Below are 72,089 nucleotides of genomic sequence, written 5' to 3' on the forward strand. Positions count from 1 at the left end.
AATGATTGAATAAATGGCAGTATCTGTATATCGTTTTAGGTATTGTTTAACTGGACAGCTAGCAACAGTATATTTATTTTTGATGAAAAAGACTATGTATAAGTAAACACGTACTTGTTTCCTCATTATTATATCCGTGAGAATATGTTTCTTGTATTGTACATGTCTTCATTGACTAAAATATATGTTAAACCAACTTTTAAAGAGCTTCCAATATTTTCAACTCTTTTAAACTGATTATTTTTAGTTTGTGATCCAGACCGCTTTGATCGAACGATTTTGGAGATACCTATAGCTTTAAGTCTTGATCTGTTTATATTCATAACATTCGATTACAAATTCTAAATATGTTTTTGCAGATCTTATCACTCCTTAAGCACTGAACGCACATATCGATCCTGATTATATAACGGTCATTATGTTGTTTTATGCACCACTCTAGGGATGAATCATGCCCATTTAATCCGAATCAATATGCTAATCCCGGGTATCAATCTTTCCGCTATTATTGACAGTAACTAAAGTTTACAGGTGATCGCCGACAGGAGAGTGGTTAATTTTGCATGAATATCGTGCAGCATGATAGTAAAAAATAGGCCACCAATATAATGCATTAGGCAATTTTACTATGTTGAAAACACACAAAAAAGCCAAAACGATTAATCATCCTTTTAATTTGAGGTTTTCAGTTACACTATTAAATATCCCATGAACAGTAAGGTCAATTTTACACAAAGCTCTCTGTGCGGTATGTGTGTATTGTAAGAGAGTTTCTTATTCTTACAAACTACACTCAATAAGTGCAATAAAGGAGTGAAATGATGTCATGATGTGTTTTAAGTAAAATAAAAATATTAATCGGAGTATATCTGAAGTTTTTAAATCAATTACTGAAGCACAAGTGTGTACAATTAAAACAGTATACGGATTAAAAAACATATTTTTTAAACATCAGTTACCTTTTGTGCCTGGATATACTCATACTTTGTATAAAAACGTTTTTTTTCATGGATGTAGCATCTCTGCCTGTGCGAAGGGAAGGAACTCGTACTCCGTCATTCAAAGTGAGCATTTAATGGCAACATCAGAGAAACGAATCAATCATGAATATTTTTAGAATTTGTCACAGGAGACAGATGTAATATGAGCTGATAAAAACATATATGAATTATATCATATACATTGTATATGTTTTGCATAAAGAATGAATGTATATTAATTCAATGGTTTGCATAAAAAATTGTAGATGACTTGCTTTCTAATCTTTTTGACTAATTATTGATCACATAATTTTTATAAAAAAAGGGGTAAGAAATATTTATGACCTTATGGCAGAAAAATAACATGCAATATAACAAATATGCAACTAACAAAATCCTTTTATGAGACAGCTTATACCTCACTATTCAGATTATACTTAAACACACAAAAGGAACTAAAGATATGTATGATAAACTAAATACAATGGATACAGTGAGGAACACAGCAGAGATCAAATGGGAAAGTACACATTTCACAGAAACATTTGGCGAGATCATTACAAGATTCCGTTTCAAGTTACAAAAGACACAAATATACACTAGTACCTATACGGACTACAAAACAGAATACTTACCAACAAATTCATATTTAAAAATGATAAAACACATGACACTCTCAATCTTTGTATTGAAGAGATAGAGCAATTCAACATATGTTTTGGAATTGCCTACAAGATAAAGTAATATGGGATAATATTACGCAGTGGATTTTTGATAAGTCACATATAATTTTGAATTTAGACATAAACAGCGTATTATTTGGTCTTACAGATGTAGAAATGAAAGGAAACTTTATTCCAATCAAATTTATTATACTTAACTTAAAATACTACCTATTTTTGAAGATAAACTGCGTTGAGAACATACATATTAGAAATGCATAAAATACCTAAAACAAGCGCCCAAAAACAAAACAACATACAGGAATTTTGTTAACATAGCTTGACTTCCAATAAATGTTTTAACTTTTAAAACCATTATATTTGTAAATAGTCCTGAGCTAGAAATATATGAAATATGTACATAGATAAATAAGTGTTTTACTCCTTCAATATAGAAATATATATAAATTATCTTCATTAACAAATAACGTGTTCTGATATGCTATACTTATAATATATGAAATAATTATATGAATCATATATATATGATATTTTTGCATAGACTCTAGTTTGATTTTTTTTCTATTACATCAATGTTAAAAATGAGTGTTATAAGTTATTAAATGTCATCGTAACAAAGCAACAATGTTACCTTGGTAACGTCGTTTTCTAATTGCCACCTGTCGCCCGTTATCTCCTTCATATTCGATCGAGTTTCTGATCTGACAGTGTCCTACCTATTGTTTCCAACTCATCACTAAGTATGATTAACATTACTTTTCCAAAGGCTTCTCTATGTTACCTGTTGTCATATAGAATCTGTTACATTTGAAATATAGTATGCAGGGATATTACACTACTGAATGGCAAACTGTAAATATTTTTTTTTTTTAATTTGTAAAGATTTATTGCGTCATTTGAATGAAGGTAAACAGGATTAGCGTCGGAAGGTTGAAGTAACATAATCTTACATTATTTGTTATTTATAATGTTTCCATGAATTCAATATCTAGGCAACCAACAGAGAACAAAACCATATGCCGAATTATGGTTTAGTTTATAACACAGAAGAAAAGATATTTTGCCATTTTAACCCACAGTCACGAATAAAGTATATATCCATGTATATTAGTTAATACTTTATTAACAGTGCATTGAGGAAAATCATGTTCAGGAATGTTTTTATAAAGATGCTCCACAGCTAACAAACGGTACGTTTTCAGAAACAGGAGCAGACAATTTAGCATTTTATTTCAGTTACAAAATTTTCATACTTTAAACCATTGAAAAGATTGAGCTTTTAATTTTACTTCAAGATACACATACATGTATTAAAATTAATTGATTGCATCCCGAAAAACCTTCTGTGACACTATGCCCTATATGGAATGAAGTACTGATTGCGCTTGCACCAAAAGAAATTTTTATATAATTTTTCGTGCTAATTAGACATAAAGGGTGTCCCAAAAACATGTCCCAACTTTGACAGGTAATAACACTTTGCAATATTAAACTTTTTATGAAAATTCAAAATGGCAGCGTAATCAATATAGAAACTGATGCCAGCTCGAAAGCTAGCTTTTTGCAAGAGTTGTCCTTCTTCACACACTAAATACATGTAGGCCTTATAAACATGTAAGTTATAATGATGAAGGGCAAAGTTATAATGATGAAGGGAATCCGTCGATGAATGGATGAAGAAGACTCTATCAATATTTCCATTATAAATCGTTACCTGTAAATAAAAGCTGTTACTAAGTCAACTCGAAACAACAACATTTGAGCAAGCAGCCTAATTGTTATAACATCCAAAAATGCGAAATCATCCCCTTGTTAAGATGCTCCAACGCCGACAGAGCATAAACCATACCCATCATTTGAACAATAAGTGATGTTGAACCCGGTATGTATGTTTCTTACTAACACAAAAATGCATATAAAATCATCTTTATTTTGCTTCTGGTGCATGCACAATCAGTAATTAATTCCATATAGGGCATAGTGCCATGGAATTTGTTCGGGGCGCAATTAAATACTAGTAATTTGTGCTAATAGTGCAAACTAAGTAACATAACTTTTGTAACTGAGGAAAAGTACTAATCCTTTGTTCATGTTTTTTTTACAGAAGAAATGCCATTCGTCGGCGGCGGAGCATCTTTAAATTGTCCTTTTCATACAGCAAAACATAAAATAAAACTGGATGTCATTGAATCTGTGTTTTAGACGGAAGCAAACTCAAAAGAACACCTACCGCGGAGTTTGCAACTAAAACATTTGATATATCTAAATATTTTGCATGGTTTCCCATTAATATTTGTACATTTACAACGCTTGACATGTGTGAAAATTCAAATAGAAATTTTGAAATATGGAGAAATGCAGTGACATTTTGTTGTACAGAGTGAAAATGAAAAATATTTTTTTTTATTTGAAAGCTTTGTCATTAAAATGTTGTCACCACTCTTCAGATATTGCCACGTCAAAAGGACTTCGTCAAGACAATTTTACATTTGATGCTCTTTTAAGACATAGTAAAATGGTATTATAACGCTTTGGATCTTAGAAAATGACAACAGTGATTATAATCAATTTTAGTGTAGGCATAGGCATATTGGCAGAATGTTAATAAATGTCAGAACACTATAACAAAATCATTTATTGAAAATAAAATGGGGATAATTATTCCATTTTGCGCTCTTGGGGTGCTCAAAAGTCGACGATTTTGACGTTTTAGGTATATTTTTCAAAAAAAATTGTTTTGAGAAAAGTTTAACCTCAAGTTATATTTCTGATCAGTAAAGTGTTGGGCAACAATTCAGTAAGTCATTTGACATACATATACTATTGGCTGGGACAATAAAATTGGTACCAAAACATTACAGGGTTTATAAGTACAATAACCTTTAAGCATTGTAGAGTATAGCATGCCTATTAGGGAGGGGGGGCTAGTGAGATAATCAGCAAGATTCACTGGGTGGGTTTGTGGCGGTTTTTGGCAACCCCCAAACAAGCTTTTGTTTCAATATTTTGTAATTACTATTTTGGAATGCATTCTTTTATTTCTTTTGTGTTTTGATAAAGGGGTATGTGATGCTTTGTTAATGTTTCAGTTAAAATAGAATATATAATATGTTGTCATCACATGTATAAATAAGATGCTGGTAGGGTTCAGTTAAAGATGCTCCACTGCCAACAGAGCGCAAACACTATTCATCATTTAAACAATAATTTATTTTTACTCGTGTAAATGTACATTTTGTATGTCTAATGAACACCAAAACTAATATATAATAATGTATTGTGTTTTTGGTTCATGCTCAACCAGTACTTCATTTCATATAGTGCATTGTGCTATGGACTTTTTTCAACACTCAATCAATTATTCATATTATTTTTATCTTGAAGTTAAATAAGGGGCGCAAACTTTTCGATAGCGGTAATGCTGTAAAGTAAGTGACGCTTGTAACTGAAGACAAATGCTAATTCTTCTGCTCCTGCTATTGATAGAAAAAATACCATTCGTCATCGGTGTTTCTAGTAGTTTTTGTTTTGAGATATGACTTGGAGATGCATAAACAAGTTTAAGAACAGTTAATACATGGCTGTCCTGAAAAACTTGAAACCTAGGAATACATATTGCTGGATAACAGCTCAGCATTTTTTAATACGAGACAACCATTTAAATCACGAAGTGTTGACTTCGACTTGATGGCAAAGAATGAATTTTCTGTAGATTCAATATAGGCTCTGTGGATCAGTGTTGACCAACATTGCGTTGGCGAAGCTTCAGAAAAACAAATTAATTTTAGAAGTGGAATTATATGTCAGTTCCGCTCTATCGAAACGTCTAACACGACAGAGGCACATGGATATCGGGGCATGACAAGAACAATTCTGTTCATCTAGCACTACAAAATAATATACAGTGTATGGAGAATGTCGCCAAACCGAAAATAATATTACCTGTCAGAAATGTCATACAAATTAAAACATTTGTAAATATGAACAAATGTATTCGCACACATAAATCGTACGTCAATAAGGTATAATCACGATATTCACGTTAGGAAAAAGTAGGTGTATGCTTTCACAAATCAAGACACTTGCACACCATAAACAAATTAAAATTAATATTTGATATGTCATAGCTGGACCGTTATTTACATAAGAAAAAATGTATTGGTATTGTCGAGCTCGAATCCCATGTGGGACAGATGGCAGATACTGAAAGTTGATTGGTGGTTTCCCTCCGGGTACTCCAAATTTCCTCCAACAACAAACCTAGTACTTCCTTATATGACCCTGGTTGTTTATAAGACTAATAGGCTAATAAAACTAAATATAAAACATAAATACAGAATATCATTTTGTTATTCCTGTTTTGATACAATTAAAAAGTAGAATTTATATTAAGGGAAATGATATTTGTTTTTATGTTCTATTAAGTGTTTTGATACCATGGTGTCATATACGGCATTGATAATTTGTAGAAATTGACCAAATACGCATGATGTGACGTTGCAAAAGCAACCTTCCCGGTTTCCGATATTTCCAAAATTTTCCCTATTGTATGGCAATTTACTATTGTGCAGTTTGCAAATAACAAATGTGTAGGTGTACAATAACCGGAAGTTGGGGAGCCGTTCAATAAAAAAACGAAAATGTAAACCCGATTAAGGCATTCAAAATGTGATATTTCGCTCTTCACCCTTCAATATTGTAATCATGAATATGTTTGAAAATAAGTAATACTGTTGTCCTAATTAATTTTGCATTTCGAGCAAGGTCGTGATATTTGCTGGAAGGTTCTGAAAATAGACATGTTAACTGTTTAATTTTTAGATTACTTAACCGTATTAAGATTTTTCTTAAAGTTTCACTCTCTTTTATTGACAATAAAGTCCAAATAATTGCAAAATACTTTCGGTGTACAAATACCGGTATTGGTTGTACCACTTCGTTAAAAATTTGATATTGATAAAAGCAGGCCTCCATTGTTTGGTTTCAAGACTGTTAATGTTTTATATTTTAAATTGTTTTGGCACATATGTATAGTCAATATTTGCAAAAATATATATTTTAATATGAATATATGATATATGATATCGTTTTACGAAATAGAACATTAATGTAATATAGTTTTGGACAGAAAACGGGTCCCAGCTGGTGAACAGCTCGAGAGGGCAACATTAAATCATCCTTTGTACAGGAACCTTGGACTTTTTAAATTTTTAAAAGTATCTTACAGGTTCTCTTCCATAGTACTACATAGTGCACCTGTCTTTTCTTAAATTGGTTAGTGGGCGAAATTCAATGATAGATGTAGCAGAGTTTTTGGGATCTTATCATTACTCTTCTTCCAAACTTTCTTCCTAACGTCTCCCTTGACGACGCCTCACTGTTGACCTTCAGTTGAGTGCTTGACACTGTGAGGTAGGCTCTGAATTCTGCCCCTTGCCCTAGACACGCCGAAGCCTCTGCTCCTGCGCACAATTAAGGGAATGGGACGACTCAGTGTCTTCGGCGGCATGTTTCAGGGATATAGAACTATTACAAGGACAAGAGTTCCACTATAAGAAGACACAAGACGAATATATATACCGCAGACACTCAGGACACGCAACTCACACCTCACACACGCAAGGCACCACTTATATGGGAGACCGTCTTACTACATGTGTAGGACACTGTCTGTTAATAGGACGTGAATTTAATCAAACAAATAAAAAACAAGTCACCCCACACCATTTATGATGACTTTTAAGCATAAGCAGAATGTCTTTACCAGAAAACGGAACCCAGAGCCTTCCTCAAAGGGGCGAGTGTTCAACGCAAGGCCAAAAGTGAAGTGGTGCCACAAGTGAATAAAGAAACAACTAGCCAATAATACAACTGGAATGGATACTAAATCCGCCTAAAACGTTTATATAATACACTATCCACAAAACTTATGCCTATGATGAAATCATGATACATATGGAATTGTGAATCCGTATCTCCCTTCGTATTTCCTAAATCTTTCCTTATTTGTGTTGCCATTATTGATGTGTTATTTGAATACAAACAAATGTTGGTTCACAAAAAATGGTGACTATATTAAAAAATCATACCTACGGGTGTAATACTAGCTGATCTAGGGCAATACACGCATGTCGCCTGAGGCTTTATTACATGGCTACCCATGCAATAAAGCATCGTGACGTCACGGCGTCAACAAAAATTTCTATTTCCTCGGTATTTTTTTTTTACAAACATGGCTTGTTTTAATATAAAAGATGCAAACAATGGAATTTGTGTTGAAAATATCACGTAAATTTTCATGTATGGAAAATTTACTTTCAGTCGTGGATTTCTCCAAATTTATTTCGAAATGAAAATACTCTTTCATACGTGGATATGAAGAATAGGGATATTGTACCCTCGGGATCACAAAATGTTGCGAAACCCTCGGCAAGCCTTGGGTTTTACTACATTTTGTGACCCTTGGGTAGAATATATCTATCCTTCATATCCACATATTAAAGAGTCTTATAATATTACACTGATACGACATAACCTGTTTACAGTCGGTTGAAATGCGTATAATTCAGATAATGTGGCGTTCGTGTGATGGTTCATTATGTATACGACTTGAAAAAATAAATGTATTTCACCTTGTTCTTCACCAATGCACAGTTAGGGACGGAACAGCCAATGTTCATAACAAATAACACACCTAAACACCAGACTTTATATTGTTGTCATATACATGACATTTGAGATCCTCTGTAAAAACATATGGGACATATTCACAACGGGATAAGAATGTGGCACAGCTATAACAAGAATAATTCTTAGCTGGAGACAATCTTCTCGTCACATTTTATTGTTTTTTTGGCGCCAAAAGTCAGACATTTTCTGACCTCCAATGACGTCCTATCCCGCCATGCTTGACTATAAAAGGGCACTCCGCGGACGACCGTAATAACGACACTTAAGGAAAATCACCGTCTAGCTTTATTTCTGGTCCGCCAGATTTAATGTTCCAAGTAAATGAGGCTCTTTACAGGAATCAATTAATGGATGTCTCACGATTGGAAAATGCACATTGTTGAGCTTGTTAAATGTAGTAATTTACATATGATACTAGTCATTTTTGTTGCATTTTATTTTCATTTTGATTAAACACAGATTTGACATCACATATTAGTATACATTGCGGTGGACACCCGCTGCAGACCCTCCCGAAGGAGACAAAAGACTCCGATTGCCGCCACATGAAATTGTCTTTGACAGAGGTAGACAAAATGAATATAACGTGATTGTCATGCTATTTTAAAGTTGTTAATCCTTTGTTTGCTTAAGTGTCCATTTGAAAGCCACGTCGGATGTGTTTTTGAATTATATACGGAAATGATTACTTTTATTGCATACGTTTTGCACTCAATTAACCTTAGAATTCTTATAAAATGAATGTGCATGTGTTCGGAATAATGCAATTGTAGAATATAAACATTTATGCATGCTACACATAAAACTCAACACAAATATGTGAATTGCAAATGACCATCTTATGAAGATGATAACATCTTATATAAGATGACGGTTTATTAAAACTAAACCATGTTATATATAAAATAACATAAAAGTTAACAAATTAATATATACAAAATAACTTAATGGTCATGACATTATAATAATTAGTACTCCATATTCAATCAACACATACGTACATTGTAACCGGAGACTCTAAAAATGACCGTTCCAATAAACATACCTGTTTTCTTTTCAAATACAGAACAACAAAGATAAAAACAAAACATTAAAAAATAATTGTCCTATTGTAGGGATTCGTCAGAATTACGCCACGCAATGAAAATGCTGACAATCTTGCATCAGTAAGAGAGTCAGCATGTTCACTGTACATGTTGTATATATAGAATAATAATCTTTGCTTATTTTGTAAACTTTGAAGGCGGTTCTCGTTCGGCAATATGAAAACCAGTAACCGTTAAATATGCCCCGTTATTCCTATGTTGGCGTTCAATTTTAATTTTTATTTGCCCTTTGAAGCTTAGTTGGTAACATTTTTATCTGCTGAGACTTAAACATTAATTTAGGTAGTTTGGTTTTAAATTGCCTATGTCTATCATATGTATTTCCTACAGGAGTGTTTTTTCCTATTATTCTACCATCGTGAAATCCACATTTGAGTTTTAAAGTTCTATTTGGTCGATAATTTTGCTATAAAGGCAATATTTCGTATTTCAAAACCATTCAAGTTATGTTTGCACGAAACCAGATGATTAATCTGTTCGGTGCATTTTACGGAGTGATGCTTAATTGGAAGCACTTTAAAACGGGGAAGAGTATAACAAGGAGACACAACAACAGAAAATACCTCAGTCTTCCATGGTGGCATATTTCTGCCATCGTGTTAGTTTAGGTCGAATTATGGTAACTCAATTTTGAGAAGATAGTTTTGTCTGCAGGTCGAGTTATAACATGACTTGTTGATATATCTATGTCGTTAAGATGAGTTTAAACACGACATATCCACAAAATCATATTGGAATGTCGAGTTACACTATCGCGGATCTCGTCGTAACAAGGCAAATCGATTTTCTAGGATACAAGTCGACTTCCCATGATGTAAGTCGACTTGCCGACATTAATACCTCAGCAAATCATGTTATAACTCGACTAGTCGACGTAAATATCTCGATAAAGTTACGTTAACATAGCTCGACCTAAATTAACACGTGCCAGAAATATGCCACCATATGTCAGAGGTGATGATGTCAGAGAGAAACCTCAGAAGATATTCTTCTTCTAGCCACATAAAGATACATGTAGGCCGATATTTTTTCCTATAGTTTCATCGGTTCCTTCCTTCCCTTTTATGATTTAGGTAAATATGTTTGAAAATCAAAACAATTAAAGGTTCCTTCCTCAGCCCTGTTTATTTTATTTTTAATAATTCATAAAAAGTGTTTGTTTCTGATTTAGCTTGACGCTTTGGACGACTGATTCGCCTATTGTCAGTATAATGTGACCGAATGGGGTGCTCTAGTTCGATGTCATCGGCAGCAGGCTTCAGTAGTTCCGCTATTGCAAGACGACACTACACGCCCTCCTAAAGTATACAGCCATTTGCAATGGCACACCGGAGCGACCATCCTTAATTCACCCTTGCTGTTGTTAGGACGTTAACTCCTATAAAACAAATTAAACCATTTTTGCTTTTAGAGTATATAATTGTACAGACTTACACTAGATGCTAACATTTAAAATGGATAACCAGAACTTAATACAGCCATCATCATCTCATTGTTTATTTAAAATGTCAATAAGAATACGTTTTCGTATTACATAATTTTACGCTGGTATCTTTATTGATATCAACAAATACTGGAGAGGAGATTCTGGTGTAATAACTCTGGCTGTATGTCAGGATAAAGTCCGACAAATAGTCCTGTCACATACGGGCCCGACATTCCAAACCAGAGCGCCCATGGGCAATTAGAACAAAGTATGCGGGAACTTGTTAAATCTATTTGCGATAATTCTCTGCGAGGAAGTGTAATAAATAACCTTGACGTTTCCCAAAGTAGCAGAGATCAAGTCGTTTAGTCCTTAAGGGACACTGAAACACCTAATTAAAGACAAGTATGGAAACGATAATTTCGTTAAGTCGTGTTTAAGCAAAGTAATTGCGACTACCTTCAAATGCTTTAAATAGTGTCTTACTTTATTTTCAATTTTAATTGAATTCTGAATGGCGACAGTACTAGCTTGATAATGTAAGGGGGAGATATTTTCCTTTTTTTTCAAAATTCGTTGTTGCTCCTTAAATCACTAGGTATCAGTATGAGTGTATATCAAATGTTTCCGTTCTTTGTAATTACATTTAAAGTAACTATTTATTAAAGATATAGGTTGCACAATTCCGCTTCTTTTCAACACATGGAAACAAATGAAAAATAGTGTTGTAATCCTAATAAAACATTAGAAACCACTAACAGCGCAGGAAATACAAGATAAAGCTTCATTCATCGATAATAAACCACCTTATTCCATATAAGATTTAATCAGAAAACGACTCGCTTTACATGGCAATAAACTGTTTATGGGTGCCCTAGTGACGTCATGCCGGGCCTCAGATTCCCTCCATCTGGTACGCCAGGGAATTTGTGAAATGAATGTCATGACAACGTTGGTAATTACCCTTATCAATCTAACCTCACTTGTACAGAACGTGGTGTCATCTGACGATAGTCTGGTGGAGGTGCCGTCTTAAAGTACAGTACATGTAAAAATGAATGCCCAACTTTTTCAGATGAGCTGTCGTCCTTCTATATGTATTCCTTAAACAAGCAATCAATCAAGGTAGGGGTTATTTAATAGATACTCTACTCATAGACATAAATATAAAAGTGGGTATTATGGTATATGTTTTATATTTTTGCGAAAGCTAAGACCATAGCAGGATTGTGGATGCTGTATTATTCTATTTACACGATCATGTGTTCAAAATACCAGCGTCTTCTAAATGTGCCACGAATAATAGCGATAAAAAGTACTGACAAAATTAAGGGAAGTAGTATTGGTAAAAAATCACTCCACCGGGTGTAGTATTGTTCTACCACTATTTAATGCGCTTGTTGTTAATTTATTGATCGCATTTTATGAACATACTATTTGATACCTGTTGTGTTAAGTAAAGACCTAACAACACACATACACACCCGTTACATTATACTGTCAACAGGCAAACCAGAGATAATATTTCCTTTGTGGTGGGAATGATCTTAAGCACATTTCAAGACTATGGTATATCTTGGTCTGGGATGGTAACTCGAAGTTTTCGTCACATGAAAGAACATCGTTCAGTTCAAGACCATAATAGAAGCAATAACAAGACAATCCACAGAGATATTAAGAAGAGCAAAATTACTCAGTATATACGCTCATGGAATTGGGACATCGTGAACATTTCTAACGTCCAAACTGCATAGAAATGGATCGAAGATTCCTCAACGTTTGACGGTACAGTATTTGGCATACAATTCATGATGAGCATTTGGTTTTCACACAGTTAAAAGCGTAGAAGATGTACAAGATAAGATGTAGAAGAATCCATTTGTGGAACAGATTTTAGCCATTGAAATTAGCTTTTTTTCCAATCTTGAAGGTTTATATTAGTTTTGTCCACTCGTAGATAAGTATATGTCTAAAACTTTGATGTTCATGACCAGTGCTCAGCTGCCGTATGACGTATGACTAATTGAGAGTTATTTACTAATTTAGAGTTAGTATAATAAGGGCGCAGCCCTTCGTGCCCGAAGGGCACCAAGTGCGAAGCACTTCGAAGGTAACAGATACACGAAAATATAAGAAAAAACACAATATTTAAAATTCAAACCTACACACTGACAGCTTCAGTTTGCGGCTGCCATTTTTTCATACATATGGGCAGGTTGTGCGTTGCTCCGGTACTGCTCTCCCCAGTAAATATATATTTAACTAATGCAAATGCATAAAAGGGGTAATTAAACATTTTTTTATTATTTTTAAATAATTATGATATCACTTTGAAAATTAAAAGCTATATAAAGAAGTCAAAATATCCACCAAGGCGAAGATTAGCACAAGGAATCATGACGTCACATAACGTCAACAAATCACAGGGCACTTCAGCCCTTGAATGGACACAGAGAAATCCGAATCTTTGAGTTCAGTTTATGCTCGACAATTATTACATCATATACTTCTATCCTTTTAAGTGTGTCCTTTTATTCTATTTTCTTCCTATGTCATGCATGATTCATATTAAAACATATGGCTGCGTCCTTTAAGGCCTTGCCTTCAGTCAAATTATTAGTATCAGTAATTTGATGTATCAAACCACAGCGACACAAAAACACCAACACAATACTGTGAAAACCGTACCATACTGCGAACAGAAATATATATTCAAATGAGAAAATAAATTTGTGATGTCACTATTTTGTGAACACATATAACGCCGTTTTTTCTGACAAAATTTACTTTCGCTCACATATGACGTAACCAGCAATACGTGACCATAAGGACAGATAACACATTTGGAAGGTGACAACGTGCGAATGAATAGTCAAACGTTCTCAAAGATGAAAGTTATACAAGGAGAAAACATGCCACTGCAGCAACCGACTCTTGCACACGTACGCACCTTACACACAATACATTGTTAGCACTTGAATGGTTGGGTCTGAGGAATCAACGCTGACCCATCATCATTGAAAATTAGGTCAGATAGTAGACTTGGAAGAAGATAAAACTTAAAAACACGTGTTGTTTTGTTTATACAAGATAAAATTCAACTTTTTATAATCATGAACCTACAAATTACTTCTAATGCCTTACTCATGGTATGCACCTTTTTCATAACTTTGTTTAATTGTTTATATGATAAAATAATGTCATATTGACAGCCAGGGTCATGGAAGGACGGCCGCCCAAGTTTGCGGTGTGTAGCGTGAAAGATGTGTTTAGTGTATTTTGGTAGACTGCGGTATATCTTGCCTTTTTTATAGTGTTATATGCACTGAAGCATGCCGCCGACGACAACAGGCAACATAACCCACCCCGCCACATTACACTGCCAACGAGCGAACCTGTCGTCCAACTCTCTTTATGCTGAGCACTAAGAAGACAGAAACTGCTGTACCTCTTTTACAGACTATAGTGTCGCGGCAAGGGGACAGAGCCTATAGCCTTCCTCACAGGGGCAATCGCTCAACAAAATACCAAAGGTGAGGTCGTGTTCAAGGATGACGTTAGACAGAAGAAAGTATGTAAGGGAGAAGAGAAAAAATAGATTTAGCTGCCTTTTACAATCATGCAATAAGGGCAGCAGGTACAATTCCAACCTACTAGTATATATAATATGTTTTATTATAATTCAAATACACGGAAAAAATCTAGGGACATGTAGGTCCTACCTTACATTTTCAGTACCCTTGTATAAAACTGTTGTCGTAACGATATTCCTTAGGGAAGACGATACGCCAAACACCATGACGGACACTGGACGCTAATTCTAAACCAACGGTACAGGACTTAAACATTCGGAGAAAATTCGATTCTGTAATAACTTAAGGCCAAGCCTGTCTGAAGCAGACACTGGATATAATTGACTTTGCCAGTAAAATCTGTCATCAAACGAAATGTAGATACTCTGTAAAATCAGTTTGTCAAGGTCTAGTGCTGCCCTTGTCACCAGGGCTGTATACAGGACAGTTATACCGAAGCCTTAATTAATCACAGAGTGTTCAAACACTGCCTCGATAATGTAGTGCGATGCGATGAATCCACAAACAGGACTTTGGTAGATAAATATTAGCTTCATTGTATTGTGGGCAGTCTGTCTCCTAGCCGTCGTGTGTAATTTGGCGGCAGAAATGTGTCCATGGAAAACTTTTCATTGATGCTAGTATATAAAGACACTTTATTCATTCCATACATGTTTTAGGGGAAACCTAATTTAAGTAGACTATTAGGTAATTTTACCCACCATGTACAAGGTTTATTGTACAAGAGTTCAGTATATCAATAGAGCACATGGTGACACAAAATTCAAAGACGGTTTCATTGAAAAAATATTAGCGCAACTTCGCCATGTAGACTAAAACGGGTTTTGAACATGTTTGAAAATCTTGCAAAATATTTTCGGATGTACACAATAGATCATTACTATTTTTTTGTAATTCTCGGTATACTCATATCCATAGTGCACGTTCTTCCTTGTACAGCAAGCCTTAATGACGCGGAAGACGTTGTCGATTGATATTATTTCATTCGTAATCAGAGAATGTTAAATTACAAAGATATTAAATCAACTCTAAAATATACATCAAGGTGTAAACTTGACAGTTGTAGTCAGGTGTAAGGTGTAGGCATATATCCGGATCATACAGGTTGTAATGCCTAAAGATTAAAAAGTAAAAATGCCATACACTTTCACACAGGGATCCGGACAAGACAAATGCCAGTCTGGACAGGTTACACTGTATATTTATATTAGTTAGTTGTCAGATTGGGAATGTCAAAAGAGCAAAATGCTTACCATAAACTCAGCGTAGAGAAACAAACTATACTTTTAACGTTGTTGGCCGTCATCAAGGCCTACGTTATGGTCAGAGAGGAAGTTTCTATTTATCCCCGGGCATGCTTAAATGTCACACACACTCGTAGTCGTAATGGCCAAACCAGGGTTAATTGAGGCCAAATTCTTAGACGGAAAGGTACATTTGTACTATATGAATCTAGTATCAAAAGCGACAGGTGTGATTTGGTAACGTATTTTCCAATCACAAATATGTCCTCCTGACCAATCAAGTCGTTTTCGGCATTCTGTGCGGGCCTAGCCTGACGAGAACTTCCGGAATTAAAAGACCTCTGTTCAACGTACATAAATTGTCCAGCGGACAGTTGATGGATGTGATTGGTAACCAAGCGAAAGCTGAGGGACGAAATGAATTACAACCGGACTGAAGTCCTCAAATGCCTTGGAGCTGTTACCTTGAGGCTAATTCAAATCTATTTACGTTGTCTGGCCTATGATGTAGATTGTATTTGTCAGAGATGAAATTGATTTTTTTCACCACGTAATTGAATATATAGAGAATGAGAAGGATGGAAAGGTATTTGGCTATTTTCACTCAGGACTCAACGTCTTTTGCTTTATCCATTTACGTGGAATCAGATTGTATCTAAAGCTTTTTTAATTTCCGTCGATGGAACTGTCCAGACCAGACAGTTATATGTTTGCCGATTTTCAGTCCTGTATATCACCCTTTCTAAGACCGTGAAAAAAGGACAGATACAGCCTCCAGAATGACATCAATTTGAGTTGTCGACATGTGACAAAGGGCTGCATTTTGTCATTAAGTTGAAAACAACTTCAACAACCTATGTAAGCATGAAAAGTGTCTTTCATTTCAGGACATCTTTAAATGTTTCTCTAAGTTTCCATGACAGGAAGGGGAGATACATATTTGAGATGTATGTTAACTGAATGTGTATATTGATACATATTGGCATGTACTTTACTCAGTAAGTTAAATAATTAGTCAAATATGTTATATAGTCCATCCGTAATACATTCTCATGACCAGCTGTTTCAAAAACGGATCTCGATACCTATCTGTATGACATAGTTATACCGCTTATCATAATTATAAGATATACAACAAACGTGATTCCACATGTATATATTTGACATTGTTTCATTGGTTATCATTTGTGTTTACATAGCTCGAATATCGCTTGATTCCGATAGGCTTTCTAATTCGGGCTACTTTACATTGCGCTTTTTTAATAAAATTGTATTTATTGTATATTTGGTATTTGCTTATTCCAAGAATTGTACAATAAAATGTTTGCTCTTCAGTGATATAGCACTATAAAAAGGTCAAAAGTTCCACTATACAAGAAGACACAGCACGAATACACCGCAGTCTCCCAAAACACGCAGCTCGCACTTCATACACGCATCACACCGTATACGTGGGAGGCCGTCCTTACATGACCATAGCTGTTAATAGGACGTTAATTAATCAAACAAACAAAAATCTTTCTATTAAGGGACTATGGTTTTATGGTGGACAGATATCATTATACATGGTATGGTGGTGAGTTTCCCTGAATTAGGACGAGAAAATGTCACCGTGGTATTAATATGGAGTTAACAGTTATGGGATAAACAAGTTTCAAAACGCGTGACTGTTGTTTATCATGATTATTTAACACAAGTTAGTTTATTTTCAAACTTTGAAAAGACACGAGCTGAACGAACTTCTATTCATCAAATCGTTTAATTGTTTCACCAGTAGATGGTGATACTGAATCCCTACGAATGATATTACTACCAGATCGTTTATGTAAACTTCAAAAGAATAAATGGCTATGGGGCTATAATTTGGCAACTGCATATCCATGAGAAATCAGACGGACTATTTGGTTTCCAAAATTTCTTTTGTTGGCTGTTTTGACAGCGAAATGATCAATATATATCATTTCCATCCATTGCAACTATAGAAGTAGTGACATTACTGATGAAGTCTGTGGCTATATTTAAATGTGAGGCTGCAGTTGCCGAGTGGTTAAGATGTGTCAACATTATACCACAAGCCCTCCACCTCTGGGATGCGATGTGGGTGTCTTTCTCCGTGAACTCCGGCTTTTCTCCGCCAACAAACCTGACACTTCCTTACATGTACATAACACTGGCTGGTAATAAGGCGTTAAACTAATAAAACCTAAACATTTAAATGTCGTTAGTCACCTTACACCTTATAAATCACCTATAACGTTAATCACTAAAACTATATGTGGTAATGAATCAACATAGACCAGCGTAACGTTATCAAATTATCAAATTATCTTAAATTCTGTCAACTGAAACAATAAAAAGAAAGAAGAGTTTACCCGGCATCCAAAAGAGTATACAAAAAGCCAAGGTCTCAAGTTATTGTCTAAGATAACGAAGTGACGGATGTGTTTGCTCCAGATGCTTTATTGTTTGAGTAGGGAATAGTGGTATGTTGGGGTCGATAGACCTCGAAGTCCCAAGTGTCAGAAGAGAAAAGAAGCACGCCGGGATTTCGGTAACACGCAGTGTAGCGAGGAAATAAACTATCCGTGCATAGATAGCTGGCTTAATCAGCCCGGATTCCGTTACAAATTCTATTGTAACCTCGTTATAGAAATATCACACAAAAGATCCACGATCCATTGATTTCGGGAAGCCGAATATCTCTCTGAAAATGAAAGACAGATACAAAAAATTCATGAGGTCTGAACACCAATGTCTTGGAACAAAACAGCGGATCTTGTACGTCAGTGAATAGGATATTGCAAAGGATGGAACTCGAAAAGCAATTCCGATTTCTGGTCGTCCAATCAATTAAGCTAGGCTTCGGATCATTTACAAGGCTTGAAATATAAATATGAATTATAATCAGCACATTTGACGTCGTATATGACAAACAAAGATATATACAGAAATAAGAACATTCAATGCCGACATGATAAGAAAACATTTTGACAAAAAGATACAAATTGGATAATTTGAAATTCTTATTGAGCGTTTATCATGTATATGCCATTACACAAATTGATACTGAAGTACATACTTTGGGGTCAATTTCGTCTAATCTCAATTACATCCCTCTTCCGTTACGCACAGTACAAATGAAGATTATTCAAATCGAATTATCATTTGGTCCTATCTAAGAAACTTTGTTTAACGACTTATAGGCTTATATAAATCACAAAATTATTTGAATTGTACCTATTCATTTATATTCACACACGCTCATAAGAAATTGATGCCCAGACAAATGAAAAGTGGCATGTTAACCACCTTTCTTTTACGATTTCTAACTTTCGCGACTTCCGTTTCAAATGAAGTACATGGTGGTACACTTTCGCGAAAAACATTTTAAATAGATGTAGATATTGAACAGTATTTTGATTGCTTTAAAGGTGGTACGCTACATGTAGAATATGTCTGTATTCCATTGTTAGCGCTACATTGAATATGTCTGTATCCCATTGCGTTCATACCACCTTTAACGCAATCAAAACACTGTTCAATATATATATTTACATAAATAAGATTATTTTTACAAGTTCGTGATCAAATTTAAAACGATGTTGGTTGCTAAGCTGGGTAACTACGGTAGTCAGGATGGCCGTAGATATAGTTCCGATTGTTGAATGTTATAGCTGCAGTTTGATTTAATATATATTAATTAAACCTTTTAATTATTATCAAAATATGTTTTTTCTCAATTTGATCATATATCAATAATGTTCATTTCAAATTAAATCTGATATAGATCTAAATGAGGCGGAAAGACTACCGGTATGTATCGTTGTCAGGGTAGAGATGCGCTCCGAAGTGGAGCGAGCCGCCATATTTGATTTTTAACCGAGGAAAGTTACTGTGATATAGCCTGTTGATGGTATGACCGTTGAGCTGCTCCATATTTGTCATGTATGTATCGGTCTACGAACGCGATATAGACTAAATTCTTCATAGTCATGACTTTTATTTTATTGTACGGATGATATACAAGTGATGGTGTCTGACTGACGTAACTATGGAATTCCCCGAACATTCCCGAGGAAAGCCCTCGGTTGTAACCCAGACCAGCGATTCATTTAGTTTTTTATTACCGTTACAATTTTTGAACACATATTCTGTTTTGGTGTCAAATACATAATTAATTGGATCTCACAACAACTCTTTATTGTTATTTTGAAATCTGACAACGAGGAAACTTTGTTTACACTTCAGTAGGCCTACTGTCAACCGAGTAGGTTTAATATTGTTGGTGCCGCCTAAGGATTAGTCTTGAGACCAATAGAAGACTGAAATCGTTTTTTAGCTTATAATTAATTTAGAGCAAATCTTTTATCTGCGAAAAGGTAAAATGTTAATTAAGTAATTAAAGTTTATTTACATTATCATATGAATCTTTACCGAAACTTTGCGTGAACTAGAAGTAGTCCGATCCTGCTCTGGGTTTGTATTCATACGTCGTTGCGTTTACGCTAATTTGAACGCAACTCCCCTCCCGTTGACTATATAGTGGCATGTAAATATATTGCTTTCAACGTAAATGTAGCAAAATTATTTGCAGAAATAAACATTTGCGAAAAAAAGCTAAATTTCGCATTATTAACAAGCATACCTTATTTTTGTTTCCAAATGTTTGGTGCCTTTGTTTGATATGCCTGACATTTGTGTTTATACAAAACCTTAAAGTAACTATATTACAACTATTTACATTTATCATTGGTGCATTGTTATTCGGAGAAAGATATACATTTTAATAAAAAAAATCGATTTACTTGATATTTTATTCATTAATGCAAAACATTAGCTGTATAACTTACACAAAGCGGGGAACTATCATAAAATGAAATACGCTTACGGACAAAGAACGGTGAAATGTTGTCTCAAATATATAGGAACCTTTCTCTTATCATTGTTCATTGTTATCTACACGTGTAATACTGGCTGGTCTAGGGCAATACACTCATGTCGCCTGAGGCTGTATTGCATGGCTACCCATGCAATAAAGCCTCGTGACGTCACGGCGTCAACAAAATCTCTATTTCCTCGGTAAAATTTTAACATTTTTTTCACAATATTGACTGGTTTTACTATAAAAGATGCAAGCAACGGAATTTGTGTTGAAAATATCACGTAATTTTTCATGTATGGAAATTGACTTCCAGTCGTGGATTTCTTCGAATTTATTTCAAAATGGCGGGATATTATAGTTGTAAAATTGCAGTAAAACGTCCTGGTATGAAAGAAAAATACTCTTTCATAAGTGGATATGAAGGATAGGGATATTCTACCCTCGGGATCACAAAATGTTGCAAAACCCTCGGCAAGCCTCGGGTTTTACTACATTTTGTGACCCTCGGGTAGAATATCCCTATCCTTCATATCCACATATGAAAGAGTCTTAAAACCTTTCTCTTATCATTGTTCATTGTTATGCTACTTGTTACTTTTACTAGTGAAATAATATTCTACATTTTGTTCGTTAACTTGAGGTGACATTTTAATTTCTAGTTTAAAGTCATGAGATGTTTTGTTGTTTTTTTTTTAAATAACTTTGAGATGGTATTTCAAACTCTCTATATCATAGATAGGTAATATTGTGATAAATCTATGTGTTACATTGTGTCAGTACCTGAACTGTATCCTGATGGTATGCCTTAGACGTGCTATCTCTCAAAATACGAATCCTTGAACAAACTTCGCGCATCCGATTGATTTGGAACTGCGAATGGTTAATGAGTGTTTCCCGTTGGGATTTATAGCCAAACTGTTGCGGAATTAGATATATTCCCATTATTGCAATTTCATTTAAGAACAATTTTATAAATGTCAAATTAATCGAGAAATTACATGAAGTTGAAGTAAATATTCTATTGTATAAGCTATCCCAGCCTTGAAGCAATCCTTAGAGAACATGCCTCGGGTTTAAAGATATTTTTTATAAAGAGGACAAATCCAGTTCATGCATTTTTTACGGATTCTTACATTTATCCATTAAATTGTGAATTATCCCTCCTTGTGTTTACTATGGTTTCTTTAGCATCGTCCCCAAGGACCTCAACAGCTCCTGTATAAGCTACTAGGGATGGATTTAAAATGCCATTAGACACTTGTGGATCACATAATGTTGGTTTTAATATCCCACAGGATTCATGTTTCCCTAATTTACATATACAACAATTAAATGTATTTGGAACAAATTTCTTTCCCACATTAACCTCCTCTCTAAACTGGTTTTCAGGTTTTATTACAATCTTCTTCTTGCCTTATAGTGATGTGGTTTATTCCTGACCTTTAACCTCTAGGTATAGATTCGTAATGAACACATAACTACTCTCTGTTGTTGTTTTTTTTAATTCGGTGATGACATTGTCAACTCTTTAGGAGAGCAATATCGGGACCTAACGGAACTAGAAAAGCCCATAAACCATAGAAGTAAGAATATATAATAGGTAAAACAATTCTTCAATATATTTTTGACAACAGCAAATATCAATTTCGGTTCAAAACTGTCTATACAGATAGCGGACTACATGACGTCACAAACCTACACACAAGGCCAGATAACTTTAAATATGCAAATTCATACAATTTCGTGTCACAAGTCAATGCCTCTTGACGGCCTTCCTTGCCTCCACCAATATATTTAAGCGGGACGTGACATGACGCTGGTGTTGTTTCCAAATAAAAGTATAAAGATAAGATACTGAATTTGAATTGTTCATTCTATTCATACAATAGGTTACCTCCCCTGGACTATTTGCATATAAAAATACTACTTTTAAAAAACATTGGCGCAAAACATGAGTTATCTTGAATTTGAATTTCAAGAATAAAAAAAACACTTGTTACCTATTTAATTATCACTGTATGATATGAATATTTTATAATGAAGTATGCATTATCATCATATAGCCTACCCAAAACATTGTAACGCACGATGACGTATTATCAAGGTATGGAGTAAATACAAATATTTGGGATCATACAGTCAATAATTTTTGACACATGCTCGCTAAAAATACTTCGAAAAAATTATCTTTTTCTGTTTTCTATTATCAAACAATAATTTTGGTCTCGATGCTGATATTTGCCTCTTAGTAATCGACAAGTCTAGTCCTGACTAGATAAATGATTTTACTTTAATTGAGAAACGTCTACTTCGCACATGACTAAAGGTTGTATTAATTATGTAAAGCATTATTTTTTTTGTTCTATGAAGATCTATGACAGCCCAAGGACTATCATGTTATATTTGTTACATTGGGAATAAATTGCGTAACTAGGTTTCGTTGATGTCTCCGGTTCTTAGAATCCTTTCCAACCACTAATGTAATATGTATTGCCGAACAGGGTATAAAGTCGCTGGAATGTTGAGCTAAAATAGCCTCTATGTTATCTCGGTTATGACTTACAGCTCGCACTACTTATATTTCTTTTGTCACAGTGTAGTTTTTATGGTTTTTCTAAAGAAATCCTTCGATTCAACGTTTCATTTCTGGAGGGGAAAGTAATCTAATTGGTCACAAGATCCCAAAAAATATCCAGATGTATGCACGAAATCGACTTTCGGAAATATCATTGGTGACAGGTTTGAAACTGTGGTCGTTATTTACTTGCTCCACGAGTTGCAGGCTCCATCGATTTACTTGTCAGAATAAACGCAACTGTTAACATCTTTTACGATCACACAAATCCCTGAATCTCTCTCAGCGGTCTCTTCTTTCCTGATTTGTAGGTAAAGTCCATGATACCAGTATGTAATACATCTACCGAGCTTCTCTTTATACCCCCGCGGGATTCGTTTCTGTAACTTCGTCGACATGAAAATGTGGCATGTCTACATTTTCGTAAATCAACACCTGGTATGTCTTTAATTAATAAGACTAATCCTAATCCCCACTCACCGTCTCTGTCGATACAAGAATGGTTTATTTAATCATGGAAGCTTATACACAGCAAATTATACCGCGTACGTAAACTAACTTCTGAAGCACAGTCGACAGCTGATTTATCGTAGAATATTTGGGAAATACAGTCAATTTTTTTCAAACAATCATAAAATATTGGTATGTGTAGGTGTAAAGTTCATTTGTTAAACGCATAAAACTGACGATAAACTGAGACACTTGCATGTTACCAATACATTGCGATTTGTATTCATAATTGGAACATATATTTATTTTGTGATAATTAAACACATGTGACAATTGTTTAAAATAAATTCTAAGATGTAAGACAAAAGGATTATTGCTAAATAATTGTGTTTTTTTTCTTCTTATAAGTCCGGATGGATGGTGAGCGCCTAACTTGCGGCTGGCCATGAATGCATGTTGCCTTGTTTGGTTTGGAGGGCTGTAATATATCCACATGGACTTTTTATCTTTATAGTGCTGTCTTACTGGAGCAAACTATCACGTTACTCTGATAACGAGCAAACCAGTCGTCCCACTACCTTCATGCTGAGCGCTAAGTAAGCAGGGGCAGAAACCACTCCTTTTGTGAACTACGCGGTGTTTTTCGGCAAGGCAACGGAACCAGGAGTCTCGACATAAGAGTGAACGTTCAGCTCTTAGTTAAAAAAAAACCTGAAGTGGTGTCAAGAAGGAAATTATAATGAGGTAAAAACGGTAAAAAGCTAGTATAGTAATAATCCGAAATAAAAGACCAAAATAAATTCAAAGGAAAATCAAAATCATTTCTATGGACCAATATTGTTTGAAAACAGTTGACTTTATTTCCAAAATATTCTACGAACGAAATTAAGAAGAGGCAAGTAAATGTATACTTGTTTCTTAGGGAAAGTTCTGGACTAAATGTTTTTAATCTTGTTCGTACATATGTAGTTAATTATTTATTGTTTTCATGTGTTTATAAGCAAAACTATATCATGCCATATCGATCTCTACATATATTCAGTTTATTTTTTTTTTAAACTTGTCAAGAGATATATATTCAAGCCGATTCGTAAAGTTCTTTTAAAAGTGAAATATAAGATAATGGATATTTAACATATTTAAAACATGCTATTGTGCTCTTGCTAACAAATTCATGGCAGACTTTACCATTGTGGTCATTAGAGAGTTATCTTAATTAGTTTATTCAATATGTTATTATTACTATCAACATTTTCTTGTATACTGTAAATACATTGCTATGAACTACCGTTTCACTGTACAACATATATTATTACCAGGGGCGTAGGAAGCGGGGGGGCAGGGGGGGCAACTCCCCCCGTTCCCCAGGACGGGGGGGGGGCAAACATGTTTTTTCCCCCCCCCCATTTTCGCCGACTGAAATTTTCTAAAAAATGCTTATTTGAAAAAAAAAGGGTCCTCCTGCACATTTTTCGTACTTCATTCCAGAAAATTTTCCGCTGCGCGGCGCATTTCCTAAAACGTTCAAGCACATGATGCCAAACCTTAAAGATGCTCCACCGCCGACAGAGTATAAATGATATTCATCATTTGAATAATAATTGGTGTTAATCGTGTATATATATGCCTAATTAACACACACAAAAAATAAAATGATTTGTTTTGCCATTGATGCATGCGCAATCAGTACTTCATTTCATATAGAATATAGTGACATGGAATTTTTTCGGGATGCAATTAATCGTTTATCTAAATTTATTTACAGGGGCGTAGGAAGTAAAATAAGAAGCTCAAACTTTTCAATGGTGATAAATGTGTAAAGTAAGTAACTTTTGTTACTGAAGAAAAATACTAAATCGTCTACTCCTGTTTTTGATAATGAAAAAATACCATTTGTCAGCGGTGGGGCATCTTTAAATAGTAAAAATTCAATGCACACAAACTAGACTAAAAATGTCCATCAAGGGATTCTATGTACTATTTAAAAAAAAATGTCTCTAAAAGATCTTATGTCTTAGCGAGACAATAAATTCATTTGTTTATGTTACACAACAATGTGCCGATGGTGTGAAGCCGGTATATTCAGATCGAGTAGGGTTGCATAATGTTATGACGACAAAATTATCATTTCTAAATGCAGGTAGCTTTAAATCGAAAAATTACCATGTTAAGAACGCTTTATAATCATTAAAATACATCGTAAAACTCATCTCAGCCATTCTAAATCGTAATTTTTTTTCCCGGGGGGAGACCCCCGGACCCCCCTAACACCAAATTCTCGCGCCTTTGGGCGCTCACAAATTCATCAAAATGCATCGTAAATAAAACCTCATCTAAGCCATTCTAAATCGTATTTTTTTCCGGGGGAGACCCCCGGACCCCCCCCCCCCCCCCCAAAAAAAAAAAAAAATCCACCAAAATCTCGCGCTTTCGGGCGCTCGCAAAATCATCAAAATACATTGTAAAACTCATCTCAGCCATTCTAAATTACAATATTTTTCCCGGGGGTCACCCTCAGACCCAAAAACACCAAAATCTTTGTTAATTATTCGTTAATTTCCTTTTAGCGACCCCACTGTCTATAAATGTGTACAAGGATTAAATTTAATGATATATGAAAAATGTACATAAAGCATATATGGTTGGGAGTTAATCTCCTCCTGAAGGTGCGACGGGGGGGGGGGGGGGTTACAAAATATTGAGGACCTCCCCCCCCCCCCCATTACGTTTCATCTTCCTACGCCACTGATTACAATGTATATAATGTGACCGGGTGGGGTGTGTTGCTTGGTGTCTTCGGCGGCATGATTCTGTGATATGGCACTATAAAAAGGGCAACAGTTCCACTATACAAGAAGACATAAAATGAATATACCGCAGTCTCCAAAAAACACGCACCTCGCACAACATACACGCAACACACAGTATTCATGGGAGGCCGTCCTTACATGACCATAGCTGTTAATAGGACGTTAATTAATCAAACAAACAAGGTTCATGTATTCCGAAGGTAATTAAAACTCCTACACACAAATTCTGCAGATTGTAACAGATGAATTTTGAAGCGACACTACATTGCGAGGGAAGGTAGTAACGATATTGTTATAATGAACGATACATATACTCTTACTTCTTCTCAGTATAGTAGTTGGTTACATAACCTATAAATCAGAGGTAGGAATATATTCTTGATTTGTGTCATTCCATGCCAATATCGTTTGGCGGTATCATATGTGGAAAAATGTTGCCCTAAAGGTAAGGCGTTATAATTGTACCTCCTGTAAGATCGTGAAAGGCTGCTAAATTTAGGATATTATCGTTTTCTTTCTTCCTTACTTACTTTTTCTTCCTTATGACTCCCTTGGCACCACCTCACATTTGGCTTTTGGTTGAGCGCTCGCTCCTGTGACGAAGGCTCTGGGTTCTGTCCCCTTTGTTTGTTTTAGTTTTACGTCCTATGAACAGCCAGGGTCATGTAAGGACGTGCCAGGTTTGTTGGTGGAGGAAAGCCGGAGTACCCGGAGAAAAACCACCGGTCAGCGGTCAGTACCTGGCAACTGCCCCACATGGGATTCGAACCCGCATCCCAGAGGTGGAGGGCTTGTGGTAATATGTCGGGACATCTTAACCACTCGGCCACCGCGGCCCTTCTGTCCCCTGCCCGAGACTTATTATTTGGTCTATAAAAGTGGGGGTTTTCTACTCCTGCTTAGCGTTCAGAATAAAGGGAATGATCCGAAACGGCCCTTAATTAGCAAAATAATAATGTAAAACGACATCGATATTTTTGTAGAGTCGCAAAAGTTATTAACTTACCGTTAATGCTACACATATCGCCTTCTGAACAATTTGATTAAAATAAATACAATGTTAAGTTTCATAACACGGGTCGTCTTATGTTTCCCGCCGCCGTCCTCAGACGGCAAAACAGCGAAATGACTCTCCATTGTTATCATATTACGGAGGAAACCATGAATATGTTTCGTATTGTAACCTCATCTTAAGCCATCGATATATACATATTTTATTATGTTACGATTATTTTTGTTTAAGATATCGTAGTTTTTGCTCCGGAAAGGTAGTGGGCCTTTAATCATGCAAAAAAAATGTGGAGAAATGATCGCAAATTGCCATCCTATAAACAACGGTTTTGGAAACTGAGGTTAAAATCAACGTCTATGAGCACAGCTTTTATAAATATCTGTGAGAATAGCTTTAATGAACTTCTGTGAACTTCTGTGAGAAAAGCTATAATGAGCGTCTGTGAGAACACCTATAATGAACGTCTGGTAGTTAAGCTATAATGAACGTCTGTGAGTAAAGCTATACTGATCGTCTGTGAGAACACCTTGTGAGTCTAGCTTTAATGAGCTTCTGTGAGAACAGCTTTAATGAACTTCTGTGAAAAAAGGTATAATGAGCGTCTGTTAGTAAAGATAAAATGAATTAACAGAACAACTATAATGAATGTAAGAACAGCTGTAATGAACGTCTGGGAGTCCAGCTATAATGAAGTTCTGTGAGTATAGCTACAAAGAAGTCTGTGACAACAGCTATTATATAATAATGAACTTCTGTGAGGATAGCGATAATGAACTTCTGTGAGAATAGCTATAATGAACTTCTGTGAGAACAGCTATAATGAACTTCTGTGAAAATAGCTATAATGAACTGCTGTGAGTACAACTATACTGAACGTCTGTGATAACACCTATAATAAACTTCTTTGAGTCCAGCTATAATGAACTTCTGTGAGGACAACTGTAATGAACGTCTGTGAGTCCAGCTATAATGAACGTTTGTGAGTTCGACTAAAATGAACGCATGGTAGATAAGCTATAATGAACGTCTGTGGGTTCTGTTATTATAATGAACATCTTTGAGTTCTGTTATAATGAACATCTGAGGTTCGTTATACGCTAATAGGACATAAACAAACAAACCAATATTTGTTAAGATAATGATATGATATGTAATATGTATACGTTTTTAACAAGGAGAAAAACACTTAGTATAAGTGCTTGACTTTAATGCCAATATACAAATGTAACAATTGACCTTGTGGTTTGACCAGTCATCGTGAGAGATCTAACGTGTTATCTCACAAATAAAGTAGAGGTCATGACCTGTACAGACACAATCATGCATGTCGAAGTTATCTCCAGTTTTTGTACATCCGCATTGCTGAGAGTCAGTATTATCTGGCTCGCCATGTGCCCAAGATCTCCTTGAAGTATCAATCTTCTCTCCATTGCTCAGATAATACCAGTCATTTCGTCCTGACCCTCTCCTCTCACGGCCAGTGTAGAAATAGTCGGAGCTTCCTGAAAATGTCAACCTAACAATAGTTAACAAGTTCCTCGTTACATTTTATTTCTCTCAAAATAAAGGTTTATTTGCAATAAGCATAAAAACTTATTTCACATAGATCCTCTCGCAGGGAGGGACTTATTCGTCGTTCACACTTTCAATCACACCTACGGTCACTTACACCTAATATATTCCATATCGTTCTAAATGATATTGTGTAACCTTAAATATAACTGAGATAATTAGATAAGTGCCTATATGGACTACTTACCGACATGGCGCGGTAGATTACCCATGATGAATCTAGCTTCTGTGTTTGTTTTGATCTCAACGAGATGTCCTCCCATAACGCGGCACCGATTCTTGAAAAAAATATGGGAATATAGCACTAAAAACTATTTAAATGTAAATCTTCATATTTTTATCCTCGCAATTACACGTAGTTAAAATCTTGCTAAATATTTTTTTTACAACTGAGGTTAACTAGTGTGAGTTGTCATTTTTCATTCACTTCCGTTTTCTTTGCTAGTCATATTCGGACTAGTAATTACAGAGCAATAAAACTGGTCATAATATATATACTGATTACACCCTGACAAACGACATTCCAAAGTAAACAATCTCACCACACAGTCAGCCCACTCAGTTCTCTCCGATCTACTCGAGACATAGTAACATTTTTCTGGTGACTCGATCCAGCCTTCCTTACAGTCACGTGATTCGGGGGTTGTTGATGTTGTTGTAGACATTGTAGCAGGGACACCGCCTAAAATATATAATAGTGTGACTGTTATTATTACTTGAAATACAATAATATCTGAAATACGAATATGCTGAAACCACTTTGAATGAAACAGTAAAGCTATGATCGGATATTGACAATAAATAATGGATGTACTCTTTCTAATAGACACAAAACGTTTCGGAAACTGTCATGATATAAACGGATGCACAGGCTTACCTAAGTTTTCATTTGTGACCCTATTAGTCGGTATTTATCTGTAATAAATGAATTTAATCGAATTACAGATTAAATTGGGTTATCAAATGTAAACCGAATGTTTTCCGGCTCTTTAATTAGTAGGTCCAAGCTTTGGTTAAGAGAGTAAGTTCCCCTTTATGGAACTCTCACTTTTCTCTGCTCAGCCGGACAGACCAGGTGAAAGTATATCAGGGAGTATAAAACTAAACCAGGCATTTGGCGGAATTTTGTATGAACCGGAAATGCTTCAAACAGATTTTGGACTTATCTGATTTATGAACAAGTGTTTGATCATTTTCGTGTGTGCCTAGCTTCAAAAATAAATTTAGTTTGTTATTAATATTACCCATATTCATGGGCTTCTGTTCCCAGAGCTCATGAGGGTATTTGTCTGTGAAGCCATGGCCATTTTTGCCAATTAAAAGTCTGAAGGTAAATTGTTTATTGTCTGGTTTTCTGTGACTATTTGATTATTCATTTTGAGACGCAGCTATTCTATAAAACTTCGAAGAAAATGGATTATGTTTGGAAATTTTGAAGTCCCAATTAAATATTCAGCCATCTTTATATTAAAAATTGTTAAGATATGAATCGTCAATAGCCAATGTAATATTCAGGAAATTCTTATACACCAGGCACCAGGGAACTGTATTGTCATCAGTTTGTAGAAATAACAATCAAATGTCCAGTATACGCATCCGATGATGTTTTGTAAACCCATTGGTATAACAATAATTCTCGTGCATCTCTATATATTTCATTGGTTTTTTGAATAAAAAATACTGATTGCTAAGAGGTCAAATAACCCATTAGGAATAATAGTTAGCTGCGTCAACCCAAACAAGAAAAATTTGCTAAAAAATACCATTTTTGTGCTTAAAATCCGATTTTTCCCTACGTACACATCACAACATATATTGATATGTATGTGTTCTATTAAGATCATTTTGATATCCACTTGTGCAATGCGGTTGAAAAAATGTCATTGTTATGACTATTTTTCATTTTAAGTGAAATTCGAGATTTCGTCGCCATCTTGATGACGTCATAACCGAAAGTTGATCAGTGGGTCATAAGGGTTCAGAAAAATATTGGGATCGGAGTGTAATCAAAGAAAACAACGTCATAAAATCATCTTTTTCAATGTATGTGTGAGGGAACACATTTAGAAAAATAAAAAACTGTTGGCAAATTTTACGCTTACTGAAGGAGTAATATAATACTAAATTATCATTCTTTTATACCGGGAAGATGTCATTTGAGGAGGGTAATACCTACAGGCCGGTAAACCAACATGTGGATTTTATTGGCATACACATTATTATGTTTGGAATCAAGTTTAAGTGATAGCATATGGAATGATATGGTGTTTATACAGAATGTGAGATTAAATATGTGAAAATTAGACCTAACAGCTGTATTATCGTGGTCGAGGACTCATATATCCAAACTTTGGTTTAACTAGGGATTATAAACTTAATGCACTTATGAACTTCTCTCCCATAAATACAAACATTTATATTCAACTTATGTGATGGTATTTAAAGCATTACGTGCCATGAATAAAATTGATTTAATATCCAGAGCATTTTATACTTTACCTTATACAATAACAGTTATTGATTAATTTATTGTATGTTATTCATGTCATACTGTATCGAAGTTATCAATGGAGGAAATGATAAGTAGATGAAAATTACCAGATGCAAACGTTGGAAATTCTTAAAAGCAAAATTTTAATTTTCAAAATTATTCTCAATCAACGATTAAATTTATCTTACCATTCCCAACGCCTAGTAGGTCTCGTAACTCGCTCTGCTCTTTACTCAAAATTCGAATATCATTCTCAAACCCAGACAATAACTTGGAGAAGTCTTGAATTTCGTTGGATATTGCCCTTTTGAATTCCAGAATTTCGGTTGCATTGTACCCGCAACGATGATGCGAGTCCGTACCGCCTTCAATGGCGTCGACTCGCCTTTCTAACTGGCACACTTTCTCGTTTAGATTGAAATAAGTTCCGTTTAAAAGTTCCACGACGTCATTTGTTAAACTTTTCTCCTCGTATTTCTTAACATCACCAATCTTAACTGCGACAAGGCCTTGGAACTGTGATAAAAGAAACAAAGTAGCGAAGACCGTGTAAACCCTCATACTTAAAATCACACTGTAGTAGTGTAAGTTAGTCGACGTCAACATGCATGGCAATAATCAAGTAGTGGTCACGTGATTTATCAGGAAGTGCTATTTCACTGAAATATCTTATTTAACCGGAAATATGATTATAATTACCCAGAACTTCGTTTACTTTTAATTACAGCGTTTCTATCATTCATCTTTGGTTATGATTGTATTTATTATTTGGTCTCACCTATGAAATCAATATTATCGTACAAAATTTATTTTATTATTTTATACACTGGCATTGTGACGATACCTTGTAGATTTAAAGACTAATAGACTAACCGATCAATTTTGTTATGAATTGTAAGAGCCACGTTGAAACATGTAGCAATCCAAAATGACTTGAGAGCATTGTTTTTTGTACAGACGTTTCTTTTGGAGCTATCAGACATATAGTCCCATTACAGTTATTTATTACCACTATAGGAGTACATTAATGCTTCAAAATTAGGTTAATTGGATTAAATTTTGTAACTCAACAACAGCTGACCTATATAGATCAGACATACGATAAATTAAAAAACAATGTTAGATGCTATTATTCCTTTAGTTTTTTCGAACCAGTCGTATATAATAAAATTTGAAAGTCTTCACTACAAACAAATACTAAACTAACAGGGTATTAGTTTACCTTAATGGCGTTGTCATGCACTTTGAGAGCTACATGTATCACATGTTGATAACGCAAATACCAAATAAGGTAACACGACGCAAATGTATGAGGATAAACTTATTTAACATTATTTCCTCTGAGATAAAACCAGGAAGTATATTGCTGATTTATTACCATTGTAAGCTGAATTGCAATACATTGCCGTATCGCTTGACAAATCTTGCATTTTATCTTGGCATGGTTATTCTACATACATCATGGCCTATCTAAACAGCACGCATGAACGGAAATATGTATAAATCATGTGCTGCACATCAGTAAGACGTCTATGGAGATATTTCCCTTGACTAACCACTGATTCTGTTTTCATTTTTTTGCACATATGATATGCAATTGCACATTGTGGTGTAAATAGTTGGTAATATGTTTACCGCTGATAACAGTACGTTGTCGTACATAATACAGTAATTGCTTGACCAGCGAGAAGCTGCCTCGTCGTGATCGGCTTACAGAAACTCTTGATCACCACCAATCCATCCCCGGAGGCACACTTAGGCCTTTCCACTATATCGTATTATTTGTCATAGTAAGGTGCCTGATATTTACTAAATATAGTTAGAACAACGATGTATCAATTAGTCCCGCTAAGATCCTTGCTATTCGGTTTTATATTTAGTTACTCTGTCTTTTTATCAGATATCACCAATCCAACACCTTCGACGATAGGATGATTTATCATTTACAGAACGCTTCTGTCTGACTGCCGACAGGTGGCGTCAATGTGTTCCCGCTGGGACATGCGTTTGGGCAAAATTTTGTATGAGCTTAACGTTTTAAGAACATCTCTGACCAATGGTAAAACGTCGGGTACATGTATGTAACTTCTGGTAGTCAAGTTTATTTATGATATGAAAGCCTACAGTATGCTAATAATCAATTCTATTTCATCACATGTCAAGATCACTGTGCTATTAACGGATCACCGAGGCAGCCATTTCTTAGAACCCCTTTATTGATGACGTAAGCAATACATGTTACATTACACAGACTACGATACAATGGACGTAACTCATACATGCTTTAGACCAAGACTATAGCTATTATATGGTATATCCCTTCCAAATTTACCTTATATATCAAATGTTGAAAAATTAATGTATTTTTTCTGCAGATCATTAAAGCTGACAATGCAAGTTAAAATTATTAAAATGATCTTTTTTAAAATAAGTATACTCGTTGTTCAAGAATCGTTTATGAGACATTCCCCGGTTGAGGACAGCCATTTTTGTTTTACATTCCGACGACTCGCCGACCCCTATATAAAGCGCGTGAATCGACACACGTGCGCTCATTCATGTACCTATACACCTAGCATTCCACAGTATATATCACCTACAAATAGGTAAACAAAACCCTCACCTGTAAAACTATATGGGACCTTTTTTTAGCAATTAACATGTCAACTCCTCTAAGTTGTCATTTAGATGTTTCTCAAAATAAAATTTCAACGCAAGTGAATAGAAATCCAAACAATAATCCGTCCACATATCTCCACGTATGTCATCGTACCCGATGCACTCAACTGACCGTATACACGTGACTACGTACCTGACCCGAACGAGCGACAACTATCACACACACGTGTCGATGTACGTGTAAAACATCGTGTATATTGAAGTGTTTTATTAGCTCGTATTGGACATATGTTGGGATATAGCTGACAACACATTCATCTATTACTTCAATGAAATATTGGCAGGTTAGTGCAATGTTTATTTTCAATTTGACATTGTTATTTCCAATATCGGGGCATGTGTATCTGAGACAAGACATGTTTAGAATGACACACGTGTGTCAAGTGTCCCGTGCTTTATATAGGGGGTTGGCCAGTGAAGGTTACTAAGCAGAGCAAAAGAAAAATGGCTGCCACTTCCTTAGATACCACACTGTCATAACTAGGGGATGTCTCAGAAACAATTTTTGAAAAAAGTATTTCGTTAATAATTTTTTTTTTAAATTTCAAATGCATGTTTTTAACTTGCATTGTCAGCTTTAATATAGAAGTTTGTTTATTATAGAATTACTTCATATTTGAAATTATTGATTAAATCTTGTTAATATACTGCAAATTACCTTGTTTCTTGTTTTTAACCATTAAATTACTTTAAACAATCAAATATAGAAAATACTTGAAATTTGAAATACCAATTAACCAGTGTCTGACATATATTTCACGAACAATATCAAACACTTAAACAAATATTCGAACACGAATTTGGTACAAGTCATGGGCATAATTATCTAGTTCTCATAGCGTTTTGGTTTGATGAGTGCCCTACCACTCACTCGACTTGTTTTTTGTTCACTTTTGTCATTTGGTGTTAGTTCCTTGCAATTGGATATCGATGCATCCATAGTAAGCGATCGCGTAGTGTCTTTGTTTGTTACTTTAGTTTTCATTGGAAGTGGTTCCTGTTGATTGGTTTCGCGTTCTCTTGGTAATGTCTCGTTAAGCACTGAAGATGGAGTTGGTGCTTCAGGAATGTTTGTGTACGCGTACGGATGTTGGTAAAATTGTCCATCACAAAAGTTCTCGCGAGTTTTCAGAATGTCTCTCCTGTTCCTCCTATAGGTTCGACCTTCACTCTTTAGAATGTATGACCTTGGAGAGTTATCATACTCTATACACTTGGCTGGTATCCACGTCCTCCCTGTATGCATCCTTACATGCTCGTTGGGTTGAATTCTAGACATTTCTTTGACACCAATGTTGTAATTCTTCTACTGTTTTTGATGGTTTTCTTCCAGGTTTCTTTGTATAATCTTGTGAGATTTGTCTCTAGACTTCAGCAAAGATCTTTTGATAGGAGTAGTAGATTTTGTTTTCCGTCCCATCAGTATTTCGAATGGTGAGAGTCCTACACCAGAGACCGGTGTGTTTCTCAGTTCTAATAAAGCTATTTCAGGATCACGATTATCCTCCGTTGCCTTTTTGATAAGCTTTTTTTTTGCAGTTTGAACGGTTCTCTCCGCAAATCCATTGCTCTGCGGATATCTTGGTGAAGAGGTAACATGTTTCATATTGTACTCATTCATGAATGCTTGAAATTCACCTAATAAATATTATGGCCCATTGTCCGTCCTCAGAATTTCAGGAATGCCATGGCGTGCAAAGTGTGACTTCATGTATTGTATCACTGTACAACTTGTTACATTAGGAATATTGGACACCTCAAATTACTATGAGTAGTAATCAGCCAAAATCATGTATTTATCACTGCCAAGATAGAATATATCACTTGCTAATTTTTCCCATGGCATATCAGGAATTTCATCCTACACAATTTGTTCCTTTTGCTGATAATTCCTGTGTTTCTGACATATTTCACAATTTTCAACTTTGCTCTGAATGTCCTTTGACATTCCTATCCAGAAAAGACTGGACTTTGCTAACTCTAGACACTTTGTGATTCCCATGTGTCCAGCATGGACCTTATTCATCATTTCACTAATTAGTGACTTCGGAGTCACTATCCTATCACCTTTCATGAGGAGACCATCACATAAATTGAGCTCATCACGAATATTCCAATACACATCCAGATCTTTGGAAACATATGCCTTGGTTTCCGGCCATCCATATGTCGCGTGGTACTTTACTCTTGACAATATTGGATCCTTATCTACTTCTTCCACAAATTCACCTGTTTTCTCCGTTGAGATACTAACAAATGTATGTATTTGGAATTCTTCTGTATCTGGTTGATCCCTTAACGGTGCGCGGCTTAACGCGTCGGCTATATGCAGCTCTTTCCCAGGTACATAATACACACTTAGGTTATAGTTTTGGAGATTGAGCATCATTCTCTGTATCCTTTATGGAGACTGGATAATAGGTTTCTTGAACAGACTCTCCAATGGCTTATGGTCTGTTTGTAAATATATAGTCTCTTTACCGTAGATGTATTGATGGAACCTGGTTGCTCCAAATACAATGGCAAGCATTTCCTTTTCTATCTGAGCGTAATTCCTTTCTGCCGAACTGAGGGATCTTGAAGTGAATGCTATTGGTTTGCCTCCCTGCATCAGACAACCTCCCAATCCTGTGGAACATGCGTCAACAGATATTGTAATTTCCTCATCCTGATTATAGTATTGTAGCACAGGGGCTTGGGAAATGAGTCTTCTCAAGCGTTCAAGTGCTTGCTGGTGCTTATAATCCCAGTGCCAACACACACCTTTCTTGAGTAGTTCATGGAATGGAGCATAAAAAGTTGCCAAATCTGGTATAAACTTTTGTAGATAATTTACCATTCCCAACAGTCTCTGTAGACTCTTCACATTTGTTGGCTTGGGCATGTTGAGTATCGCCTCAATTCTGTCTTTATTTGGTTTCAGACCATCTGCTTTAAACGTATGACCGACGTAGTCTATTTCAGTTTGATTGAACTTGCACTTCTCTTCATTAAAAATTAGATTTACCTCATCGGCCCTTTGGAGAACAACTTCGAGTGTTTTGTTTAACTCATCTTCATTCTTTCGACAAAGCAGAATGTCATCTACTGTGACGTCACATCCTGGAATATCTTCAAAAATCTGACTTGTTTCTCTCTGGAATACCTCACTGGCAGCGTTGATTCTGAAAGGTAAACGTTCAAATTTGTAACGCCCAAATGGGGTGTTAAACGTAGTTAACCACACGTGCTTTCGTCTGCAAGCTTTATGTGGAAAAATCCGTGTAATGCATCAAGTTTAGTGAATAACCAAGCATCTCCTAGCTTAGCGGCCACCTCCTCGACAGTCTTCATAGGGAAGTGCTCGCATTTCACCGCTTTGTTTAAGTCCCGTGGGTCTAAACACAATCTTACAGACAGAGCCGTTTGGCTTTCTATCAACACCAATAGAGTTCACCCACTTTGTAGGTTTTGTTACTTTTGTTATCACACCTTGTTCTTCCATCCGTTAAAGCTCTTGTTTTACTTGTTGTGAAAGCATGTGCGGAATCTTCCTTGAAGGATGTACTACAGCTGGGATGTTCTCATCAATCTTAATCTTGTATTCTCCAGGTAGACAGCCTAGTCCTGAGAATAAATGTTTGTAGTTTGTGACTTCATTGTTGTCTCTACCAGTTTGTATAGCATTTAGTCGTTGTATGAGACCCAACTCTACAAAAGTTTCTAGACCTAGGACTGGCATGAATCTTGACCTGACAATGTTGAATGTTGCCACGTGGAATTTGCCTTTGTACTCTATAGCAATGTCCTTCTTTCCTACGGTTTTAATGCTATGCCCAGAATAAGACACAAGTTTTGTCCTTGTTGTTCTGATGCCCTTTATATTCAGCTGTTGTGCAGGGTTTACAGGAATGTCGTTGCATGTAGCTCCTGTGTCTATCTTAAGTGTTACCTTTTGATCATTGATCCATACTTTGACATGCCACTCTGTGTCTTCTGTCTGTGTACCCGGTTCACTACAGGTTTTGTTTACCATACCTACAAACTGTGTGTTTTGATATCCATCATCACTTTCTCCATCTAGCGCATGTACTTGCTTTTTGCACATTTTCGCGAAATGGTTCATCCCATTACAGTTTAAGCATGATTTTCCATATGCCGGACAGTTCCTGGGTGCATGTGATAGACCACATCTTTTACAATTAAATCTTTTCTTTGGCTTGTCTGTTTCCCTTTTCTGACTAGATTGAGTAGAATGTTGGGGTTTCTGTTCTTTCTGACTCTTTTGTATATATTTGCTTATTCTTTATGCAATGTATACTATTAGATGACCCCTGTGTTTCTCCCAGTTCTTTCAGTTGCATACTGCTTGCCTCTGATGCCCGACAAAATTCTGCACATTTCTCAAGTGTTAGGTCCTTTTCTCGAAGTAATCTTTCGCGCAAATGGACGTTTCTAATTCCACAAATAATTCTATCTCTAATCTGGCTATCCTGAAGAGTTGAAAATTCACAAATAGCTGCTTTAGTTTTTAGGTCAGTGATATAAGCATCGATCTTTTCCCCTTCTCTCATGTTTCTAGTGAAGAATACGTGCCTTTCATATGTAATGTTCTTTCTAGGATTACAATACGATTCAAATTGTTGACATATTTTGCGTAACTTTGCATCATCTCCTTCTTGTTCAAAGACGAACGTGTTATATACGTCGTGCGCTGCTGGGCCAGCCACGTGGAGAAAATTGAAAGCGCGCACCTTTCTATTTTCTTCATCAATTTTAGTGGCTATCTCGTATATATCATAGGCTTGTTTGAACCTTCGCTAGTTTTCTGACACATTACCCGTAAATTGGAGTTCAGTGGGCGGCTTTAACCTGTCAATTTTTTGTAGTTTCTTCTGACACCATGTGCTATACACAGATAACTAAGGCAGCCGTTTCTTAGAACCCCTTTATTGATGACGTAAGCAATACATTTTACATAACACAGACTACGATACAAGGGACGTAACTCATGCATACTTTAGACTAAGACTATAGCTATTATATGTCAGTCACTGCGGAACCACAAGAGAGTTGAAAGTTCTGAGGCCATTCGATAAGATTAAAAAAATAATGATAAAACCGACATACATGTCAATATGATTATATTATACACCAATAAAAGCCACAATAAATTCCAAAACATGACAATGTCAGTATATTGCTTAAAGTCACCACGAGTTTTAAAGAATACTATCCGATCTGTTATAATATTTTTGGAAAGTTTTTGCAGATCGCCATCCCACATTTTCCATTATCTGTGATATTGGAACACTTTGTGCCACTGAAGCTGATGTGGATGCCGACCGGATGCTATGGGATTTGAATATTTCTGTATCGATACCACTTGATGGCATAACAGTTTTAATCCACCTTGAGATAGTGCTGGCCGAAACACTTTTATGAGGTTTATGAAAACCAATTAATAGTCTTTCATCTTCACGAGTTTCAGTTGTCATTTTAATGTATTTCAATAAATGAATCGAACTTCTCAAATGCTAGCACCGACAAATGTTCTACCACACATTTGGTATTGTTTACAGATAAATTGTGAAGTGTTTGGACACGCTGGCCAGAAACTAATACTAAAAGTATTGTCACCTTGAGAGTAAGATCTTTCAACGAAATATTTTCACTGCTAATTGATTCCGGATAATCTAACACAGTTTTCACATCCCACGTGTGGGTGTATCTCAATAGGCTGGGTCGCTGATTATAAACACCTCTCATGAATCGCTTAACTAACGCGTGTTCACCCAAAGTACCAATTACACTATCTTCCAAATTAATTACAGTTGATAGGGCACTATTGGCAGTGTTAAAGGGTTTGTGACACAAAAACTTTTTTATACATTTTCTGATAGTTTGACCCTATCAATGTTGGCTGACACACGTTTCACAGCCCACCGCAAAGCTGTTTATCTACTTTAAGGGCGGTAAGGGTAAATCGCTGCGGCTGAGAAAACTTTAACGAGCTAGCCGGTCATGTGGTACCAACGCGTCATCCGTTTTACCATGCTCAGCTGTCTGCTGTAGATATTCTATATTTATAGAGGAAAAAACTACAGGGTCTTCTTGTATTTTGCAAATATCTGCAGTGGATAACAATGACAGTGATATCTCTGCTTTGGGCTTTGTTTTGGACATGATCCCATACCAGTTTGAGCCTTTGATGAACACTGATAATTCTCTTTCTACGGAGGAGGGGGTACCATCCCCAGATGTTTCAGATGTTGATCAAGATAACCAAGAAATAAGGTAATCAAGAGTATCGGTTGACAAACAAGCATGGTTTGTAATACACCTGTTGTTGTTTTAATCTATTGGCATTAAATATAAATGTGGATTGCCTTCGTGGGTATTCATCAGATAGTTTCTTTGTAATATTGTAATCTGTTATATATCTTACATAATTAAATTTGTTATATTAAAACAATCCATTGAGAACAATTAATTTCTCCTTTTATTACATTATAACTGCATAAACCTAAATGCATTTGTATGCTACACTAATATATACATATATACATAACATTACACACATGCATGTATCTAAATAAAATATATCTTTTATTAATCAACATCATTGACAACAATGTGTTATATACTTTATTACTATGCCAATGTACAATTACCAAAAGTCAATTTTTCTATTTTATGTTGTGGATATATATTTAGTTATATTTATTTTTGATTTTGAACAGGTGCTCATGTGGTTTCTGTGATCCTATGGTTACGGAATTGGAATCTACGGTCTGCTGTCAATTTCATAGTTTCCAATAAAAAAACCATCTCTGTAGATTGTTTACGTTGTTATCAATGTTGTTATGTTTATTATTAACAAAATGTGACTTGTTGCAATAATTTATATACATTACATCTATCCTCTTCTCGATATAATGTATTTATATTACTCTTCAGCCAGATACTATCACTGATATTATGCAATTATTCATTTAATAACGTGTACTGTAGCATTCGTATGAGTAATTAAGTAAATGGCAATGGTGATGATAATTTTTTTATGTTGTTACAAGCAAAAAAAAAAAAAAAAAAACATCTGAAAAACGCACATTCCATGTCTAATGTTTACTAACAATGTCATACATAACCGGTTAACATTTCAAATATGAATTAATTTGACCCTGAAGTAATTTAATGCCTCCAAATAAAACCCCATTCACACAAACGATGATTTTCTATCAAATCAAACTGGACTCTTATGTAATTCAACCATGCATTTTGAATACTCTTCTTCTATGGGAAGCGAAAACTTATTTTATTTTAACTTTTTTTTTATTTCTGTGATTGCAACTGTAATTATTCATGTGACACACAGGATAAGATATCTGTAAGTTTAGGTGTTTAGCTCTATGCTCAGCAGCGGTGAGCCAGTCGGTGAACCAGTGACGGCATGCTGGCTGCAGCCTCGTTGTGGCAATAATTTTTTGCATATCGGTCAGCTGCCCAGATGGTCCTATGTCTTGCCTGGTATCTCGGTGTGTGTATTTTTCCATCCCCATGGAATGGGCTATTTCGGTGAACTTAAAGGGTGCCCAATATATAGGCAACTTATCAGGACTGTTCGCACATTAGATCGAAAGGGATCCAAATTCCGTTGACTGCAAAACCCCCACCCCACTGTTTGATATAACACTGATACTGCTTTGATGCCTTTGGCCGTCAGGAGGACACAATGATATCAGTAGTTTGTTGTGAAAGGTTTTGACCCTCGATGGATTTCCGGATAAATGACAAAACCAGAAGGTCGAGTTTCTTTCAGATTTGGTGAATCATTTCTGGATGAAGTGGCAACTGGAGCAACTGTTTGTTTTAAGCATGTTCATTGCCGTTGTATAATATGGTTGTGTCGGCCAGTTTGGAAGCACAACAATCCCCGTCGTTTGTTCTATAGCAATCTTTGATGAACTGCTGGTGGCAGACTGAAAGGGGGAAACAATAAAAATTATATTTAGATATTTAAATGCATCTTCCGCAAATGCTTCAGGTTCAGGCCTCCATGACACATATTTTTGAATTTGTCGGTTTAACCTTGATGCAAAAAATTAATATCAGGAATGAAATTCAAGTGTTTCATTGATCTCTCGAAAACTATCTTGGGAGCATCCACTCAGTTTCTGTATTAAAATTTCTACTTACGTAATCAGCTAATATATTGTCTATCCCAGGAATGTGAGTATAACTTAACCAGATATGCCGAGCATAAGCCCATGACTATCTTTTCTAGCCATAGCATTACATTCAAGGGACCTACTGCCCCCTTGTTCCCGGATATATGATACAGCAGTCATAGAGTCAATTAATAGCTGAATTTGAATATTTTTCTTATCATTGCATAAAGCTTTTAATGAGAAGAAAGCAGCTTGTAATTCTAGCACATTAATGTGGTGGTTTGATTCACACGTCTTCCAAGGCCCCCCGGCTCGAACTATGAGGGAGCGGCAATAACACCCCCATCCCTTCTGGCTGGAATCTGTTTCAAGTATGAGGCCTGGTTGACCGTGTGAAATTTGAGACTTTGAAGTTGCTATATCATCCAACCACCATTTTAGGTCAATTCGACCTAATCCAGAGAGCTCGAATTTCATCTCAAAATTCCCTTTAGCTAGTTTCAAAGCAGAGATTTTCTCGTTTTCTAACTGCCGATAAAACAGCTGTCCATAAGGCACAGCAGGCAAACTAGTAGACACTGAATGCCCAATTACTACACTCAGATCTCTAATTAATGGAGCACGGTGCTGTAAATACAGAACAAAGACTGATCTAATTTTCTTCTGTGTCTCTATCGAGTTCAAAACAAAACCAAGAAAAGCAATTGTTTGTGATGCATGAAAAACAAATTTTTCTGGATGAACAACAAACCCACAATTTCTCAACTGAGTCATAGTGGCCTGTACATTGTACTGACAAGTTTCCATAGTCTCTCCCTGTAAGTATGCATCATCAATGTAAACAACTGACTTATGACCTGCTTGTCTAAGATGAGAAAAAATTGGTTTTAATAATTTGTAAAAACTATTGGAGCAGTTGTTAACCCCATTGGGCAAGACTTGAATTCATATAACTGTGCGTCCCATGCAAACTATTTTTGATGATGTAAAACAATAGGAATACAATAGTAGGCATCATTTAAGTCAATGGAAGCCATATGATAATTTGGTTGTATCATTTGAATTGCAGAAACCAAAGAATCCATTTTGAAATGGTTATACTGAACTGACTCATTCAGGCGTTTTAAATTTAATATCATTCGAAAAGTCTGAAAAATATAGGTGATATAAATTCACCATCTTCATGTTTTTAAATCACGTCTTTCCGAATCAAATTTGATATTTCTGTTGAAATTGCCTCTGCTTCTTTAGCAGAAAAAGAATGACATCTTGTCTCATTTTGATGAACAGGTTTTGAAATAAAATCAATTTCTAAACCCTTCACGGTGGAGAGTATTTCCTGATCAGATGTCAGTGACTTCCAGGGATTCAAAAAATAAACTATTCTTCCACCTGTGAAAGTCGCAATGTCTTCCACAGATTGTTTCCTAGTTCTTATCACAAAATTATCAAAATCAGTATTTACCTGCTGAGATGACACAATCGTCTCTATGGTACAGGTACCTCCATTTACTTCTTCTTGTTGTGGAAGTTGTTCTTTTGTGTCTGTTATGTTGTCTGTTGTGATTGGAGGAGTTGTAATCCCCCGACCTTTTCCAGGTTTTTTTAAGAGTACTGCTGATTGTAGTCTCTTCCCACACCAATAGATTGCCGTGCCTCCTTTACAGTTTTGAGGAGATCATCCCCAAATAACCAGTTAGTAACTGGAATGCTATTGTCACACAGACTGACATGATCACTTTTCAGGACTGGTCTCCCGACGGTTGTGGGACAGTGTTGTGCTGGCATGCTCCAGAAGGAATAGAACATCTGTGCAAAGTCTGATGTACTCATTCGTCTTACTTGTTTCCTCTCCAACAAGTAAGTCATTGGCCATACGAGTCACCGCTGATGCTTCTTTTGTTATGGCCCGATTTACGTTCATAAAATGTAAGTTACGTTTTTCAATAAAGCCATGCTGCTTCCTCAAACGTCTGAAAATTTCCTTATTGATTTGAGGAACAACAAGCTGCTCACATTTTTTCGGCCTATGATATGTTTCCTGCTTTTTCTTGATGATATCAATATTCATAGTGCAGGAAAATGCTTTATTGGCTATATTAGCCATTTTTGGGGGTCACATCTGCCCCTATCTCGTCATCCCCCTCCATTGAAGCTTCAGCTTCATCGAGGATGGAGGTATCAAGCTCTGATTCCTGATTATTACAATTAGCATCAGAAATACTTGTATCGTTTATGAGGCTATTTACATCCTCTGCGTCGTCATAAACTGACATAGACTCCTCATCAGAATCGGAATGAGAGTATGATCGTTTGAGCCCCCCAGTAGAGGGTTTCTGTGTTGACTCTTTATAAGCCAACGTTTGCCAAGCCCGACCTATTTTTTCCATGTCTGTAGCAATGGAATTTAATGAATTTTGCAGTTTATCGGAAACAAGGCTGCAAAGACGGACGACATTGTCGTGGTCTGAGGGCCCCAGTAGAGCATCCTCATCAAGGCCAGTAGCCATTATGAAAAAACTACTTCCTCACTGATAGGGAGCAGAGCAAAAACACGTGTGTACTGAAAGGCAAGATAACCGCACACTGAAGTCCATGCATTTCACTAGAATACTTAAAAGTAATAGTTTTCTGACACAAATATATTTGCGTCACATGCGCAATACAGTATTTTATTTAGGCGTAAAACATGTAAAACATGTATTGAAGAACATATACGTATAAAACATGTATTGAAGAACGGATGAAAATCATGACTGTCCATAACAACCATAAAAACGGATGACACGAGCAATTTTCGTGGTATTTTAGTTACAAATGAAGTGTATGAAACACTGTATGAAAAGGGGACAGCACTCTAATCTAAACATGAACCTACTTGTCACGTAACCCACTTCTTTTCCAACGATTAGTCACGTACGCCAGAAAGTACTCCGGGACCTCCAAAGGGAAGCAAACCTTGCTTTTATTTTACCATAAATATATGTAAAAGAAGATTGAAATAACTAATACCTAATAATCAATTCCACGTCATATGAAAATATGTTACAAATGTAAAATGAATCTTTTAAATTTAAAATGACACACGCATACAAAATGTAAGTGTATATCTTACATTTCTTAAACGTCATTATATTATAAGTAATTAATGACCTTTTTAGGGTTACCATTCCAATGGTATGTTGTACGTATTTGATTCCAGTTTACATATATGCCAATGTCATGTTCAAAAATTCAAATCTTTTCCAGGTATATTATGAAATGAGTGCTTGTTTTTTTCCGTTAATTACCGTCATATTAACAGCCAGGGTGATGTAAGGACGGCCTCCAATGTATGCGGTCTGTAGAATGTATGAAGTGTGCGGTGCGTGTTTTGGAGACTGCAGCGGTATGTTCATGTTTCTATATCTATATCTTGAAGCATGCTGTGGCAGACACCTGACCTGGAACTTTATAAAATGATGTAGCTTTACTAATGATTAACGAAATAGCAATCAGATAAAGCATCAGAATTTCAGAGAAATGTCTTAATCCTAAATAATTTCGTTCATTGTGTCGCCTGCAACGCAAGGGCGACACTTAGGTATCATTATGTCGGCGTCGGTGTTGGCGTCGTCGGTGTAGGCGTAGTCTGCGTCCGGGAATCGGTTTCCGTGCGATAACGTAATTATTTATTGTTCAATTTCAAACAAATTTGATATATTGCTTTTAATTAATGAGATCTCGGATGAGTTCGATAATGGACAAAATCCGTCAATATTTGCAAGAGTTAAATGACTTTAAAATCGTCAAAACAGATAAAGCAATGGTTTCTGCTGGATAACTTTATTATTTATTGTCCGATTTCAACCAAATTTGGTGTATTGCTTTATATGAATGAAATCTTAGATGGTTTTAGTTCTGGTCAAAATTCGTCAATATGTGCAAGAGTTAGGGACTTTAAAATCGTCAGAACATGGTTCTCGCCCGATCACTTTAGTATTTATTGTTCAATTTCAACCAAATTTGGTGTATTGCTTTGATACTGGTCAAAATCCATCTTGATAACTTCACTTAATTAGTAACCATATTGTCAACTGTAAATGATGCTGTGCATGCAACTCATCCTCCGTGGAATTCTTGTTATTATTTTTCAGCAGTTGCCATTCTAACGCCCTAAATTTATATATGATCTGGATGAAAAGACTCATTTCAAATGTTGATATGAAATATATTACAGAATTACAGTAAAATGATGTTCTTTTTTATGCAGGAGTAATTTAGAAATGCTATGGTATTCGTATGATGCTTTGGATTAAACTGACTTGGTCTAATTTAACTACTGATATTGCAATATACACATAAAAGCGAAAATCTGTAGAATGTCGATTTAACGGTATGATGTACATTGGGATTTTGTAAGGGTTGACATTTACCTCAAAGCATTTATCTACATCCACTTTTCTTGGCAATAAGAAAACAGGCTACACTTGTTTAATGCACTATTGTTACATTTTACTTATCCATTAAAACATAAAGTAAGTGCAATAATTATTACAATGGATAAGATGTCTAATTTTAATATATTTGAGACATTTGGGAAAATGCTTTAGTCATTTACAATTATATATATTTATCCTGCAACTGTCCCACATACTGACCGATAACTACTGCCGGATAAACTTGTGCTTTATCCGTCAATACGATATGCTTTATCCGTCAATACGATCAAGTGAATTTGTTCCATATCTGACGGAAATTTTTCTAACTTGACCCAGAATTTGAACCTTCCGGTGAATGAAACGTCATTCAGTCCCGCTAAAACGTGACGTCACATTCATCGAAATGACGTCATTTTTACGATATCGAAAATCTCGTATGACGGTGTCGTCTTTTTCTTGGCTCATGACAAAGGTACATGTATGTATTGTTAAGTAATTCTTTAATGGGTATTGATTGTTATTTGAGTATTTTCATTTCCTTTCAGTGATATATCACCCTGAATAGAATTACGGTTACTGTTTGTGAATGCGCTTATTTATTTCCCACGGCAGTAAAAAGGAGTACACTCTCATTCGGTTGAGTGAATGAATCTTTACCTCCGCATCAAAGAAGCGTCTCGCTTCGAGCGAAACAAAGTAAGGAACTGTCAATATGCTTCCGTTTTGAAAGCCATAATGGTTGCAGGATAAACAGAATACACGGTTAGTATCTTACAATACTAGTTTTATTTTGGTGCTCGACACGGAAAGCCGAGTCATCTCGGCTTCTCTGAGTCTCGCACCAAAATAAACCTTGTATTGTAAGATACTAACCATGTATTCTCTATTTACATAGTCTTTACGTTATGATTTGTAACAATAAAATGAGGCTGAGCCAATGTCATTAGATACCAGTACCTTACCACATTAAGGATGTGTAGTGCACCCGAGAGGACACGTCTACGTCACGACCATAGATGATAAAATTTGCTTCTCATAACCAATAAAACGAAAGTAGCATACATTAACAAAAAGATAAATAAAAAAGTTTGAAACAGTAAAAAAAGAGTTAAAGGATAAGAGGAAGCAGGTGTCCGTAATAAAAGTATATACACGTATTTACCCTTTTAATAAATCACCAGCGTGCATGTGTACTCGTAGTTCTAACTCGAGACTATCGAAATGTAAAATACTTGTATATAACAACATGGGGTACTCGTATTCCTTATCCATTAAGTGCAAAGGCAATGCTATGGGAGTGATAGTGATCTGATTGTTTTTTAAAGAAAGATGTATTTTAATAAACCAAATGTGGAATGCAGCAAGATTTGGACATAGAAAAAGATAACCTCACAAATATTTCAAAGTTTCAAGTTCAACAGAATGCTATGAAGTACTAGGGAGATATGTAGATATTTGTTTGTCTTTCTGAGTCCTACAAGATAGATTTCGGCTTAGGTGCACGCGAAGCCATGATTTATGTTGCATTTATCTTTTTATACACGTTTAATAAGTTTGGAAAGGTATGAACATAAGAGGATTTATCGCACCTCCTTCCATTCAACATGTCTCTGATCACTAACGCGTAGTATCATGGGACAAGCCTAAGGTTGGTAGTCTCCTAATAAGGCGATAACACCACCAAACGTCTGTTCCGATACCATGTTAGTGCGCTGATTTATCATCCATCATATTCCACTGACCCGATATGAATGTCTTCAGTTGAATGTATAATCCGTTTATTTGCTAACGGGACGTGCGAGACGAACCTTTAGGGTCCTCGGATCGCAAAATAAATTCTACCAAACGCCATAAAAAGGAACATGGTGATCTGTAGAAGGTATGATGACTCCCGAGAGGTTCCTATGTACATTTCACAACACGACTGTCGATACTTATTCTATTATGAGACTTGTCGTAAATCGAATAATCCGAACGATTACATAGGGAACAATCACGGACGCGTTATCCTCGGAAGCCTAAACACGACACGTTATGATGGTACCCCGGTTAGTAGGTCGTTAAATTCACACCTTTCTTTGTAGACACTGCCAATGGTACACTAGAAGTGAAAGATTGCTGTGCGTTTCTTACAGGCAAAATCGTGTGTTGTTAATGAAAAAGCTAACACTTGCTATGTGTGTCGAAACGACGCATGTTAAATATAGTATTTAAATTCTATTGACAATTATAACGCACTCATAAAATTGGGTTTTTTTGTTGTTGTAATTTTAACGACTTTCATTATCTTACAATATTAAAGGTATTGAAACGGAGATCAATTTATTATTTTCCTCATAAAACTGTTTACTTTGCAGACACCAATAAATTTATTTGATGTCGGAAAATGTTCGAAAGCCTCGAGTAAACCAACAGCCGTTGTAACAAGCACCTCCAAAACCTGGCCTTATGTAACTGTTTATATTCTTACACAAATGCTTCCATGTTTTAATTTTTTGTTGGACGGTCATAATTTTTATAATATCAGATTATGAAGGCCTTTGTTACTTTTATGTCATCTTAGCACTTGACGAAAATCATTTAGTAACCCTATCGATATTTTAAGATGCTAGTTACAAGTGTTATAATGCGTTCTGTCGTTTAGTTCAGAAGATGTTATTAGGAATAGTGTGTTATATTGGCCGAGAATTGATTTCGTTGCGGTGGAGTCGACTTGCCGTGTCGGGTTTCCGTCGGTGTACCGACTATTTACGACATCGCCTCAGTAGTAAATAATCCGGCTGACCTTTCTTTTCCTTCAGACTACTTTATGGCAGCATGGGTTCGGTAAAGTGTTCCCAGCATATGTTTCAGCAATGGTTTAAGGGCTAGACTTATATTGATAATGAAGCACATCCATTTGTAATAAAAAAAATGTTTATACAACTGCTAAGGAATGAAAAAACAATATAATATCTGTTTCGGCGATTGGTTTCACGACACAATTTTGTGAAAATTTGAAAACCGAAAAAAAGTGTAAATTCTTACTTTGATCAACACACAATTGCACATCAAATCTATCAATTTGTGTAATGCGTCTGAAAAAAACCAGTTAGAATAACTAGTTGTGAGAGCTGATACTATAACGTTGTTTCTGTAACTCCCTTTACTCATTTACTTGCACCTTAAACAAGATACTATCAAACTAGCTTAAAAGCGAGTTTGTCTTTTGTATTCGTCTTTGACATCAAACATTCAGTTATTTCCCAGCACGATTATTGAAATTTTGAGTTGCGAGTACAAAAATCAAATTAGAATGTACAAGAAAGAAAGTCATATCTTATAATTATATTTTGACTAGAACGCGTGTTAAACATCAGAAATGTATGAAACTGTCAGCTTTTGCGAGACATAACTAGTTACATGGCTTGTACAAATGTCTCTGGAATTACTTGTGTGTCCTGGAGTGATTTACAGAGAAGCTACACGAAAGATAACCAATTATGTACGAAAACATTCAACATCAAACACATTTCCGTGTGTCATGTTGCGTAGAAATAAATTTCAATTTTTTTCCCATTTTAACTTTAACTTAATAGGTTTATAGTATATATACTGAAAATGGGGTAATAAACACAATTATATTCCTGTGTAAAATTGTTTGCGAGAAAGCCTCATATCTCAAGCGATTGGTGTATGTTCACAAACGGAATTCTACATTGACTGTACACCTCCACAATCTTTTCACAAGACAGGTTATAGAAATTTTGTTTACAGAATATGATCTCAATATATAGCGACAGTTCATGCAAGCTGATTTACTATTTTGTTACTTAATGAATGATAACTTTATTCATGAAAGTATATTCTGAAACATAGCAATTACATATTGAATGCTGAAAGCATGTTTATGATATATCATACCAATTAAAGATTACAGGGAATAAATAAAAGTATGTTTCTAAAAACATCATAACTAAAAATCTACGAGAGGAATAAAAATTGCGAAAAACAAGAATATGAGATATATTCTTACATTTCTTCGTCTCAGGTGTTTTTCTTTTACCAATACGACATTAATTAAGAATGTTTACTTTGCACGATCTCATGTACTCATGGATCATTATTTGATAAACGAAGTGCATATTTAATTTACTACTTCTTATATGAATATCATATTAATGATATTTGCGGCCATAAGAGAATTGTCGTTCGTTCAGTCTGCAAAATAACAAACGGAAATAGACAGGACTTAATTACCACGAAATAGTGCTTATACAAAGACAGCGTTGGCTGTCTGACCGTTGTTCTATAGACCCGAGAAGTAGGCTTTGTTAGATTTGTCCAAAGAAAAAAGTAAAAGCTATAAACTTAAGAATAAATTTGAAAAGCAATATCTCGCCACAAAAGAGCCTCTCTTAAGTCTTAAATGGTACATAAAAATGATAGATCTTTTTGGAAGAAACTTTTTAAGATGAACAAGTTTGGGCTTCCTGCTACTTCTACACTCGGTAACCTATCGACTTATTATGTAATGATACCTATAAAATATATAATAAAACATACCCTCACTGTACTATTCTATTGTAAAAAAGCACCAATGAAGTGTTGACTGCTTGCGACGTCATGATATTACATTTCATTAATAGTCGTTACTGCTCGCCGATGTGCGTAAACCAATATTGCGGTACTCGTCACTTCTCGGCGTATGTCTGTATAAGGAGAAAATTAGACGGATACAGACCAAAATCACATTTTTTTCTCAATATTCTATAGTTCTGTGTACTGTCAAATAGAGTACCATTGATCAATCCCTTTATGAATCCATCCTCTGTAATATTTTAACTAAAATGCATTCTTTTCATTTGCTACCATACATTATTACAGTGTATTATACATGTGTAATAAGGATGATTCACATTTATAGACTGATATTTCGATCAACATGTGTAATGTTGAACTCAGGCAAGTCGGGTAATAAAATGCAACATATTTGAGTGGGACGGCTGGTTTAATTTTGGCCGTTGTCAGTATATTCTGACATGGTGTGGTGGGTTTCTTCTGTATCTTGGCATGGTTTAGTGAAATAGCATTTTAAAGAGCGCCACTATTCGTTCACAACACTAGCATACTGCAGTCTCCCAAAACACAAACACTAAAACAATGCACCACATACACTGGGAACCTACTTTAAATGACCCAGGCTGGTACGTAGGTCGATACATAATAAACGAACCAACCTGTGGCAGTGTAGTTGGTCTCTACCCATACCTGGTAAGTGGTTGCATAAGAACTTCCCTTATCTTCCTATAGATATTGGGAATATATGTATATATATATCTACGACAAGTTACCATATATTTACATGGATGGAATGCAAAGTTACTGGAAATCAATCGACAGCACAGAAATATTCAAGATGTATTTGCATTTTCCCAGTGCATGCTAATTACTTAAGCTTTGTGCACAGATAGCGGATGTATTTACATTATTGAACAGAATATAATTACAGTATGTGTTACCGTTACCATTTGTCGACAACGGCGGAGGTTTAGCATTGTCCTCTTCCATATATGTCTAGTTTGATTTTGGAACAACTTTGTGTAGAGCTATTTAAAGTATTGATCAACATAGGCAGTTCTGTACTCTGCTGTATACGTAAACACATGAAGAGGAATCAATTGTTTCATTTGAAAGATTATATTTTTATAAGATTGTTGAAGCTGTCCAAGATGTTGAAGCCGTTGATATGTTTATTGATATGCTAACATGCATAATTCAATCACTACTTAGTGCCGTACAAAGTACCTGGCTGGACTTAAGATGTTACGTCCTCGCTATCAACATACCATACACGTATAAGGCTGCTATTAAGCAATTACATGCAATGTTCCAGTCTCCAATGGCTTGGATAGCTTAACACTTGACATAAGATGTTGCTAAAATTCTATAAAGATGTTAGAAACTGCGTCAATTGTTACAGTTAAATATATTTTTAATATATTTCAAATATGTTTTGAAGTTTCATTGCAAATGGGGCATTTATGAAAATAACATTTGAACCGTGTAGACGACTACATCCTAGCCGAGCAAAGCTAACGTATAAACTCTTAGTGTTGTCGAAATTATTCGTATCAATAATTCGTTGAAGTGTCTCGGAACAACCAAAGCGATCTATTTTCATCAACCATCATAGATTGGATATGATAAATGCAACATTCCTACAATAGCTCATATCACTTAACCCTCCAAGAAGCGAGGATGGGTTTTCTCTTCTCCGACGTAAATTAATACAATGACTGATTGTCCTTCTAGACATATTCGGAGGCGGCTTGGAGCTGCTGATGCCGCAGTAAGCCGCTGACATAGACCGGAGGTCCGCCAGTCATGGTACTGGTGGTTGTGTCAAAGCCGGCGAGGACAAATTACACCTCTTATCTTAGGTATCCCGGCAACTCCTCATCGAGAGGCTAATTCTCCCTGACACACGTCGCAAAGACAATCACGGCTGCGGCTTCCCGTAATGAGATAAATGCTAGAGTCATCTTGTTTTCTACACAGATGCATTATAATCCTTTAAATGGATAATTGATTGTACGTAACAACTATCAACAGTATGCCCGGCTGCAAAATGATTCAGGATTTCACACTTACACGATAACATATATTTCGTAAAAATTTACGAAGAGTATACAGTGTTCTTAACTTCGATAAAACAGAAGGGGTAAATCGACACACGTAGTTTGAAACTATAATTAAAATCATTGGAGGTTACGATGAAGTACACCATATGTCGAAGAATTCGTATATGTACACGAAAACATAGGATTATTACATTCTTTAAATGCACTTCACTCGGTCATTACAGAGTACAAATATTAATTTACATTGATTCAATATTGCACTTTGTTATTATGGATAAGGATACGAACATCACCTTCATAGGTTCATTGACGTTAGTGGACATCTTGTTTATAGAAAATTTGTTTCTATATCCCAACATATTGCTAGCGATACGTCTCCTCTAAATAGGGACACATATCAATGATAATATGTGACATGGTTAACGTGAAGAAGACATTAACATAAGTTTGAATGGTACAACCGTCTCTAGTACAAATGTCCAAATCAATTCAACAATGCATTCAACATCATTAATTAAAGCAGATGCCATGCGTATATAATGATATCATAAATATGATTCCATATATGAAATATAAGAAACTATTTCCAGACAGTTTCGTTTCATTTTAAAATTGAATAGTGGTATGAAAATAGGAGTTGTACAAGATGTTAAGTATATACAGTACAAGAGCATCATTAAGGAGCATACAGATACATATGTAGATTACAGAATCGGGTTAGAAGCTCCATTGTTACTACCACTTCCTTACTGTGTATCAAATCCATAGAAAAGATACTATATACGTGGATTATCATATTTTTAGATTATCTTTAATAAGTTAGATTAATAATTAACTTACACAATTGCTTGTATACATATATAAAGATATAAACTTTTAAGGAAATAAATTAGCAATATCATTATAAAGCGGAGCGTTTTAGGCGCCAAAATCGTTACAATAAGGTTACCGCTAAAATATGTACGTTAGCAGTAACTGAACGATGCACAAATTAAATATCACCACATCTTGTCTTAGACCGTAGTAGTTCATCGTTAACTCGAGGTAACATTAATAACCCACCTTTTTGAGTATTCGATTTGAATATACCTTAATATATAGCAAAATGGGATAAATAGTAGGAATTTGAGTTATACAAGTTCGCATGAACGATAATTGTATATTTATACAATACATGTTTCCGAATATGAAATTTTTCCACCAATACTCATTTTCACACTTTCAGCCTTTCCGAACAGTAATTTTAAAGAATCATTACTTCCCAAACTGGATGTAGTCGGAAGAAACAAAAATAAAATAAATAAGTGTAATAAAATGAATTAGTTTGGTTACAGTAACTTTATAAGTGTTATGTTATAAATGTGTTTGTTTTACTTTTAAGGAGACATATTCATAATGGACTCCTATTGCCTCAATATGGTCTAAACTCTGAACATTGCTATGGAGCATAGCAGCTACAATAAAACCTTGTGCTAAATTCAAGGAGAACACTATTCAAACTATGATGCGGTAACACAACCACAAGATACAGTTACAGTCGGGCTTTATAAAAACACATGTACCAGTGATGTATAGCACTGTATACTTTATGTATATCTAGGGCGACAGTTGAGTCAACATTGGAAGCTTATCGACCATTTCAAGCCCCAAACGGATTTAAACATAATCAAGATTAATAGTCTATGAAGTCAGAATTGAAGCTCATAAATTTGTTCAAAAAGCGTTCATCTTGGAGTAAAGATAACAGACTACAAACCGAGAAGTCACTGTGGCGTTTACTGTTTCGAAACGACGTTACCGAACAAGAATTCATTTATCAGTTTCATACTAACAAAATTAGAATTAAACAGAAATTTCAATTCCTATTTGCTAAACGATCGCTGTGGGAAAATACGAAAGACATGAAAATACCATTGATTGATGTAGAACTGAACCGACAGATTTCAGGATGAGACCTTGCGGAGTATCCTTGATATATGATTGAATCGAAGTTGCTCAATTATGAATAAATTATATTGTTTTATAATCAATTTATGTTGGTAACGTTCCCCTTTTGAGGTCACACGGGGTCCATAATGGATCTATGTTGCAAAGAATACAACGTATGTTAACATCAGTCTTCCCTCTCTGAACGACTTCCATATACTGATTCACAGACATACGATAATAACACATCAGCGAGCTACGTCCCAATCGTTTTAGCTTGATGCATTTAAATTAACAGCGAAATTAATTAATGAGTTATGAAACAAATATAAAAAAGCTTACAAATGCGGAAACGGTATCGGGGTATACACAACAAGCAATGAGCTAAGGCAAATAAAGCAAATACAATTGTAACTGTTTGTGTTTATGAAATTAATTCGCTTTGTTATAAAATAATAATAATAATGATAATAATTGAAATTTTCTTCCACCGTTCCATTCGTCTAATCTATATCTATGGATATGGATACCATTTTATTCTTCGTAATCTAATTTAACTGCGAACGTGGGCTATATAGCGCATCACAGAATGTCCAAGGTATAGGAACGTAACGTTCATTTAATAAAAAAACGCTACTCTTTAGTTTGGTTAGTTTGAGTTATTATATGAACGTCCAATTAACAGCCAGTGTCTTTTAAGGACGGTCTCCCATGTATGTGGTATCTTGTGTGTGTGGAGTGCGATGTGCGTGTTTCGGAGACTGTGGTATATCCGTGTTGTATCTTCTTGTAAAGTGAAACTCTTGTCTTTTTAGTCGCCGAAAACAACGCATCCCACCCGATCATATACTGACAACGAGCGAACCAGTCGCTCCATTCACTAAATGTTTCGACCAGGAGACAGAACCCAAAGCCTACCTCAAAAGGATGAGCGCTCACCCGAAGGCCAAATGTAAAACGATGTCAAGGGAGACGTTCAGAAGAAGAAAGTTAGCGAAAAAGAAATGGAAAAGTAAAAATTTAAATATATTCGCATTTTTCGATTTCATTAACAGAAACAAAATGATTCGGACGTTGCGATCATTATGAAGGCATAATGGACTGGAGTAAAGTTACCTGACCGTTTAAGGTTATATATTTTAATGTTTGTAGTTATTTAATATAATGACATACCAGCAATGCACATTTTACGACAACAAATGCCTTTGAGTTATTTTGTCGTCATAAACCCTAGCACAGTTCACATGTGTGCCACTTTGGGGAAAGTAAGACGATATTACAATGTAGCAACAATATTTTAAACTCAAAGACATTCTTACAGTCGGCCGGAGAGCATAGTAGGTCAGGTACATGTACGTATTTCCATTCTAATGACGATGATGTAGTATCAAATACAACAGTGGCATGGCACACAGAAGTGTTATCAGGATTAGGAGTGGTCATTTCAAGGTAATTAAACATATAATCAATGTCCCAATTAATTTGACCCTTTTGTGGCCAGGTAATGCGTTTTGATTTGGCTGAAATTTCCCGGAAATTGCGACCTACACGAGTAGAAGTAATACACCGGCCATTGGCTATTCTCCTTTTGGTATCAGCATTTGAATGTACCGATGTTCATGGCGTAAAGTTTCCCTGAAACACGGTTGTTGTGTTCACGCGTTTCATTCGTTCTACAGCGGATATTGCAGTGATGTGAAGCGAGAAAATCGCGCCTGGACGAAGGTCAAGTTTTACTGTGTATTTCATTCCAGATTGCATTCAAACATTTAACACAATTTCAGGACATGTTCTGTCAATTGACGAAATTACCAGTCAAAGGTAGTAACCCTCGAACCATTTTTATTACATAGTTCTGTATATTTTTGTTTGTTTGAAAATAAAAATAAGTTATCTCACAGTGTGGAAATAGAAGAGTATATACCGTACGAAACAACCGGGAGCCATTCCATATCAAAACCCTACGTACCGGCGTATAAATTCATACATGTAGTGTATACATCTTGAAATAAAACATTTCATTTAAACATGTATTGACTAACAACGAAATACACTTACTGGAAAACGGGACATAAAAGAAAGCAGTGTTTATATTGTTAAATTATCACACTATGAATATACAACTACGAGCACAACTAATGATGCAACTATTCAGGCATTATCTATCTTATTGAGTCAGTGCAGTACTCGTGTACATGGTTATCATACTTAATGTAGTTGTGCCTAATTTGGCAGGTGTCTCACACATTAGACTAATAAATGAAAACAGTTCCTTACATGTGACTTGATGTGGTTTTGGCACGATACGATCAACTGACTACTAGCTTATATATGTCGTCTCGTCTGTCCTTTGATCTAAAAGAGATTTATCCCTAGATACATGTATCATTTCAATGGCCCAAGAGTTGAATACTGAATATTGTAGCTTGAAATTCGAATTTTGAATGATGTGCAGTTTGACGTTCGACTATTTCCCTTTATAAAATGAATGGTAAAACAATTGTTTCAAAATTTGGTTTCCGCACCCTGCATATGATCTCGGTCCATATGCTTTGCATCTTTTTTTTTTAATTTGTTCAGAAGGGTCTTATTCTATAACCGATATAAGATTGAACTATAAACATATAAATGTACTACTTACATTGTATTATATAATAAGTAACTGGCACGAGCAAAGTGAAATTGAGATAAATATATGTTTCGATGATATATGATCATTCTAATGTAAAAATTATACAGTAAATAACATATTCAGGCTGATAAGGCTTGTTTTATTACAAAGTGATAACAATTTAAAAGCAACCACATGTTATGTGTTTTATATTAAATTATAAAGGTAAAATCAGATAAAAACCTTATCTGAAATTAATAAAACCAACATCCTCCACAATCATGTAAAACATGACCTCCCGACAGCAACAAGATGACTTAAAAACAAAACTATCAGGAATCCGCCAATCTAGTATAGTTCATGCAGTCGATCAATCAAGTCAAAATCTCGGACAAACACGTAACAGAACGAGATTGTGGCGATAACGACGTAATCCTAACTGTAGATTGGGCACTGTGACGGCAGGACATTGATGGGCGAGTGGCTACGTGTTACAGCTACTTTACCACGCCTAGACAGTTACGAGTAGGGTTGTCCTGTGGAGTTTAAGACATGACGGATCGGGGTGATTTCGTGTGATATTACAGTCACTGTAGAATGTGTAGAAAGCATCACGTCCACAGAATAATGTGCCTGAAAAGTCTTTGTTATTTAATTCCGTGTCTATGAAATTTTGATAATTCTATACCAATGTATATGGGTGACTGAATCCCTCGAGATAATGGCTAACGGTCATCCATGGTCATATTGATTTCAATTTAGCATCTTATAGTTTCTTATGCATGGTACTTGATTATGCCTGAATATTTTCACGGCGTTTAGTTTACAGGATTTCATATCATATGTATCCGTAAGATTTTCTCTATCGTTGTTAACACTTAGGTTTTCTGGCAATTATTCACGTTTAATTGGTTAAGAAATAATTACTTTGTGTTTATTTCTTTAACAATAAAGAATTTCAAATATAGATAGTAGATGGTCCGTCTTTAGCAGACATTGCTGGTAGATGTATAACCAAGTCTTGGGAAACTCAGATGAGACGTATTATTGAACATGAAGGTGTTTCATTGTTGTTACATGTAATCTACAATTTTGCTTCAGAACCTTCAGAAACACAGATTGAACTAAGATTCATATCGTAAATATTTTGGACTTGTTTGGTTTGATTTATTTTATTTACTTCCTGTTAACAGTCAGAGTCATTTGAGAACAGCCTTTCGTGTATGTGGTGTCTTTTCTTGGTGTGTAGTGCGAGTTGTTTGGTAACCGTAGTATGTTCTAGTGGTGACTTCTTGTGTAGTGGAGCTCCTGTCCTTTTTTATAATGCTACATCATCGAAATGATACCGCCGACAACACTAAACACTATGGACATATGCGTTGATTTTACGACTATAATATGTACCACACATGTTGATGTTCAGTAATTGTGATTTATGACATTTTGTAAACAATATTGTTGTTGTTGTTGTATGTAATAGAACGCATAGTTTAGTTAAATACACAGGCAATTACAAATCTAAACTACGAATAACATCGGTAGCCGTTTAATATAGCTGGTGATCCGAGTGTAGTTATCTCACCACTGGAGTGGAATCAATGTTCTATTTGTGGGTGACATCATGCCGTGCCATATTCAAACAACCTCGATAAAAGGTTACACCTGTATCAAATGGCACGTAAAACCCGAGAGCTTAATTGTAACCGTAACATTTTATAACGCTGTATGAATCAGTTTTGTTGATTACGACATTTCCTTAAATTGGTTTGCACGCAGAGCTAAAACGTATCACTGATAATACACCAGGTTCATAATTCCAATTCATTACATTATCGTAATGAAACGTCCAAAAAGACATTACCATTATCTTAGAGTGCATAGACATAATTTATTATCTTAATAATGAAAATGAAATGGTCGCGTATTTAATAACAACCGTTGATGACGAAAACGCTAATTGGTAAAATGTTTTGTTGTTTTAAAATAACACAATTTTTAAAAAGGTATTTTATCAGGATGAAAAAAACCTAATCCCAAAAACATCGTAGCTATGGTTGTCATTAACTAAATGTCTGTTGTTAGTGCAAAAGGTATAATTAGAAAGTTTCCTTAATGACATATGTTTTCATGCTTTGGATAGTCTTTAAGAATACATACGAAGTAGTTTCTGGCCCTGTGCAGTAAATTATTTTAACAAGAATTGACCCTGTTACCGGGGATGCTATAAAACCAAAGCTATCTCTCCCAAACACAACCACAGTTATCGCGGTAGCAGATTCCATGCAATATAGGGAGGAAAGTCTTTCTTTTTCTCCCATACTTCACAGGGATATCCCGTGGTTGCTAGGGAAAAGATATCTCTGTTGTGTTGTTGTATATATGACTTAGAGACACTGTTTAACTGAATAACTGTAATCAATTGGGATTGTAAACAAAACACGTTAGTACACAGCAGCCATCTTGGCAGGTAAATCCGAAGCGAGGCTTCGCTATAGTGTGTATCAATAAAAAGCTTATAGTATAACTATAGTCTGTTTCATATAATGTAGCTCTAGTACATATATATATGTAAAACTCTACATCTCCCTAGCTTTTTCCAGTGTAAGTTTCTCTGATAAACGACTGTCGCGAATACCAACGACTATCCTATCGCGTATCATCTCAGATTTCAATTCTCCATACTCACAGTGTTCAACGAGTGCATATAATGCCATGACAAAGTTCCCTGCTGATCACCTTTATTCTGCCTTCTGTGATTAAAGCTAGCTCTTTTGAAAATCGTATTTCGTCGTGTTATGAAGTAGTTATCGAACTTCTCTACAACATTGTCATAAGTTTTGGAATCCTCATCAGACAGTCCGAATGATTTAATGATATCTTCGGCTTCACCTCCCATTGCGAAGATAAACGTATTAACTTGGACGGGGCCTTCCTTAGCTCCTAGTCCTGCCGCTATACTAAACCATTCAAACCGTTTCAGCCATTTGGGCCATTCGTCGGGTTTCGCGGACGTAAAATTCTCTGAGGGTTGTACTTGGTATGTTGCCATTTCAACGATATTATGATCGGTTTCCTCTGTTTCAGATATGGTACCTTTAAACAACTCCGGGGTAAGGCGATAGGCCAACCCTTGCCCCAGACACCGGCCAGCCTCCTCCTGTACATAAATTGTTAAAAAAGTTCTATATCGAGAAGATGACAAACCAAAACGATTAAAGGTATATGTGCCCGTAACGTTAGGTTACCTCAGTGGGCAAACTCTTCAGGCAGTGGTAAACACGGCGGCACAGGTATCGGTTATCAATACCGCAATTTCGAGACAGACCGGGATTGTACAGACACTGACAGAAGAGGTTGTCTTACAAGGGATAGGGAAAGGTTCAAGTCTGTTAGCATACGTTGCACCACAGGTCTCAATTCGATTCGGTTCCTGTGATAAAATTCAGCATGACTTTGTAGTTGCTGACATCACTGACCAGGTTCTGATAGATCAACTAAGCCTGAAGTTGGAAGGTAGTAAGGCTATATTTGGCTTGGACAACATGACCCTGACCCTCGGGAGTCAGAGTGTACCACTTTGCTATAGGGATGGGAGATCCTCGGTGCCGCCCTGGCAGACCCGGATGATAACAGCGGCCATACGGACGGTTATACCGCCTTTCTCTGGAAATTTTTTGGGAGTTGAAATGGATACTCCAGGCTTAATGGACATAGTGTTCCAACCTGAACGGACGGACGAACTGTTATCCCCAAATCAGCTTCTGAGACCGGGGAAGTCCATGAAGACCAAAGTTCGTAACCTCAACCTCCATACTTCCCATTACGGCCTAGGGGATGCCGTATTGCCTCCCGGAAAGTCGGACAGAGCCCCAAGCTAAAAAATCCTTGGGCTTGACCCTACCTGGTGACGGAACGGTTGTCCCTAGTCCTTTACAGAATACGGAATCTTAAATCTAGTGGAGTGGTGCTACATGACCGTCTCAAGGCATGTGAAGACAGAGATCTTCCGATTGGGCTCTTGCGCATGAGATCGGAACTCCTAGACACTCTGGAGCCATATCTGAGCCAAGCGTTGAGGATGAGCCCGACCAGGGGCCCAGTCTTTTCGAGTGGGACCCTTTTTCGGATGATGAGGAGACCCCTAGGGACACTGCGCCAGTTGAAGATTACTCGGTTACCGGAGGTTACCGATACTGACATGGATGACGGAGGAGTTGAGCTGACCAGATGTCGGAGGAGACCTGCCTGGCTCTCCGACTACCTGGTAAACTAGTCCCAAGTTTCAGTATTGTATATAAGGATGTAAATACCTTGTATAATATGTATTCTGGTATTTTATTTGTCAAACCTTTTCTCCTTTCATGCAGAAGGGGAAGAGTGTTGTTGATTCCGGATCCGGCTTACCGAAACCGGCTCCCTCACTACCTAGTGCGACGGGACTTCCGGCGGAGTGAGTAGTTTTGGTATCGCTGGACCGAGAGGACCTGTTTTCCCGGCTCTGACGGCTCACCGATGCTCCACGAGGCTATCAGGGAATAATTGTTATCTCTGAACCCACAACATTATATTTACACTTGCTAGGCTTGTTCACTATACGCAAGTACTAGCCGATTTTGTTTACCATAACTACATGGTAATATTGAACTTTGAACTTGCGTATGAAAATGTTCTATGCAACGTAAAGGGGCTACTTTTTTTTAAAAGAAACACATAGCTTTGTTTACATTTTGACGTAACATAACGTGTATAATGCTGTTTTTCATAGAATTTGGGGAAAATGTAAACAATACATATATGTTTTATATTTATATATGATACAAACATTTTTAAAATGAACAATTGTATAAAGAAACGGGAAAAAATATCCCGACCGGGGCGACTTGCAGCGCTTTCATTTTTGTTAAAAATGATGGATGTCAAATGTAAACATTACCTCTGTGTCTATGTCCTACGATCGAGTCTTTGGGGTTGACGGGCGAGAGACCCTCTGACAGAGCCAGGTCAGTTATAAACATATTCTCTTGTCTTTGTTCTTTGAGAAATTAATCATGTGTTGACAGTCACACGTCACCACAAATGCAATGTATCCATCGAACACAAGTGAAGTTGTTCCATCTATAGATGGCGATGGATCTAAGCGTAGATCATATAATCACATGGCTTCGAAGGATGTAATATCGTCAAGTCAGACGACAATCTCAAACAAATTTAGCTACTTGAAAATCGGTGTTTTGACAACTTCGGAAAACTCCAGTGTGTAAGCGTGCGTCAGCCTCGCCTCGCTGCACAATAACGGTCACCGAGTTCACCCATGTGGCCGAGTACAAATACTATATGTTTTTACGATATATATTACTTTTTAGCAAAATTGAATACATATTTAAAGTTCTGATATGATTAAATAAAATTATCTCTGAAATCTACTTTGTTTGTCGCGTTTATTTTCGTCGCGGATGAATAATTCTACTTTACGTGAAGAGTCATCATTCGCTGTTCAATTGAGTAAGCTCCTCCCACTTTTGACCGACTTTTATTGAATAATTACGTCACTTTCAAATGACGATTTCATTGCATAAAATATAAATAAAAAGTCATGTGAGTGTAAATATAGGGACTGGATTTCGTTTGTATTTTAACCATGCTTGTATGGAGCAATTCCTCTAAGAATATATTCAATATGGGGCGCTAACGCGCCCCATAGAATATATTCTTAGAGGAATTGCTCCATACAAGCATGGTTAACATAAAAACGGAATTCAATCCCTATATGACGTCACGACAGCAATGAAATAACGTCACAAAGACGGCGCCTCATTGAGGTCACGTCATCCTCGCTTACATAGGTGACACGTTTATTAGAGACACAAAGTGGTGCACAGGGTAACAGAAAAAGAATCATCCACCGTCTTTGGGGAGAGACAGGAGATCTCAACCCTCGGGATAAGATGCATAAGCTGTCAAACACTCGGCAAAGCCTTGTGTTTGACAACTTAAGAATCTTACCCCTCGTGTTGAGATTCTCCTGTTTCACCCCAAAGGGGTGAAAGATTCTATTATTCTTATACAGGTGGTGTAAGATATCTCATAAGTGCTAGACAATAACGTGATGTCATCAATACATGCCGCATAACTGCGGCGCGCATTATAGATGACGCATAACGACGTTCCTGCGATAATTGCGCGGTGTAAAAAGCTGGAAACCAAGTGGAATTTCGTCATTTTTTTCTTCTAAGTATGGGAGAAAAAGAATCACAGACTCAAATAAGATTCTATTAATATAATCTTAGATGTAAGTAGGGATATAAGCAATGTAGAATAAAACCATTCCAATAGTAGCATGGCTATCAGTATGATACTATATACGTATATATATTATAATAGTATTTTTTTAAATATTAAGTTGGAGTATGTTGAGTTTATAATGATATCATAATTTAGAAGTAGGATACAAATCAAAACTTTGTACTGTTTGACTTATGATTGCACCTGAATTTACAAAGCTAAAAAAAATACGTTTACAAACAAAACCTTTTTTTATGATTTGAAACTCAAAAGTAGAAATCAATTTCAAGCATTCAAGGTTTCAATACAAAGTTGCATGCAAACATTTCCCCCATTATAATCTATCAAAGGAAGTCATGTAACGTATAGCCTTGTACCTGTACTATACTGATACCCACACTAAGATAACCTACCCGTGCATGTACTAATATATCAGACGATCTATTTTGAGTAGAAATTCGTTAATTATATGAAAGAGTAAACAGGAAAATATTTTGATCATTTCAAAGAGAACTTTACACATCATACCGCGATGTATTTCAGATGTTGATTCCATTGATGTTATCGACGATTTGATATGTATCTTTTTGACATTTGTATAGTCAGTTTTTGTCTGATCACGCGCCAGATGAAGCATGTAAAATTTGAATGCATATTGATTTTAAAGGTTATCTTGTGGCTTTGTGGACGTTCTGATTAAACCAGCCATCCCCTTTGCATGATGATTGCAAAAGGCGACTTTTAGGATATTGTCTTTTCTCAGCCTCTATTTCTTCCTAACATCTGCCCCACCTCACTCTTGAGTTTTGATAATTAGCTGATACACACTTTAGTCTATAAAAGGTGGTAATTTTTACTTCTGTCAAGCGCTAAGCTTACAAGGAGTGTGACGATTGCTTTTATCCCCGTTTTCAGTATCATGTGACCGGTTTGGGTGTATAATCCCAAACTATACAGATACTCACACTAGCACGGAGGTGACATAGTCCTGATTTAGAAAATGCAATTAGCTGTTAATATAATGCATATAGGTAATATACACAATATAACTGTACATTTGATCATGCAATGATAATGCTTAATACATTTAAATATTTAATTATCACATGAGTAGTTGAGATTTTATTATACACTTCCTTACAATCTCACATAGAACTTTCTCATGGTGTGGCTTATAAATCAATTCATTCATATTACATTCACACATACACACGCTCTTACTTGCTAAGTTTGTTTCCTCATCAATACACTTACATTTACATGTACACAACACTTTCTTACTTTTTTTGCGTACAACATTACATCTATTCATACATTTCCATTCGCACATAACATTTTCTTACTTAGTATTTATGTACTTAGTAAATATGTAATTTTATTCCTCCTACACTTTCATTCGCCTATCACTTTCTTACTTGTTTTAAATACATGTATGTAATTTTATTCTGCTATGAACTTACATGCACACACAATACTTTCGTACTTTCCAAACTTACATAACTTTTTTTGAATTGATAATATTGCCTAAAAGTCAAATTGAAATTATTGTAACCAAATTTATATCTGTATATAAACAGTAAATATTTTAGAAAAGAGAAAAAAAAGTTCTTTGCTTTAATTACAGGTTATGATTTTCTCAATTAGATGTGAAACACGAAACAGATGCAATAATGATTTATGTTGTATTTATTCTCAATATATATAATAGGCTTCCCCCTTTTCAATACAAATTTCTCAGATTTGGTGAATTATCTCCCCTGAGAAATTCGTTTTCTGGAATTATCCCTTCACAAAGCCTATATATTGTTTTCTGTTTTTCTAAAGAAAGTTTTTTAATTTACTTTTTAATTGATCGCTTTTTATAAACAAACACAATTTTAGAAATAAAACGTTTATCATTTTTAATTTTCAATGGTAACAGCTAAAGGGAGAAAACACATGCAAAAAGGCATGATATATTTAGTAATACCTTCCCATCGCATACTAATCCAAATGTCTGTCTTTACAATAACTCTCGATTCATGCTTAGTGCTAAGCACTTACAGAGTAGAACAACTGGCTTGGTGTTGCCTCTATGTGAGTCGTAGATTGACCTTTGACAGAATGTCTCAAAGATATATCACTTTTATGTAAGCAATAATTCCTTTATTACATACAGCGTAATATGAATATACATGTGCCTCAGCCTCCCAAAATATACAGCTACATGTAATTCATTGCTACTCATGCAATAAAACCTCATGACATTGCATTGGGAATATCCCGCTATTATCATGTATTGAGAATTGAATTGCAGTCGCGTTTGTATCGAATTTATTTCAAAAAGGCGGAAAATCATAATGGTAAATTTGAAGTATGAGAGGGAAATACTCATGCGTGGATATGTAGAATAGATATGTTCTACCTTCGGGATCACTAAATGTTATAAAACCCTTGGCAAGCATCGGGTTTTATAACATTTCGTGACTCTCGGAAAGAATATCCCTATTCTTCATATCAACGTTGGAAAGAGTCTTATAACCATATCCAATTCCGTACACAATACACATCGCTTACGATAAAGTTCATCTGTAAATGACCACCGGTAACAATAATGCGTAAGATGTCATTGACCACATTAGCCAACCTTGAATGATCTTAAATGATCTTACAATAACATAATGGGGATCTCCGGTGTTCTGTTAGCGTGGGGATTTAGATATAAGTATACATAATTTTATTAAATAGCATCCGAACATTAAAGACCAGTATTCGATTTATTCGCATTATTGCAAGCAAAGCCAATGTAATAAAATCTTAATCAGTCATTGGCCAATCACACGATATGTTACAACCGTACAAGGCTGATAATTGTCTGTGTGTGGATACTTCACCAATACGATATAAAAGCGGGGGACATAATGACCGCCCTACCGTCTCGTAGGCTTGATTCAATTAATCATCGACGATTACCCTTGAACACCAATTAAGTCTCAGTATTACATTAAGTTTAGAAATAAAAAGACGCTGTATATTGGATTATTCGATTAGATACATGTATAGACCTTCACACAGGCAAGCACCGTCTGCAGCATTAACGGTAGAAGTGTATATCTCAACCCACATTACAATTTCATCGTAAAGAGATTTGTAAAGCAAACCTGGTAGTTATCACACATCTAGGAATATCGTAATTCTGTAGAAGTAGTGTAAATTGTATTATGTTACATAAGAATGTCTTTATCAACAGTTAGACACAGTCTACACTTATGTAGGCGTCAACAGCTTCCAGTTAATTCTAATGAACTCTCTCTAAATTCTGAATGGCAACATCAAATTTTGAAGCTGGCGTGTATTTTTGAAATTTTTATTTCCATATCCAGGCCTGAATTCTATGGCTTACACATGTGATATCAGGAAGTGTATTGAATTGCTGACGTGAAGGGGTATGGGTCATTTTGGTCAGTTTGGACCTTGGTGTTACCGTATGAAACATGTTTAAAGAATAAGCCTATATCCAAATATTAAATAAATAATTTATGATCTGATTTAAAAAAAATAGTTATGATTACACGACATTCTTGTTACACTTACTGAATTTTTGTGAAGTAAATGTAGTGATTTGTCGACTTCAAAGAGGGAGATTTGCCAAGGTTGAAAGGGGATACTAACTTTTTCGGACAACCAAAATGTAATTCTCGTGTCAAAATTTAAAGTCAATAGTTGTTTGATTTATCTGGCAGAGCATTTAACATATTTGTATTATGAAACACCTTATATCAAGAGGACATGGTTATAATAAGATAACTTGACGCTACCCAAATGGGTACACTTTTTTAAGATAATTGTTAAATTTTTCTAACTTGTGCTTGAATCCAACATTTCCGTTATAGCCCTGTAACATTTCCAAATATAGCCTTCAGCTTTATTTCATGATTTGTTGTCTTTTGACTTGTACCTTATATTTAAATAGAGAGCTTTGAAACACCTCCTGTGTTTAAATTTGATTTCATTAAAAGGTACATGTCCTAAACGTGATTATAAAAATGTTTGAATTCATTTAAAGAAAGTTCAAACATTTTTTTTTAGTTTGTTGAAGTCACACATATGTCAAAAACATTCCATTCAACAACTATTTTTCTTGTCCTAAAATATATGGTGTTTTTAGGGTTGTCGCACGACATCGTTTCCCGGATTTTTTTTACAATGTCATAATTTTTATGTTTAAATAGAGATTATAAGCAACAGGAAAGAATATGACTTATGAAAAATGACACAATTACTTATTGACAATCTTATTTTTTGTTCAGGATAGTTATTGTCAACTTGTATTGCAAAATTCTGCTTCATATATACTACCAGTCTGAGAAGCGTCACGTTACTGTTTTGTTCCAGTCTTCTCATAACTACTTTTTTCTTATCCCCTGTAATATCAAACAGAACTAGTGACATAGCTTTGGTACCATCGCTACGCTGAAGGACCTTTCTCAATAGTCGGCTAATTTTGTTTATAATATGGCATCGTATGGTATCAAAGCACTTTCCTGTCTCTCCCTCATATATGAATATTGGCATTGGCTGAATCGTCAACAATATACTAGAAATATTTTGTTGGAGTTGACATCTTGCTTGTATACGGACATGATTCCTTTCAGTATAGAATATCATAGTACATATAAGTATAAGTGTTTAATTTCTTTTTAGGGCTAGAAATAAAAACAAATATTAATTTTTTGTTGTAACCCATTGCCACGTTACAATATCGATGGATTTGAAATTAAAGAGATGAAATTGAAATACCAATCTACATGTACACTGGTGATAAAATTAACTTGTATTACTATAATTAGATACGCTTAATGTGGCCTTTGTAATTAAAGTGTCCTTTTTAATTCTCAGTACAATGTAGCTGAACATGTATTGCACGTCTGAAGCGTGTTACCAAACGATCACTGCAATATAGCCAGTTTTTCCTGATATATCTAGCCAACACTTATTGTCTCCCTTTGAACTTGCACACCAGTTTATTGTTATACTAGGTTGCTATGTATACTTACATTGCATGCAACCACTATGAACTTAATCTATACAATGTAATAACTATTACGCTATTTATTTTTCTTGTTCTGAGTTAGGTGACATTCATGTAAACACTTTATTTCGGCATTAAATCATAGGCATTGACCAAATCAGTCCCAATTTGAACACAACGATCAAGCCATTATTTCAAAATAATGAAAACTACATATACCAAATAAGATGCCTCATTTTTCACCTGTCGTAGAAATAATTTAGGTCACGATACAATGTTTCTTGGCTATAATTTGAGTCACGAAACAATAATATATCAGATTTATGCTAAATTGTAACATAACAAACATATCCCTTAGTACGAAAAAAACACGTGATAAATACGAGAGACATTTAAAAGACAATGTTTTTTTTATGCTCGGTCGCCTACGTCGTTAACCAATCCTCTTAAATCTAAAACAGTCCTCGAATTTCACCATTGGGCAACATAACGTTTGAGATGCATTACTTATATATTTATTGACTGTGTCTAACTTCCATGACCTATTAAGTTGTGCTGGTTAGACAGACCCATTTTATATTAGTACATAATTTTATTCAGACGAACAATCCCGAGCAGTCTTTATCTCAATGGTATCGATGTACAGCATCGGTGTCACTAATGTGTCTGGATGGACTAGCGTTTCCATGACGACATGCAACCATTTTATATTCATGGTCGGTGAAGTGATATTTGTGGTCTGTGCCTTCGTCGGGTCAGATTGGTTTACACCATCACTCCGATGTACTATCCCTGTATCATACAAAATCATCTTGTTTTTTCATACATTCGTTAATAGACATTCTGCGAATCTATATAGATTTTGCTGATCAGGAACGATAATTGCACATATCCCATGGCGCATGATTTCGCCCCGACAACGGACATTGTCCTCGGCAAACCTTTTGAAATGTACAGAGTTTGGAAAGATGAGATCAGCGTCAAAAATTTGAGTTAAGTTGGATGTAGAAAGGAATTAAGAATTATCATTTTGGATCATCAATTTCCCATCGGACCGCTTATCCTGTAGGAATCTACTGATTCGGATGACGCGACTAAATGACCTACAACGAACGCACTTGGCGGTGGTGCCGGGGGACTACCCTCTGGTTAGGTCTCCGCCGAATCATCAAATAAACATGATACACCATACATATACTCATCGGTTTAAGTAAATTGACAAAAAATAGACAGGCGTTTCTTTTATTACATTACTGAACATAACACGGATACTAGTCATTAGCAATTAGGGCCACAACACAATCAATATCACTGTTATTGTAGAAAGTCAATTATAAAAATTAAACAATAATACACTAAACAATAATCATATCGAAACCATCCTACAATTCAGTTTATCAATGTATATTAGTAGGTTATGCTGGCTTATTTCGAAAAATGACAATTTAATGCCGACGTGACCAATAAAATACATAAATGTTTTAACTAGATACACATCTCGTACCCTGGTTGTCGTGACACAGACACACAATTTAACTGAAAAGATACAAGATAGTTATGATGTGGAATCCAAATTTACAGAAAACGTAAAGCAAAATAAAGTAACACCTATTTCCGATTTTATCAGTTCTATTCAATATGAATTATATAAGTTTTTCATGTTACTGTGGTTTTTTATAACATAAATATATGGCCAGTGATTACATTAAAACTGCTTGTATCGGTAGGATTTCAACAATGACTGGATTTGGATTGTATTGTGAACTGAAAAAAAAGCACTGACGTGGAAGTCATTGAGAACCAAACAATATACCTGAAACAAAACAATATAATAAAAATTTCCATGAAAAGCTGCATGACATTTGCTTGAATTTATTTTAATCTACTTATTTAAAATTGAATTACAAAGTATGTGCGAGCGTGTGCCCCTGTAAGGAAGGGTTATATCCCGTTATACAGTATAGTTTATAAAAGGAGTAGTGTTCAGCATACAATGCGTTGGACGACTGTTTTGCCAGTTGACTGTATAACATAACAGAATATTCTGCGTCTCTTGCAGCATACTTGAGGGAGATCAATAGAGTAATTCGCTACCTTGACGGTAGGAGCGAAAAATCTGTACCAGAGGAGGAGATTTACGATTATTTATACTGAGACTTTCAAACACACTGGTAACGTAACGTTAAGAGAGGATGCGGTCCTTAAATCCTCCAACTAATATTAGTAGACCTCATACACCAAATCAAACGTATCTTTTAGAGGACACCACAGTGTGTGACTAGAGCAGACGTGGTGTTCTGTGTCGTTATATCTGATCCTGAGTTGTGGGTTCTATGAAGAAATCCGCAGTTGTAATGATGTGAAAACACAACACAATTAACAAAAACCGTTCGCCACATAGTAGGGCATCATCTTAGCTAGAGATGTTAAGTGAAGTAAAATAAAACCGAAGCTATCTGAAAGTAATCAATTAACTCGTATGCAAATGTAATTTATTAAAATCAAATTCTTTGCAATCCCTTTATTCTAGAATTCACACATGCAATATATGGAGCAATACAAAGGCGACTGCTTTAATTTACTGTAGGCTATTCATGTTGTTAGTTTTAAAGGATAGTGTGAAACTGCATTGGTGTTCAATGTATGAGATCTTAATATATAATATACAGTTTTAATTGTTTTCTGTAACCGTCTGTAGAGCTTTCAATCTTTAGTGAAGGGCATTTCTGAAGTAAACAAGTGCAGACGGTACAGAAACGAAAAGATAAAGATGAAGCACTAAAATGCCGACAGTATTTAAAGGGCAAGACACAAAAAACGGACAACACAAAATGGAACGAATTTGCTTTTGAATTTATAGAAGATGGAGGAA

The 72,089-nt window shown here is 35.6% G+C and overlaps 2 protein-coding genes across 2 annotated transcripts; both read right to left on the reverse strand.

The window, feature by feature from the left end:
- Positions 1-28,637: 28,637 nt before the first annotated feature.
- On the reverse strand, positions 28,638-32,129 carry LOC138332758 (asialoglycoprotein receptor 1-like). Its single transcript, XM_069280727.1, has 4 exons — positions 31,703-32,129; positions 29,566-29,705; positions 29,211-29,301; positions 28,638-28,953 (listed from the first exon to the last, which is right to left on the reverse strand). Exons 1-4 carry the CDS (start codon positions 32,118-32,120, stop codon positions 28,718-28,720), a joined length of 885 nt encoding a protein of 294 aa, XP_069136828.1. The 5' UTR covers positions 32,121-32,129; the 3' UTR covers positions 28,638-28,717.
- Positions 32,130-37,680: 5,551 nt separating this feature from the next.
- On the reverse strand, positions 37,681-38,280 carry LOC138332591 (uncharacterized). Its single transcript, XM_069280591.1, has one exon. It carries the CDS (start codon positions 38,278-38,280, stop codon positions 37,681-37,683), a length of 600 nt encoding a protein of 199 aa, XP_069136692.1.
- Between the last annotated feature and the right edge of the window lie 33,809 nt (positions 38,281-72,089).

Source organism: Argopecten irradians, chromosome 10, assembly GCF_041381155.1.
Source record: "Argopecten irradians isolate NY chromosome 10, Ai_NY, whole genome shotgun sequence".
Taxonomy (NCBI): Eukaryota; Metazoa; Mollusca; class Bivalvia; order Pectinida; family Pectinidae; genus Argopecten; species Argopecten irradians.

Excerpts from the sequence above, each read along its gene's own strand:
- LOC138332758 (XM_069280727.1), bottom strand. The coding sequence starts at position 32,120 with ATGTTGACGTCGACTAACTTACACTACTACAGTGTGATTTTAAGTATG. Across the intron at positions 29,706-31,702 it reads CCTACTAGGCGTTGGGAATG|GCGGTGTCCCTGCTACAATG; the intron begins GTAAGATAAATT and ends TATATATTTTAG. Across the intron at positions 28,954-29,210 it reads TAATCTACCGCGCCATGTCG|GAAGCTCCGACTATTTCTAC; the intron begins GTAAGTAGTCCA and ends TGACATTTTCAG.
- LOC138332591 (XM_069280591.1), bottom strand. The coding sequence starts at position 38,280 with ATGTGCAAAAAGCAAGTACATGCGCTAGATGGAGAAAGTGATGATGGA.